The 60,878-nt window shown below is 41.6% G+C and overlaps 1 protein-coding gene across 1 annotated transcript; it reads left to right on the top strand.

Moving 5' to 3' along the window:
• Positions 1 to 5,159: 5,159 nt before the first annotated feature.
• LOC132779198 (uncharacterized) lies at positions 5,160 to 56,878 on the top strand. Its single transcript, XM_067469561.1, is given in 21 exon segments — positions 5,160 to 5,444; positions 7,744 to 8,073; positions 11,370 to 11,681; positions 13,184 to 13,504; positions 18,492 to 18,794; positions 19,517 to 19,843; positions 20,169 to 20,498; positions 20,816 to 21,151; positions 22,006 to 22,314; positions 22,913 to 23,224; positions 24,055 to 24,369; positions 25,411 to 25,580; positions 32,023 to 32,060; positions 36,351 to 36,457; positions 46,020 to 46,322; positions 48,068 to 48,400; positions 49,172 to 49,501; positions 52,364 to 52,755; positions 55,995 to 56,141; positions 56,572 to 56,647; positions 56,784 to 56,878. Coding segments are annotated over 21 exon segments (5,445 nt in total). The 5' UTR covers positions 5,160 to 5,185.
• Positions 56,879 to 60,878: the final 4,000 nt, after the last annotated feature.

The following is a 60,878-nucleotide window of genomic DNA, read 5'->3' as shown; positions in this document are numbered from 1 at the left end:
CAATTAAAACTTGTGCGCCAGTTGTGCCTGTATCTTGAGAAGTCAGATTTGCCACGGTAGTCCATGCCCTGGTTGCATCCCGAACAGACTACTTCAAAGCACTCTACATGAGGTTGCCTTTGAAGACTATTTGAAAGCTTCAAATGGTCCAACGGGTGGCAACCAGATTGCTCACTGGAGCAGGATACAGGGAGTGTACAGCTTCACTGGCTGCTGATCTGCTAATGAGTTCAATTCAAAGTGCTGTCTTTAGACTATAAAGCCCTAATTGGTTCCAGCCCAGCTTACCTGTCCAAACGTATCACCCCCTATGAACCATCTTGGAGCTTAAGATTGTCTGGGGAGGCCCTGCTCTCTTTCGCGCCTTCTTCACAGGCGCAACTGGTGGGGACGAGAGACAGGGCCTTCTCAGTGGTGGCCCCTCAGCTGTGGAACTCCCTCCCTAGGGATATTAGATCAGCCCCTTCCCTTCCAACCTTCCATAAGAAAGTGTGAAAATGTGGCTTTTTGATCAAGCCTTTTGAGATTTTGTGTAAGAGATAAATATGGAATTGTGCAATTGAATATTGAAACAGCTCAGACTATGTCTTTGGATAAGAAGGCTAACAGTTAAGGTATTGTTTTTATGTGTTTTAAATGTCTTAATGTATGGATTTTATAATTCTATTTTAAATGTTTGTTTTAGTTGCATGGAATGGTTGCCTGGCTGTAAAGCCACCTTGAGTCCCCTTCGGGTTGGAGAAAGGCGGGGTAGAAATGTTGTAAATAAAAAAATAAATTATCCCTTAGGGACAGGCAGCATTTTAAAAAGAAGTGACTTAAGTCCATTTAGGGACCTCCCTGATGAACCTGCTTCCCTCAACAGAATCAAAAGGTAATTTTTCCTCCCTGCTATAATTCCCCATATACCCCCAAAAAAGTCTTTCAGAGGTCTATGAACCATCTGGTGTCAGCTCTTAAATGGAACCATGAGCTATAGGTGGAGGAATTGGGAAAGAAAGCTGAAGCGCTAGGATATAATGTCGGGTGGTTTGGGCACCACATTCTTAGGACCTCATCACACAGTAAAATACCTTTGCATACTGGTTCTGTGCTGGTACGGCTGTACCAGGAGCTCCAACTTTATTTGCTTTGTATTAAATGTATGTTTGCAGTCCTAAGTTTCAGGGAATCTGCAGATAGTTGGCTTCCTTTGGTTGCAGTCGTAGGGCAAGTCACCTGTCCACCATCGTTAAGTTTTGGTCCTGCCCCTTGCTCAGGGCAATTAGGAAGGGAAGAGAGCCATTTTTAGCTAGTCTCAACAAGGAAAGCTAATGTATAGGACGTGTGCAAGCTTCCCCTGTACAAAAGCTGTACAAGAGTCTCCAAAGATTTCCAGGGAAACAGCCCTAAAGATCAAAGAACTCCAGCTGGAGAATCTACTAGCCTTACTGGTAGGTTCACTTGGCGTTCGAGGCGCAATTCGACCTGGTAGCGGAACCCACATCAGTAAGAATTAGATTACAGTCAGCCTGGTAAAGTTAAAAAAGGGGATTTTCCTTTAAAGCAAAGAATTAGTTATTGAAGACAATTGCCTGTCCTTCGTGGACAAGATTAGGAAGCCACCAGTTGCATAAAAGCCTGGAATCATTTGTTTAACTTTCTGAAGACAAGAGAAGTTTCTGTTTGATTGTTAATTAATAAAGGACTTTGTTATACTTCACAAGCCATCTAAAGACCATTTGTGGTGGAAAACCTCTGAGAACTTCTCTTCGGGGGGGGCCTGGCTTCTCGCTGGGCTCAAGTCACACGTCCTATTTAAAGACAATTATTTACAGGCCCAGCGCGCAACAGAACAGGTTCCTATATGTTCCATCATACGATGCAAAGTCCATTGCATGAATAACCCATAAGAAGTTCTATGCAAAGGATCTGCAGGCAGTATCTTTCATAAGACAAGATTCCCATCATCTTCACTCATTCTTTTTCTCTCCAGAGACATGATATTTGAAGTGTGATGGTACACCCATCTAGAGAGTTCTTCCTCTCTGAACATGAGGAAGAACTTCCTGACTGTGAGAGCCGTTCAGCAGTGGAACTCTCTGCCCCGGAGTGTGGTGGAGGCTCCTTCTTTGGAAGCTTTAAAGCAGAGGCTGGATGGCCATTTGTCAGGGGTGATTTGAATGCAATATTCCTGCTTCTTGGCAGGGGGTTGGACTGGATGGCCCTTGAGGTCTCTTCCAACTCTTTGATTCTATGATTCTATGATTCTATGGATCATTGGCAATTCATCCTCTGTTAACAGATTGTGGGTTTCCCATTGGGAGAAGTGGATTAGCAGATTGTGAGGTTTCTGTGGCTTGAAGTGATTTAGCAGATTCTGGATTTTCCGCTGAAAGAAGTGGATTAGCAGATCATGAGGTCTGCAAGGCCAAAGGTCATTGAACAGATTGCAGTAAGGGATTCCCATTGAAAAAAGTGGCTTGTCAAATAATGAGGTTTGCATAGCTTGAAGTGGTTTAGCAGTTCTTGTGTTTCCCATTGAAAGATGTGGATTTGCATTTCACCGCTCTGCAGAAACAAAAATGTGTTTTTATGTTGCTCTATTTGCAAGATTTGCCAACAAATATTTTTTGTTAAAGGGATGACATTAACCTGGGGAAATAAATGATGGATTGGGAGGAGTCATCCATCTGCCGTGTGATAAGTCAAAGGTGCATTATTTCAATAGATATGGTAAGGAGATAAATACAAATGTGATGGATCTTTTATGTATCATGTCTCAAAAGCCGTGGGTTGTCTACTAGAAAGGCATATCCCACAATAAGTGTAATAAGGTCCTAAATTAATTCAGAGTAATGGGATGGCTTAATAGACCTGGAGATCAACTTGTATGCATTGGAAACAAAACCTATGGTGTGTCCAGCTCTCCTCGGGAAGACATAAGGATTTGAGAGCCAAAGTGTCCGACTGCCTCACAGGTAAACTTACTGAGAGAAAATATCTGTAGATCTCATAGCATTGATCTCTGTACACAAAGCTAATACAGCATCATCAACAGAGCAGATGAATTGGAGTCTTTAGGGGTATTTTGCCACTTAGGGCACTGCCAAGTGTCACCATACACATCATTTTGGGGCCCTTCAGATCTAAGACAAGTCCAGCGTTGTGCTATAATCCTCCCCAAGCTATCTGATTGTGCTATATTCCTTCCCAAGATATAATCCTTGCCAGCATTCAGCACCAGTACAGAGCAGTACTGCTATATTATTGTTGGGTTGTTGTAGGCTTTTTTGGGCTATATGGCCATGTTCTAGAGGCATTTTCTCCTGATGTTTCGCCTGCATCTATGGCAAGCATCCTCAGAGATAGTGAGGTCTATTGGAACTAGGAAAATGGGTTTATATATCTGTGGAATGAGCAGGGTGGAGCAAAGAACTCTTGTTTGTTGGAGCTAGGTGTGAATGTTTCAACTGACCACCTAGATTAGCATTTGATGGCCTAGCAGTGCCTTGGGCAATCTTTGAAATGCTAATCTTATCTAGGTGGTCAGTTGAAACAGTCAGACCTAGCTCCAACAGACAAGAGTTCTTTGCTCCACCCTGCTCATTCCACAGATATATAAACCCATTTTCCTAGTTCCAATAGACCTCACTACCTCTGAGGATGCTTGCCATAGATGCAGGCGAAACATCAGGAGAAAATGCTTCTAGAACATGGCCATATAGCCCAAAAAAACCTACAACAACCCAGTGATTCCGGCCATGAAAAGCCTTCGACAATTTATTATTATTATTATTATTATTATTATTGTTATTGTTATTGTTGTTAGTTTAAAAGACATTATTGACAAACATGGTATCTCATGGGTAAGAGCATAATTTTCCTTCATAATGTGTCAGGGACTGGTATCATGTTGATGCACATTGTCTGGAACTCTACTTGTTTTCCTATCTTGGAAACTCTTCATTGGCTCACAGACTAGCAAAGATCCTCAGAGCCCTATTTTGAGTTGTGCTGTTAGAGACAAAAGTCAAATAGAATAAAATAAGGATAACATTCAACCACAATGAAATCTATGTAAGTAAAATTGAATGAAATTATTCACAGATTTGATTAATATGTTGTGTCTCTAGATATCTCTAGGTCTTCCCGGTTTAAAAAAAAGTGGGTTTTTTATTCATAATTTTTCTACTTTTGTACAGGTTCCTGCGCCCCAGCGAATGTGGAGGACTAAGTGTATCTACTAGGCATGGACAATCCGTGGTTCTAAATGGTTCTAAAGTACTTACAAAACTAGGGGTTGCTGGTGCTTTGCTTCTAAAGTGTTGCTAAAGTTATGGTGGTGAAAATTTCAGAACTCTAACAAAACTTTCAAAATTTTGTTATAATTGGCAGTTCCTAATTGGTTCTGTCATAAAAATTGCCAATAACGAAATAATTACATTTTGAAAGTTTTGTTAGAGTTCTGAAATTTTCACCACCATAACTTTAGCAACACTTCAAAAGCAATGTACTAACTTTAGAAACACTTTAGAAGCAAAGCAGAGCGTCCTTTACTTTTGTAAGTATTTTAGAACCTTTTTTTGTGTGTGTGTGTGTCGTGTCAGGAGCATCCTGTTGTGAGAGAATTGGCTGTCTTCAAGGACGTTGCCCAGGGGACGCCCAGATGATTTTGATGTTTTTATCATCCTTGTGGGAGGCTTCTCTCATGTCCCCACATGAGGAGCTGGAGCTGATAGAGGGAGCTCACCCGCCTCTCCCCGGATTCGAACCTGCGACCTGTCGGTCTTCAGTCCTGCCTTCACAGGGCTTTAACCCACTGCGCCACCCATTTAGAACCATGGATTGCCCATGCCTAGTATCTACTAGGACGTTATGTAATGTGTATTGAGTGGAGGGGGGCAGAAAATGGAAAATACTTACCAAAGTCTTCTAAGGGTGCATCTACACTGTAGAATTAATGCAACTCCCATGCTTCCCTAGTATTGAGCCACAACAGTTAAAGTGGTGTCAAACTGCATTAATTCCATAGTATAGAGGCCGCTAAGTTGGAATGACTAATTTAGTGTAAATTGCAAACTATTCAGGATTTGTTTCTGTTGTCTTGTGTTTTTGCCATTACCATGCATGTCTTTTGTACTTTCCTACAGAAGACAATGAAGCTCCTGCTCTGTTCCCTCTGCTGTCCTGCTGCAACTCTGAAATGAGGGCATCCCAAGAAAGAGTAATGTTTGGCTGCCTCCTTGCTGGATTTCCTATAGAGGCTTTAGATATCGAATGGGAACCTGATGGTGATGAGAAGACGCATTTCCCACTTGCGATCCAAAATGGAAAGACGTCATACCGTTCCAGCAGGGTGTCTGTTGCTGTCTCTAAGTTTACAACAACACCATATACGTGCAAAGTAAAGCGTTCCACTGGTTCCAAAGAGAACGGGCCTTCAGTAACCATCAATTATAAAGGTAAGGTGATTCCCAGGTGCCCATACAACAAACTGACCACACCAAGTACAAAGAGAAATGTCAAACAGGTCTACTTTACTTAGGCTTGAGCTTGAGGATGATGGTCTTCAGATGTGTTGTCTTGGTGGTGGGTCTGAAGGTGGCTGCAGAGCCCTATTCTTGATCCGCATGTTCTCCTGCAGTGAAGACATCGGTTTCCAGATGGAAGCCGGTCCTGGTCAGGGTTGGCTTGACATGCCTTCCTCTTGGCACATTTCTCTCTTTCACCCTCCATTTGTGCCTCTTTGAATTCTACAGCACTGCTGATCATAGCTGACCTCCAACTAGAGCGGTCAAGGGCCAGGGTTTCCCAGTTCTTGGTGTCTATGCCACTTTTTTTAAGGTTGGCTTTAAGCACATCTTTAAATCTCTTTTTGTGTCCACCAACATTATGTTTCCTGTTCAGAATAGAGTAACTGCTTTGGGAGACAGTGATCAGGTATTCGAGCAGCATGTAAAATCTAAAGCAAAAGAAAAGTGGATTGTGCTCGGTGTTTAAATCTGACACTGCTGGGGGCCAAATTATAGGTATACGTAGTATATGACATATATATAGCACTTTTTTCAACTGTGGATACAAGTGAGGCAAGGAGGGAAACATTTTGCTCCCAAAATACTGTGAGGAGATTTCCAAAACAGCGACAAAGTACTGCTTCAGCACCTGAATGTAACTTCCAGCCACCTAAAATATCTATAGGGGATCAAAGAAACCCTAAATGGTTTCTTTGATCCCCTTGAATTGAAGCTCAGATGTATGGCAACCATATGTAGAATAGCTTCAGACAGACATATTCTTAACATTCTCTCTGCCAGCTTTTAACCAGAACTTGAAAGGCAGTTTGACTTCAGTCAATGATTTTTAGAATATTGGTTTTAATTGGGCATGTTGAAGTGCTTTTAAATGTATTTTATTTGTTAGGTTCTGTCTATATTTTTTAGTGCCTGTTTTATTTCTGTACTAGCTTGGGTACCTGGCGGTGCCCAGGTTATTTAAAAAATTAGGTAATATCATTTACTTAATTCGTAACACTATTTATTAGGGAAAAGACAGTCTTTGATTTCATTTTTATGATGCTCCCATTAGAAAATACATAATCATGTGAGTGAACTATAATTCCCAGAATTGTGGGGCAATCTTCCCCAAACCAGGTCTATATGCACAGTTGACCATGTTGCCAAGTTTGGACCAGATCTGCCATCAGCTGGGTTCAGTGCTGTCTGGATATGAGTGAACTACAATTCCCACATGCCAAGGGTAGTCACCCCCAAATCCTGCCAATATTTACTGTTGGCCATGTTGGGTCTGTGTGACAAGTGTGGTCCAAATCTGTCATCAGCTGGGTTCAATGCTCTCAGGATGCAGGTGAACTACACCTTCCAAAATCAAGGTCATTTTGACCAAATCCCTGCAGTATGTTCAGTTGTGCCAAGTTTGGTCCAGGTCCATTGTCAGACCTCTCCAGTCTGTTCAGTTGCTGATCAATTCCTCTGTGTTTGCTGTGTGTCATAGGAAAGGGTAGGAAAAAGTTAAAAGAGAGGCAGTGGGCGGGGTCATGCAAATTTCACACAAGGAACCCTGGGATGCATGCTTGTGGTGGAGGAAACACATCAAATGTAGGATGAAACTTTCCCCAAATGAAAGCATTCCTTGGGTGGTGGGCAGAGGCGGCCCTGGGTAATTTTCAATGGTAAGCAAACAGTATTTTGGCGCCCCGCCCCCCAACCAATCACTGATATATATTTTCTGTTCGTCGTGGGAGTTCTGTGTGCCATATTTGGTTCAATTCCATCATTGGTGGAGTTCAGAATGCTCTTTGATTGTAGGTGAATTATACATCCCAGTAACTACAACTCGCATATGTCGAGATCTATTTTCCCCCAAGAGTGCCTCCAGAGCGCCCCTGGGCAAAATCAACTATACTGCAAATGCTTACTTTGCGTAATGGGTTGAGCCGCCTCTTGTGGTGGGCCATAGTATTTGGGGAGGACATTGGCAAGGTTTGGGCTACAGGTTCATGGCGCTCGCTATAGCCTGCAATGTCAGTTGAGGGAATGCCTTTGGAGGCTTCTCAGCACTTGGAACTATTGCCTGTTTGTGGAGGCAGAAGGCTGTCTGTGTAAGACAACACCTCCATCACAAACACATTTATTGTGTGTATAGATTGTAGCAATCGAAGTATCTCATATATGTATTTATTAGAAAGTATTCAATGTATTGAAGTTCCTATTGTCAGCTTTTTTTCCTACCCTTTATTCTCAGATTGCATTGGGCAAAGCCCAAAGCCAGTCCAGGTTCAGATCTTAACCCCCAACTGCGGTGAACAGGAGACAGAGGCCAGCCTGGAGCTAGTATGTCTCCTTCGGAGTCTCGGTCCCGGAAAAGCCAGCGTGGAATGGTTGATAAATGGAGAAGTGGAGCCAAAGAAAGTGGAGGCAGAACTGACTGCCGATAAAGACAATGGTTTCTCCAGCTTTGTCCGCCGGAATATCAGCAAAGACAGCTGGGAGAACGGAGACCGATATACCTGTAAAGTGACTCGCCCACCGGGCAGCCAGAATGTGACAATGTACAACACCAGCAAGTGCCAGGGTGAGCATTGGCAGCAATAAGGATAGATGAGGAATGACAGGTGCCTGGGGGGAAAACAAATGAGCAATTGACATGATCAGGGTGGGTTATTCAAAACTATCCAGGTTGTGAACAGCAAAGTTTGGCAGGTTCTAGATCTGAGACCCACACTAGACTACACTTTCAACATCTAGCAGCAGCTGTTCATATATTTGGTTTATACTGGGGAGGAGAAGCAGGGTGAACCCACAGAACCATAGAGTTGGGCCATTCAGTGCAAAATTTTGGAGAAAAACACAATCGAAGCACCCCCGACAGATAGCCATCCAACCTCTGTTCAAAAGTCTCCTAAGAAGAAGCTTCCACCATACTCCCAGGCAGTGAGTTCCACTGTCAAACAGCTCTTACTGACAGGAAGTTCTTTTGAATGTTCAGGTGGCATATCCTTTCCTGTCATTCAAACCCATGGCACCATTGAGTCATAGTCTCCAAAATTCAATGTCAACAAGTCTGGTGCCTCTTCCTCATGACATCCTTTCAAATATTTTATTTATTTATTTATTTGCAGTATTTATACACCGCTTTTCTCACCAATTTAGAGGATTCAAAGCGGTTTAACTATGGTGATCATGTCTTCTCTCAATTATCTGTTCTGCTGGCAAAACCTATCCAACTCTTTAAGTTGCTCATCATAGTGCATGGTTTCCAGGCCTTTGATCATTTCAGTCACCCTCCTCTATACACAGAGTATGATGAGAACCTGAGAATAGAGTACACATGAGCTTTAAGCCTTCCCGCCCTTCCAGTTCTGCTCCCAGCCTGGATACACGTCTTTACAACTACTAATTTTACTGTCAAAAGTGATCCCATTGCCCAGGACACAATTGTGTACATGCAATGCTACATCCATATAGTGATGGATTATATTCTGTTTTGATCAGACTCCACCTGGAATATGGGGTCCAGTTCTAGGCACCACAATTCAAGGACATAGACAAGCTGGAACGTGTCCAGAGGAGGATAACCAAAATGGTCAAAGGTCTGGATACCAAGCCCTTTGAGGAGTAGTTTAAGGAGCTGGGTATATTTAGCCTCCACGAGGTAATGTTAAGTGATGTCATGACAGCCATGTTTAATTATGAAAGTGTGACATCATGAGGAGGGAACCAGCTTGTTTTCTAAGCAATAGATTTATACAATAGAAAAAGAGATTCCACCTAAGAGTTAGGGAAAAACCTCTTGGTAGTAAGAGGTATTCAACAGTGGAATTTACTGCTTTGAAATGTGGTGGACTCCTCCTTCTCTGGCCTTGTTAAACAAAATCTGCCTCATCTGTCGGGAGTGTTTTGATTGTGTCCTCCTGCATGGCAGAATAGGGATGGACTGGACAGAATATTGTAATTCTCTGATAAACATATTGAGGTGGGAGTAATTTCCTTAAGCATCTTATGTAAATGATTAATACCTACTCCAGAAGGCTAAGGAACCCCTCCTGGGGACAGTTTTGGATAGAACATGCATTTAGAACGAAGGAAGAAGAGAAGAGAACATTATGTTCTGGGTGCAGAGAGAGGAGACCCACCTCCTTTATTTATTTATCATATCAGGAGCAAACCAAACAGTTGTATTGTATTTTAAAACAGAAAAACAAAAAAAAGTTTGCAAACTTGGCATTCTATTAAATGTCCTTTGACTAGTAGCTGGACATTTGGAGTGCCTCTGGTGTTGCTTTAAGAAGGTCCTCCATTGTGCATGTGGCAGGGCTCAGCCTGCATTATAATAGGCGGTCTGTGGTTTGCTCTTCTCCACACTCGCATGCCGTGGATTCCATTTTGTAGCCCCATTTCTTAAGGTTAGGTCTGCATCTCGTGGTGCCAGTCTGTTCAGCGCCTTCCAAGTCACCCATTTTTCTGTGTGCCCAGGGGGGGAGTCTTTTATTTGGTATCAGCCATTTATTGAGGTTCTGTGTTTTAGCCTTCCACTTTTGGACTCTTGCTTGCTGAGGTGTTCCAGTGAGTGTCTCTGTAGATCTTAGAAAACTATTTCTTGATTTAAGTCATTGGCGTGCTGACTAATATCCGAACAGGGAATGGGCCAGAGATATCACTGCCTTGTTCCTTTCACTATTGGTTGCTACTTCCCAGCAGATATCAGGTGCTGCAATACCGGCTAAACAGTGTAATTTCTTCAGTGGTGTAGGGCACAGACACCCCATGATAATGTGGCCTGTCTCATTAAGAGCCACATCCACTGTTTCAGCGTGGTGAGATTTGTTCCACACTGGGCATGGATACTCAGCAGCTTGCCCAGTGTGGAACAGATCTCACCCATCTCCTTGACTCACTGATGTTGCTGCTTCTATCAGCAGATGTATATAATTGCATTCTATTGTTTCTAACCCGTCACTTCCTCCAGGGCAAGTTTTTTAAAAAAGGAAATAAATACTTGTGAGCATATTACAAAGGGCAAATATTGCCAAGAACCATAATAAAAATGGAAGTCAGGATTGCAAAAAGCAACACTACTTGGAACCACATTATCTGGAGACATTTCACTGATTCTTAATTCCTTAATACAATCTGAATTAACAGTGGTCCAAAACCCCAATTAGTTCTTGGAGTTACATTACTTATGCATAGAATTTGGGCTAAAGACAATATATTATATACTAGCCGTCCCCTGCCACGCATTGCTGTGGCCCACATGGGGTTCTGTGTGGGAGGTTTGGCCCATTTCTATCATTGGTGGGGTTCAGAATGCTCTGTGATTGTAGGTGAACTATAAATCCCAGCAACTACAAATCCCAAATGTCAAGATTCTATTTTCCCCAAACTCCACCAGTGTTCACATTTGGGCATATTGAGTATTCGTGTAGAGTTTGGTCCCGATCCATTATATTTTGAGTCCACAGTGATCTCTGGATGTAGGTGAACTACAACTCCATAACCAAAGGACACTGCCCACCAAACCCTTCTAGTATTTTCTGTTGGTCATGGGAGAACTGTGTGCCAAGTTTGGTTCAATTCCATCGTTGGTGGGGTTCAGAATGCTCTTTGAATGTAGATGAACTATCAATCCCAGCAAACTACAACTCCCAAATGACAAAATCAATTTTTGAGTGAAGGACATACATTGGGTTGTTAGGTGTCTTGTATCTAAAATTTAGTGTCAATTCGTCCAGTGGTTTTTGTGTTTTGTTAATCCCACAAACGAACATTACATTTTTATTTATATAAATAATAAACTAATCTATTCCCTCCCTCCCTCCCTCTCTCTCTCTCTCTCTCTGTCTCTCTCTCTCTTGGATTGTACCCCAGCTTGCTTAGTGAGACAACCTATTGTCTCCATCACAAAGCCTTCCTATAGAAAGCTGCTTGAAGGGACAGCAAGAGTCATGTGCTCTGTGGTTGGACCCAATCTTGGAAACATCCAAATAAGCTGGCATGTTGATGGCAAACCCAGCCCTCAAGGCCCCTTGGAGAAGACAGAAGCTAATGGAAATCAACATGTGATAAGTACCCACCCGGTATCTATGGAACAATGGAAAAAGGGCACCACCTTCTCTTGTGAAATAGGTGGACATTGCTATGAAAATGACGTCAAAAACTTAACCATCAAAAATGACACACGTGAGTGCGGGTATCTGGACCTAACTGCTGAGCTATAAGGAGGAGGATTTTCAAACAGTATCATTATCTGGAGCAGAAATACTGTCCATACTGTGCATTTTAGTCAGAATTCATCATCATCATATCATCATATTTAATTACTTATTAATCACCCTCCACCCGAGAATGCTCTAGGCAATTTACAGCTAAATTGTAAAAGATAAAATACATACATACAGAAATTAAAAATTAACAGAGATCAAATGCTCTAGTAAAAAGCCAGGTCTTAAGTGCTAGAGTAAAAGGTCCTAAGTCACGCATGGCTCTCATATAGGGTGGCAAGGAATTCCATAAGGCAGGGGCAGAATTGATTCAGACAATCCTGGGTTGACTATGGTGTTTGTTCATTCAGACTGAGGACAACATCATGTGAACTCTTTTTGATATCAATTATATTACTGCCCAGCCAACTCTGAATGGCTACCTGAATATTGAGAATTCATAGATACAAGGCAGCACCCTATTCACTATGCAATTGCTGAAGGATTGGATACTAAAGTTGTGCATTCAAGATAAACCCTGCCCTGTTTTGTGTCCCAGCCCCAATCTGTTTTTTTTTTTTTGAACCCTCCTGAAATTGGGAGGGTAGATATTCGTTTTCAGTTTGGGGTCCCAAAAATCAGACCATTATTTGGGGAGGAGCTTCTCCACCCACTGGCTCCCCTTCCCAATATGCAGGTTTCTATTCTTCTTACCTGGCACCTGCGGTTTCTACTCAAGAGTAAGAGGCACTCAGCTACAGCTGTGCTCCCAGCCTGCCTGCATGCCCCGCCATACATGCACTCTCAGAGGCCCGGAACATGCCTGCACCCAAGCTCTGGGCCTACCTGCACTCCACGCCATACATACTTTTGTGGCGGGGCATGCAGGTAGGCTCAGAGTGTGCCTACAGCCAAGTTCTGGGCCTACCTGCACACACACCCCCCAACACACGCACACTCTCTTTCCAAGGCAATGAAGCAAGTTTGACTGCACATGAAATCAGGCTTTCATGTCACGAAGATTTCCATGCAGGGAGGTGGTTCCCATTCCATGCTCCCAAAGAAATAAATGGAAGACATGAGAAAAAAATGGGTAGGAATTAATTCTGCACACAACTCTACTGGATACATATGAGAAAGGTGAAAGATAGGAGTAGTCAGCATGAAAATTGACAACAGAGAGGATAAACAATGACAGTGATCAGCCATGGAAAAAACAGATTTATGAATATATTCAGGAAACATTAGGGCTCTCAAAAGACAACTTGCACCATTGAAATATTTGACAGACATTTGAAGATTATCTGTTTCTCTGATTTTTAATTATTTAGATTACAAACTGTTAGGAGAGTGATGTGCATGGCAAGGGGTTGGACTGGATGACCCATGAGGTCTCTTCCAACTCTATGATTCTGTGATTCTATGGTTTCATAATTAACAGCTTTGCACCAAAATGTATCTCTCTTTCTTGGTTCCATTTAGATACTACGAAGCCCTCTGTTGCCATTTCTCGAGCTCCCCTTGACATCTCACTCAAGAATGCCGTGGCCTTGATTCTCATCTGTGACGTGAGTGGGTTTTACCCAGAGGAAATTAGTATCTCATGGAAGAAAAATGGCACGTCCTTAAATGAGACCCTGTACAACAATGGGATGACAACAGCGGCTGGGAACGTCTACACCACCTATAGTATTCTGAACATTGGGAGAGATGAACCAGGGGGCAAGGGTGGCCGCTATAGCTGCGTGGTCCACCATTCCTCTTCTGATAAGCCTATCACCGCCAGTGAAAATGTGCCCATGGGTAAGTACAGGATGAAATTTACTATGCATGTGCCAACCAGATTTGCCCACCCACAACTTTTGTTCTGCCTGGAAATAAATGGTAAGTAAGCCTAGAGCATGGTCTCATGAAATCAGTAACGGTATCACTCAGATTGGTTTTTCTTCTAAATTTCAACTTTCAACAGGTTATGACGGGAACTTTTTGAAACAAGTCCAGCAAATAGATAGGACCAAGGGGGCAAACCATGGATCAAATACTTTATATGGCAAACTGCTAGCCATCCCTACCCAGGCAGCGCAATATCTTTCCCACTCGTTGCCTTACCAGCTTCTGAGTTAACGTGACTAGATGTCATTTAATTGGAATCCCACTGCAGAAAGTTGGAGGCAGATTTCATGAAATTCCTAGGAAATACCAGCAATGCCCATTTGGCTGAAGGGTTAAATTGAATTCATTTTTGAGAATGTAAAATGTGCCGATTTAAGGTTTGGAATCACTTTTGAAAAAGAAAAGATTTCAAAGGTTAAACTGGCTAGTGAAACTTCTGGGGTAGTTACTGAGGTTAGAAAGATCAGAAGAGCCCAGTTGAAGTCTATGGGATAAGGCAAAAGGGGCATAGGATTCAGTCATTCTTGCACATGTTCTTTTCTTCTTGTGCTAGTGCAGTCTTTCATAAGGTAATGTCACACTCATAACATAACCACTGATATAGCTGCAGAGAAAAAGCCGCCTGCATCCTGCAAGACTTGGCATGATTCAGATGGGTTTTCTATCTCCTTCCACAATAATAAACCTGTACCATATTCAGATTATTAAGAACACCTACAAATTCTCTTATTCTTGATCTGAAAAACATCACAACTATACTGTGACATTCTACCAAAACAAATATCACTCATCTCTTATATAATTAAAAATTTGAGGGGACAAAATTGTGATTTTTGTTAATAATTCAGAACTTCTGCGTATTTGAACAGCTTATTTATTGGGTTGTTGTAGTTTTTTTCAGGCTATATCGCCATGTTCTAGAGGCATTTTCTCCTGACGTTTCGCCTGCATCTATGGCAAGCATCCTCAGAGGTAGTGAGGTCTGTTGGAACTAGGAAAATGGGTTTATATATCTGTGGAATGACCAGGGTGGGACAAAGGAGTATTGTCTGTTGGAGCTAGCTGACCACCTTGATTAGCATTTGATGGCCTGGCAGTGCCTGGGGCAATCTTTGTTGAGAGGTGATTAGATGTCCCAGATTGTTTCCCTTTTGTTTTTCTGTTGTAATTTTAGAGTTTTTAAATACTGGTAGCCAGATTTTGTTCATTTTCATGGTTCCTTATTTATTATTTATTTATTTCACTTACTTATACCCCGCCCTTCTCACCCCGGGGGGGGGGGGGGGGCTCAGGGCGGCTTTCTGCATGTAGACAATTTCAGCAGCCAGGCCATCAAGTGCTAATCAAGGTGGTCAGTTGAAACATTCACACCTAGCTCTAACAGACAAGAATCCTTTGTCCCACCCTGGTCATTCCACAGATATATAAACCCATTTTCCTAGTTCCAACAGACCTCACTACCTCTGAGGATGCTTGCCATAGATGCAGGCGAAACGTCAGGAGAAAATGCCTCTAGAACATGGCCATATAGCCTGAAAAAAACTACAACAACCCAGTGATTCTGGCCATGAAAGCCTTCGAAAATAGCTTATTTATTGTCTAAAATCCAATTCTGTGCAGAAAACAATGTATTTTGTATAAAATATTCACAAAACAAGTACTGGTGTGCAAAAAATATTGAAAAACTCATAATCTTGCCAGTTGAGGAGAGAACTTCTGGAACAATTCACTCTTCCATGCAAGCATAAAATAAGTTAAGATTTACAATCCTATTTTGCTGTGATGTGATATCATAACAATAAACCCACAAGTCTTAACAGAGAGGTGAAGAAGACTAGCCCCAAGAATGATGGCCTACTTAGATCTGGGCATAGGGTGAGACAACATGTGTTCTGTTTACACTCACATCTGTAGCACAACCATAGCGACATTATAGCATTGCTAGAATTCTATATAACCTGTTACATACGTAACTCTACATATGCATATACTTAGGTATATAACAAGGGTATATAACCTGCTACATACTTAACTCTACATATACTTAGGTATATAACAAGGGCACTAAGAAACCCCTTTACTGAATTACAAAGAAGCATGACGGGGCACTAGCAAAAATGTCTGATGTGCATTGGTTTGCAATGCATGTTGGTGTGCAATGCAAATTGTATGCTGGTATGTACCATGCACTAATATGCATTGCACACCAGTATGCAATTGGGCACTTTGACAGTTCTGCTAGATAGTAATGTAATAGTATCCCTCTACCCCGAATAAAGACATTACACAATGGTGCACTTCGTATTCCCACAGGCACAAGTTCACTTACGAAGGCTAAAGGTTCCAACAGGGTTCTGACCTATATTTGTAGATTCAAAGAAATGTTTGTTGTTTCTGTAGCATCGAACCTTCACCTCTAAAAACAAATACAAATAGAAAATGGCTTCAAAATAGTGTCTGGACCTGACCACAAACAAATACCATTCAAACGTTTCTAGTGAAGAACTGCAATGTGCAAAATAGCCATCAAAATCAAACACAATCGAGAGAGTTTTCATATCACTTTGCCCGATTGTATCCTTTTCAATGGGGAGAGTTCACACATTTGCCTAAAGAGCTTCAGGTAGCAAAACACTGTGTGATGAACACAAACCTGACTCAGACGGCAAAACAACAACAATCTATAATGAATTGTTCACTCTCTTTGGAATGAAGTTTTGTGAGACAGAATGAAGATTTTTATTGCCAATGATCCACAATGTCCGAAAATGATCATTTTTAGGTATTAAACACAGGCCTTCATGGTGCAGCTGGAAAGTGCTGCCATCAACATAAGAAAAATACCTAAGGCCTTCGTTGATTGTGAATTGTTGTGTGCCTTCTCTTTGCAAACATTGACCTTGTGTCAAAATGCATAGGGGTACATCTGCACTGTAAAACGAATGCAGTTTGATACTGCTTTAACTGACATGGCTAAATGCTATGGAATAATGGGATTTGCCATTTTACATCTCTGCCAAAAGCCTTGCTGCCTCTTCCAAACTTCAACTCCAATGATACTATATCATTGATCCATGGCAGTTAAAATCCTCATTAATTCTGTATTAATTCTACAGTATAGATGCACCCTAGAAGAACAAACACAAGTATCCTGTTTCTGCTGTCTCATATTGCTTCCCTATGGCTATTTTCACCTCTTTCCTCAACTGCTACAAAACTCATATTTTTGAATCTGAAATCCTTTGCATGCTACCTCTAAGTAGACTCCATCAGTATACACATCTAAGATTGATCCATACACTGCATGATTATATGGAAATAATCTATCAGACAGATGGCAAGTATTTAACCTCAGCACATTGAAAGCCAAAACTAAGGTCACAACATATTTTACAGAAATCCAACATGCTGATGATAACATAGTTTGTGTGCATTCAGAAGAAGACCTACAAGCCATTCTAAACACTTTTGCAGAAGCGTACAAGAAGCTCGGCCTCTCATTGAACATTGAAAAAAGTGCTCTTCCAGCAAACACCAGCCAATTCCTCTGCAATGTCAGAAATCCAGCTTAATGGTGTAATGTTAGAAAATGTTGGCCATTTCTGCTACCTTGGCAGTCACCTCTCCACAAAAGTCAACATTGACACTGAAATACAACACCGTCTGAGCTCTGCAAGTGCAGCGGTTTTTTTGAATAAAGCAGAAAATGTTTGAGGATTGGGACATCTGTAGGGAGACCAAGGTGCTTGTTTATAAAGCTATTGTCCTCTCAACCCTGCTATATGCCTGCGAAACGTGGACAGTCTACAGATGTCACACTCAACTCCTGGAATGATTCCATCAGCGTTGCCTCTGGAAAATCCCGCAAATCTCTTGGGAAGAGAGGCGGACAAATGTCAACATGTTGGAAGAAGCAAAGACCACTAGCATTGAAGCAATGCTCCTACACCATCAACTCCACTGGACTGGCCATGTTGTCCAAACGCCAAATGAAACAGTCACTATAGTCCCAACTCAATAATGGAAAATGGAACGTTGGTGGACAGGAAAAGAGATTTAAAGATGGGCTTAAAGCTAATCTTAAAACTGTGGCATAGACACCAAGAACTGGAGGCTCTAGCTGGAGGTCAGCTGTGACCAGTAGTGCTATGGAATTTGAAGAGGCACAAATGGAGGGTGAAAGGGAGAAATGTGCCAAGAGGACGAAGGGGGGGTCAAGCCAAGCCTGACCAGAACTGCCTTTCGCCTGGAAACCGATGTCCTCACTGTGGAAGAATATGTGGGTCAAGAATAGGGCTCTACAGTCACCAACGAATCCACTGCCACGACCCTACACTTGGAAGGCTATCATATTTGAGCAGCAAAGGATCACCTAAGTAAATAAGCATTTGCCAAAAAGTACCAATTTATAAGGTGTCAGTTCTTTATTTTATGTTGTTAATGCAGCCAAAAAAGTCAAAGTTTGCTCCAAAAGTAAATATTACATAAAATTTCTATTTTGCCCAAAATTTTTGAAGATCTTTCTCGCCGTGGCTTGAGCAAAATTCTACATGTTGAAGTTCATTCACCACAAGAATTGGTGGATACATCTGTTCAGTTTTATGGCTCCAGCTATAATCTCTGCGCATAGAGAGAATTCTGTTCTCTTTGCTTCTTACGCCTGTCACACAGCAGTGATAACTTCTACTGCCTACTCCAGGAAGATATGCAAGATCCTGGTTTGCTGTTCGCCTTGCTTGACTCATGAAGAATTGCTCCATTTCTTTTGTTTGTCTACCTGAGGAATTCCTTTTGCTTAATCCAGGTAAATTGGCATCTTCTTGGTACAACTTCTAACGATACTCTTTTGTTATGTTTTTTATTATTATGGCTACTGAAATGTTTAATTTCTTTGCAGACTTCTTTGAACCTAAACGTCCTCTTGTGGAACTCCTGCAGTCAATAGACCAAAAGGAGAAAACTGTGATGCTGAAATGCATGGCTTCAAACTACAGACCCTCAAAAGTGAGCATTCGATGGAAAGGTAGCCTACAAAACCGGAGTGAAGCTTCCGCAGAACAAGCCATGGCAGATGGAACATACAGAGCCAGTAGTCATCTTAAAATCCCAATTTCTCAGTGGAAAGCGGTAGAAAGCAACACTTGTGAGGTGGTACATAAAGAAACAAATTCCAATGTCATCAAGAAGGCCACCAGGAAAGGTAACAGCAATACTGTAAACCAATAATCATCAAATTGCCAAAATGTGTAGGGCTGTAGCTCTCTGCTTGTCAAATCACCTTTTATTGAAACCTTAAGCAAACCAGTAAATACAGGACCAGTTGGACATCCAATGTTGGGATTGTCATTGTTGTTGTGTACCTTCAAGTAATTTCTGATGTACTAGACCTCAAAAGCATTTTCTGTAGTTGGGAGTATGTGATTTGCCCAAAGTCAACCATTGGGTTCCTATGGCTGAGGAGCAAATTGAACCTTGAGTTGTAGCCCAATGATCAAACCAATAAATCTTCTAGATTTGAATGATGGCTAAGAGGTAAAGATGTGGGGGTTTAAACAGTTTTATCACAGACAAAAGCAGAAGTGAAAAACTGAGATACAAAGGGGTGAGAAATGGAAGGAGAGAGGGGGAGGCGATATATCTTTGGTATTAATAATATTTTATTTTTTAAAAATTCATGCTGAAACACAGCACAAATGTTTTATAGACAGACATTTTGTGTCACCTCTACTCATGGTGTTACCTGGTGTGGTTTGCACCCCCTTAACACATTCCTTGTACTGCCACTGGGTTTGGGCACTCAAACCACAAGAGCCTACTTAGTTAAATCTATACACTATTCCTAATGCTCTTGCTTTCATCAAACGTTCAAAATAAACTTGTAAATGAGATGCTTTGTTGATCTTTCTGTATTTCTTTGTCTAGACTGGATTCTACCCACAGCCCTCAGCCTGTCCCTCAGCACAACACCCTTCTGCCATAGCATAGGCCTGGGAAACAGGAGTAGTATCACCTTATTCTGTTCCATCCACGGCTACTCACTTGAGAAAATGCAAATCACCTGGGAGGTTGGAGGGAAGGTTCAGCAAGCCCCAAAGCCAGAAGCATATCAACAGAGTGGGAATGACTTCTACACTAGCAGCAACCTGACAGTGCCCCTCAAGGAGTGGAACAAGCTACAAGAGTATACTTGCAAGGTGACCCAACCAGAAGCAAAACACATCCAGACGGCCAATATCAGCAAGTGCACAGGTGATCATCCATTATGGTTACTCTCCCTCTTTCTCCATTTCTCTTCTTGGTTCATTTCTGTCCAGAGCATAAATTCATACTTTTGTTTAGTTATCCCATTCCTACTCTCCTTGGATCCTGTTAGACCTGAAACAGGAAGAAGGCCAAGGAATAAAACTAAATGAAAATGCAATGTAAGTCTGGACTGCATTATCAGGCTGAACATATAGTTTCTGAGAATGTAAATAAGTCAGACCATTGGAAAGTAACATTGTCATATATATATTTCAAAATGCTTCACTGCATTCGTCATAAAGATCACCATTTGGCTTTTGTTCCCCTATAGCATGTAAAGATAGCATTCCACCTCCCAGCCTCTACCTCTTGAAGCCATCTCTCAAGATGTTACTCACTCACAGGAAAGCTCTCCTGACCTGTCTAGCAGTAGGATATGAACTGGACCATGTTATGCTCACCTGGATGGTGAATGATGTCAACCACACCAAGGATGCTAGAACAGAAAACATCAAAAGCTACACAAACTGGACCCAGAGTTTAAAAAGTCATTTGAACATCACCAGTCAAGTCTGGGGTTCTGGAAGCAAAGTCCAGTGCATCATTTCTCATCCCTGTGCACTCTTCCCAGATATCAAACAGAGCATCCAAAAACATGAAGGTGAGAGAAGATTTCAGAAGACAAGGGTGACAATTGAAAAACCAATAGCTATGGGCATAGAATGTGCCTAAAAACTTAGATACTGGATTTTCTCCATACTAACAGAAGAAAATGTATGGAACACTTCAGTCATCAGACATATGTATAAGGAAAATTGGGTTCTTGGTTAGAAATATATGCTTTCAAGCTTTTATCATGAAAATTAAAGACATGTAAACCATACAATTCATTCCTCTACCCAACATCATCACATCTCTTTCAACTTCTCATCAAAAATCATATTTGCCAATATTTCCTTTCTATTCTCCTTCATATAGATTCCAGTCTCATTAAAGAGCCATCCCTCTCCTTGATCACTCCATCAACAACACAACTGATGCAACCTTCTACCCAAGCTGTAGCTTGGCTGGCTTGTGTGATATCTGGGTTTTCCCCAGCTGAAATACTTGTCAGGTGGAAGAAGAACAATAGGGCCATTGATACCTCGCAATATATCACTGGACCTCCAGTAGTGGAACCTGGAAGTCCCACCTTTACCACCCAAAGCATCCTGAAAGTCCCAGCATCTGAATGGGAAAATAGAGCTCTATATACCTGTGTTGTGGGGCATGAGTCCCTAAGTGACCTGAAGAACATCAGTAGAACCTTATATGGTAAGTGTGGGTGCTCCATTTGCTGCCAACAACATAAAGCCTAGGCTTGCATAGTAGACATTATCATTTGGTGCACTAGACCTAAAGTTTGTTTGTTGGACCAAGTCACTTGGCTGAGATTTAAAGTACAATTATAATACATAGACACACATAAACTTAGAAACCACAGTACAACATTCTCAGATGAATATTGAACTTTCTTTCTGGAACATCCCTGCTTCCACGATTACCTACGATGGTGAGAAAACTCTGACTGTGGTGTTTGAGCAAGAATGGCCATTTGCACATTGCGGTTGTTAGGTAGTAAACATGTAGGTACGTGTATTTTCACCACCCAAAAAATTCTCCTCTAAAAGTAATTGTTACTGAAAGTCAGGAGGACCATAGCTGTGATCTTGAAGAAATTGTGACTACTTGACCCGAATTGAGTGCAGCATTGATGTTTTATGGGAGTGTTGTGGCTCACCCCATCTTTGTGGCCAAAACGGCACCACACTCATCAGAAGTTTTGGGACAAGCTTGTGACATTATTATTCCTCTTCACCCCTCCCCTCAAAGATCATTTATATCAAAGAAATTGGCTTTTTTCTGAAATGGAAAGTTGACTTTTGGTTGACTGCAGATCCCAAAAATATGTGAATGGTGGGGATGGGCCTTGAGATTTCAGAAATGGCTTTGGGGACCACATACAACTCATTAATCAGATTCTCCTACCCATCCTTTAGTGTAAGTGTATGTGCTTGAAAGTAGATGAAAATCTGCTTAGTTGCCAGCCCTATTGTTTAGCAACAGTAAACAGAGTCTTCAACCTCAGAAGTTCTGCTTGCAACTCAAGATCAACCATTTCATTTCAGATCTTCTGGAACCAGCTCCCCCACAAGTGGTGGCATTCCACAACTCAGAGGACAGGGGAGGCCAGAAACTTGTCTGTTTTGCTACCAACTTCTATCCCAAAAATATTGACATTCAATGGCACATCAAAGGAAAACTTCTCAACTGTAGTTCAGATTCTTCCACTCTTGTGCCCCTTGCTAATGGGAAATTCCAAAAGAGCTGTGATTTGCTAGTCAGTGGAGAAGAATGGAGCAAGCCAGAGACATATACATGCACAGTAAATCACAGCGCTACCACAACCTTGGTTAAGAAGGACTTGCATTCTTCTGGTAAGTCCTATCATACAGAAAATACCTGCTATAATTAGAGGATATATAAAAATCCCATTTTCTTCAGCACGAATGAAATGGAAATTATCTAGTCATCCTTCCAGGAAGCTAGAAAGTCCAGCTAATAAGCATATTCATAAGCCTTATGAACTAGTCCAAAAAAAGAGTATGTTGGGTTAGAAGCAGAAATTATTGTATGTAGCTATTATCTGGCTGATGTAAGATTTATGACCTTGTCACATGGCAGCCGACGTCACTCCACTTCATTGGGGTAATGGGGAACCCGGCGCTCTATACCCCACATCACCTGGCTCCAGGTGAGGGCAATCATATGGAGGGAAACATGATCACACGACTTCCCCCCATGGATTGCAATGGCAACACAGGAGCTGTCCCATGTTGCCCTGGTGGTGGCATGCACCGGCTCTGCCCTCCTTCATCCACAGAGCCACAGCAGTATTATCTGATGGTTTCCAGCTCGGTTGGTAACCAGAGCTAAATCGGCACATAACACCAAATTTAGCCCTGTGTAAAGAGGTTATTACTGTGGGTACTTCTAAGAACAGTTTGGTAGTCTGACGGTGATTTCTTTTTCAAGGAATGGTCCCAACTCTCAATAATGAGACAGCTATCAAAATGAAACTGCCAAGCTTTGAAGAACTCTTCATAAACAAAAGTGCAGCTGTCACCTGTATGATGCAACTAGTGAATAGAACCACCAATGCAACATTCAGTTGGACAATGGATGGAGAATCTGTCATTGCAAATGACACTGAAGTCTTGGAAGAAACCAACAGCACATCTTGGATCTACAGCAAACTCTGGTTGAATCTGACTGAATGGAACACCACCACAGAGTTCACCTGTAGCATTTCTGATGGGCCAACAGAAACCAAATTCAGATGGAATGGTGAGAACTAATAGAAAAGCTGGGTGAGATGTTGAACAGAGGGAGCACTGTCATTATAGCTGGGTAATTCAGTTAAACAGTAAAGCAAGTATGGAACTCATTAGATGTTCTTTGGGTTTGCTTCCATTCGTTTAGGAAATGGAGCCCATGGGAATCCCATGGAGGCCATCACATGACATGAGGGCACTTCCAGTGGGAATTCATGGAGCTCCATTTCTTAAGCACATTGAAATTGAATCCAAAGCCCTTTTTCAGGAGTTGGGTGCTACAGGTTCCAGGTGGGAGAAAGTAGGGGAAAGATGGGTAAGGATGAATGGGATGAATGGCCATCCCTCAAGAAGGGGAAAGATGAAGAAAGACACTTCCCTCCACTTTCTCCTCGCTCCAACTGATGAAGCCCTAGAAGTTGAAAATGAATTGATGGCCCGTCTTACTCAGAATATACAGACTGCGGCTAATTCTAGATAAAACTAAACAAAATCATGACCCCTATAGAAATGTAAAGCTTTGGGCGCATTGATGGTTCTTAGGTTATATATCTACATCACATTTGTTTTATGCCACTAAATTTCTCATTATTTTGCGAGAACATTGTGGGAATTGCAACTTGGTGGTGGTGAAAGTATACCTATGAAGGAGTTCGATCCATGACTTGGCATATATTGGCATCAACACACACCTATTTTGACCACATAATTTTATCGTTTCTCTAGGAAGAAGCAATGTTTGGTAAAGTTGCATAAAAGTCATGTGTTATTATGTGCCTAAGTTTGGATTCTACCGTATTTCTGTTCTTGTTCATGGTCTTTTTTCTGCCCTTTCTAATATAGGCACTATAAAGCCTCCAAAGGTCTACCTCCATCACGAGCAATCCGGTGAAGACTCAAATGTAACCCTTCTGTGCATGGCCAAAGATTTCTACCCAGGAGAGATCTTTATGGAGTGGAAGGAGGAGAACGAAGGGATGTCACTAAAGGGTTACAACGCCCATGGTTTGAAATGTGATCACAAAAAACAAAAATGCTCACTAATGAACATCCTCGAAGTTCCCACAAGCAAATGGATGACAGGAATCACCTACTCATGCCTGGTAGCCCACATTTCCTCTGAAAACATCACAGCTAGAAGAGCCAGTTCCCTCTCTGGTAAAACACACTTTAATTGCACTGTTTAGACTTACCAGCTGCTAAAGGCACAGCGCTAGAAAAATGATTCCACTTTCTTGACTTCTTGGGTTTGACCAGTCTGCTGTTCTAGCATTTTCATTTGTCTAATGTTCACTTTGTATGTATCTTAAAGTTCTACATTAAATTAATTATCCATGAGATGTTTCTTTCTTTCTTTTCTGGCTGGCCTTTTATGCTTCTGATACAATAAATGGATGGAAATTTTGCACAACCAAAGTCTTCCCTTTACATTTGACGAAGTGCACCAATAATTCTCTAGGACATTATTTTATTATTATTTTATCAATATATAAGACCAAAGGCCTTGATTATTAGACAGGATGAAAACTCCATGAATGGATACATTAAATAAACCTATATTCACCAGGTATTTTAATTTTATTAGTATTTTTGTACTATATGTCTGGGAAATCAAGATGTAAACAGATTAAAAACAATAACATTGAAAATCACATTTGAAAACATTAAACCAGAAATAATGCATCATACAAACATTAATTTGTCGACTCTACTAAAAACAAATTCAAGTGCCAAAAATTATTTTAGAGTGGGGTTCCCAAATCTCAGTGCATGGCCTCTCTTCTCAGGACCTCAAAATGAGGTAGAAGAATCTCAGGGTGAGCGTGTTGCCTTGAAAAGTATGGGGAATGTTTTCCTTATGTGTTAGACTCAATGTTTTTTGGTTTGAATGACCTACTATGTGCAACTGTGGTTGATGCTTAATGTAGCATGCATGGCTCTTCCCTTTGTAACATCATCTTCAGAGAAGAGTATATTCAACATTTTGGATATACATAATAGAAATGTTTGCAGTGCATGCACATCAAGCAAAGATTTGCAAATGTAAATATGCTCTTCTGCCCACTTTAATAAATGGATACTATAATAAGTTTTATAAATGGACCATTTCCTTCAAAAGACCTCTTCAGTTGTTATTTTTTGACAACTTTATTTTTTTTCCATCTCTCCAATAACTTTTCATTTGCTTGCATTCCACAGATACCTGGGATTGTGCCATTATGGGTTCTGCTGTATGTGATGTCCGTAATGAAAACGAAGATGAATACAGTGAACTGGAGGATGCCAATGGTGTCTGGAACAAAGTTTCCACTTTCATGGTTCTGTTTGTCGTTGCACTTTTCTATGGGGGTCTTGTGACTTTCATCAAGGTAACATACAAGTGTTGTTTTTGCTGCTGTTGTTGTGTGACCACCCAGTGGGCTTTCATATCCAAGCAGGGAATTGAACCCTGGTCTTCAGAGTTTATAGTCCAGTGCTCAAGCCATCCATCATGCCATAGTAGAAAATATTGGCCTTCTAAACTTCATCCATCAGTTCCTTTTGCTCATAATCTTTCCCCATCTTGCCCAACTGTTGCATCATAAAATCACAGTAGAATTCAAGAGAAACTTCGAGGCAGAACTTCTGAAGCCCCTTATATACTGCCACATTATCCACATTATCAAAGAGGATAGTCCACATTATCTTCTTTGAACTGGATTATATGAGACTACACTGCCATATAATCCAATTCAAAGCAGGTAATCTAGATTTTATATGGTAGTGTAGAAGGGGCCTGAGTCAGAGTGGGAAGTTTCAGAAGATATCAGACCCCATTTTCACCCAAGAGGGTTGCCTCCAGGGTTAATGTAAAGATAAAATGAAGAAAGTGGACAAAGTATTCAAATTATAGTCCTTGCAAGGATGTTTTCAAACGTAACATAAAGCCAGCATTCATGTCTCTTTCTAGCATGAGAAACAAAGCAATGTATCTTTCACTTCTCTCTATTCTATGTTTTTTAAAAGTTGAGATCAGTTATTGAACACTCATTTTATTAAGGGCACTAGACATGCTTTATAAACACTATGGAAACATGCCCTTTGATTGCACTGATTTGGCAGGAGCAATCCCAATGACTTTTCTATTGTCCCACTTTTTCAGCTACTATTAATATATGCCAGGTTTTTTTCTCTCCACCTTCCACTTCTCCCTCCTTTGTTCACAGCTTACATCAGCTGCTGCAAACTGAATTCAAAGTGAAATGTAGGTGGTTCTCATTTTGAAAGGGTTAACAGAACTTAGAAGTGTTTAAGTGCTGTAATGAAAACCTAAAGAGAGGTTTGTCCCTCTCCTCTGGCCTGCAGAAGACCAAAAGCTAAGAGGAGATAATGTATCTAGAAGACACAAGATGCTCTATTGCCAAGTACGCTCAGGGAATACCCAGGGTGGGTTAACACCCAAAATGCTTATCTGTAACAATAATGAGTGTGTTTACGTAGTTTGTAAAAGGTTAGCAGTTAGAGACATTGAAGTGGCAAAATATGAGAAAAACATGTTTTTGAATGGTTGATCCGATAAGAGGGGTGTGTGCCCATGACACAGTGAAAAGACATGTATATAAGGTGACTGAAAGATCCAAATGGGAGAGACAGTTTTTTTTTTTTTTTTTTTTTTTTGAAGACACTGTCTTGGCTGTTTCTCCCTGTGTGGCCACACTTGAAATAAAGAGATTTTTGCTTCACCTACGGAGACTGCTTGCTTTCTGTCACCAGCCTTGGGGTGCCTAACAAAAGGGGTTCCCTTCAATTTAAGTCATCATCATAGAATGGGGTAGAATTTTGCTCTCCCCAGTAAGCTCAGGCAAAAGAAAATTACTATGGCCTCTCCTAGTTCATGTCATCTTGTCGCTGTAGTTGCATGACTTCACAGCATTTCTGACTTATGGCAACTTCAAGTTGAAGAGGTTTCTTGGTGGAATGTGTTCAGAGAGGAGTTGCTCTTCCCTTTCTTTGAGCCCGAGAAAATGTGACTTCTCACCCAGTAGTTCCCATGGCCAAACAGAGGTCATAATGCAAAGTTCAAACCAAGTAGCAAAGATATAGAGTCTCACTTATCCAATCTTCGCTCATCCAATGTTCTGTATTATCCAATACAGTCTGCCTCCTGCCCGGAATAATGTCCAGGGTGGGAGAAAGAAAGAACCCTTGTCTGTTTTGGTGCTAAATTTGAAAATACAGTAATTACTACATAATGTTACTGTGTATTGAACTGCTTTTTATGTCGATTTGGTGTAAAACATGGTGTTTTGGTGCTTAATCATGATATAATTTGATGTTGAACAGGCTTTCCTTAATCCCGCCTTATTATCCAACATTTTCACTTATCCAACGTTCTGCCAGCCCATTTATGTTGGATAAGTGAGACTCTACTGTACTGAAAATTCCTCTCCTACACAGCCATCAAAGGTACAAGAGCCATCTCCGCTCTCCTCTTTCCTACAGTAGGAAAGGTGATACCCTTAAATAAGTTTTGAATCTCACTCAGTTCATTCAAACAAATATAATGTGTTGTCGAATGCTTTCATGGCCGGAATCACTGCCTCTGAGTATGCGTGCCATAGATGCAGGCAAAACATCAGGAGAGAATGCCTCTAGAACATGGCCATATAGCCCGAAAAAAACTACAACCCAAATATAATGTGGTTCTCTCGTTTTCCCCCCACCAATTCTGTTTCCACAGGTGAAATAATGATCATTTATTCCTCACCATGAAGACTTGATGGAATTTGATCTCTATTTGACATTTCCTCAGAGCTCTTCCATTATCTCTGCTCAATGTTTCACAATTCTGAAAGAAAGACAAAGCATTAGTGACAACAAGCATTAATGTCAGTGAGACTTGCTTTGCTTTGGCAGCTTGGACGACTGACACTGGCAAACTGGCTTCAATGTGCAAAGAATGCAAAGCAACCCCTGGGAAAAGTGGCTTCAAGCTATACTAACATTATCCCCAATATCAGGTATACGAAATAGTTTGTTGCAGACTCATATCTGCCAGACCACAAATCCACAGAAACTGTGCAACACAGAATAAGGTTGTCGTTGCTCAAAAACAAAACAGAGCACAAGGATGAAAAGTGCACCAACTATCCATGAAAAGCAAAGTGTGCTCAGCTTTACAATTCTTAAGAAAGGGGTTGAGAGAATACTCTGGATTTAAGTGTCTACATCAAAACTACAAATCTAGAGGTCCAAACCATCCTATTTTCAAAAGCAAAACTAGATTTGGCCTTCCATCTTTGTGGGTTTGATTTTTGCAGATTTGATTACTTGTGTATTTGATTTATGTGTTCTTCCTTAGGGATTCCTAGGTCCATTCATGTTCATGTGTTACACGGAATCACTGTTTAAGATTGCCTGACTTTCATTTTCAAGATGAGCATTAAACTTTACATCACCACTTTATCATTAGCACTTGTTTTATCATACCACTGTCTTCTATTGCTGCTTTTAGTCCAGGATAAAGGGGAAAATGAGTCTTCCAATGCTTTACAGAACAAAAAAAGACTAGAGAAATTGTCTATTGGTAATAATCAAGTGGTTGGCTTTGGCATAATTTACTTCGAGTGTCTAACTTGGTACCTGGTGGGTAATAGAGCAGAAAAATAAATTAAATAAAGGTTTTCCTAAAGTTCTCAAGGCTAGTCAATTGTCAGACTCACAGCATTAAACAGTTTACTTGAAACTATAGTATGTTCTGATTAATATTTTACCATACTTTAGCACCTATCAGCATTAAGACATGTTGCATTTGATTGCATTATACTAAATTGAATAGCACTAGCTAGATATTAATTACTATCAAGTCTCAATTTCTTGAACTGAGACCAGATTCTTGCTTTCTCTTAACATTAGTGGGTATATGAACCATACAACAAAGGTGGTTTTTATTGCATTACAATGCACTAGACCAGTGTTTCTCAACCATCCTAATGCTGCGACCCCTTAATACAGTTCTCATAATACAGTTGTGGTGACCTCCAACCATAACATTATTTTCGTTGCAACTTCATATCTGTAATATTGCTACTGTTGTGAATCATCATGTAAATATCTGATATGCTGGATGTCTTTTCATTCGCTGGACCTAATTTGGCACAAATACCCAATACACCCAAGTTTGAATACTGGTGGAGTTAGAGGGAATGGATGTTGTCATTTGGGAGTTATAGTTGCTGGGATTTATAGTTCACCTACAATCAATGAGCATTCGGAACGCAACTAATGATGGAAACGGAATCAACCTTGGCATACAAACTCCTATGACCAAGTAGAAAATATTGGAAGGGTTTGGTGGGCATTGACCTTGAGTTCGGCAGTTGTAGTTCACCTACATCCAGAGAGCACTGTGGACTCAAACAATAATAGATCTGGACCAAACTTGGCACAAATACTCAATATACCCAAATGTGAACACTAGTGGAGTTTGGGGAAATTGTATTTGGGAGTTGTAGTTGCTGGGATTTATAGTTCACCTACAATCAAAGTCCCTTGAACCCCATCAACGATAGAATTGGGCCAAACTTCCAATATAGAACCTCCGTGACCAACAGAACGTACTGGAAGGATTTGGGATGAATTTACAGTGATTTAGGGGAGATGTAGTTCACCTTCCACCTTTCTGATGGGTCTTTGGCGACCCCTCTGACACCCCCTTGCGACACCCCCAGGGGTCCCGACCTCCAGGTTGAGAAACGCTGCACTAGACAAAGTTGCATGAGTTTATGTAAGCACATCCTTAGATTCATTGTTCATTTTGTGTGTTATTTTCTTTTGTACTCAAATTCATGATAACTGTAATGCTTTTTCTTTGCATCCCAGTATATAATTGTTTACCCTAACTAAAGCACTGTATCCCTGGCTACTATATTAAAATATATTCCTAGATATATTGTTGCTGGTTTCATTTTTCCACTGAGTACTGCTGGGCTGTGATGGAATACTTATCTGCATCCATATGGGATTAAAGATTTTTAAGAGTCAGGAGTATTACAAGTAAACATTGTAAAAATGGAGTCCCATCAGTGTAAATGGCACTTTGCAAAGATTCATAAACCAAAAGCATAATTTACAGTCTTAATGCTGTCAGCGGAAAATGCAAAAAAAAAAAAGGTGTGAGAAAAGAAGCCAAGTTTTTAAAAAGCAGAAGTGAGAAAGGAGCAAGCAGTTGTTGACTGAGAACAGTTTTTGAGTGCCTTCAAACCATTTCCAAATTGTGGGAATTCTAGAGCCAAGTCATCATGTGTTTTCTTGGCAAACTATTTCCTTTGCATTCTTCAGAGGCCCCTTCTACACTGCCATATAATCTAGATCAGTGATTCCCAAACTTTTTTTTAACCAAGGACCGCTTTGACCAGGGACCACTCTCCAACATTAGTGCAAAAAGGGTTACAAATCAGTTTTTTGTCAACTCTAGATTCAGTTTGGTAATTTGGGGTGCTGATTCAGAAAATTGCATTGGATAGATCACATCAGCTCTCGTTTCTGATACAGAACATATGTTATCCAGTAGTGGCCATCTGCTCACCCACAAAAAACCATATTTAATAGGCCTCGGCACTATAAGAGGCCTAATAATCACTCTTGTTGCAACTGTGTAGCAACGGTGAGGCCGCGGACCATATTTTAGTTCTCCACAAACCACAGGTTGGGAACCACTGATCCATTTTTTCAGATAACGCACATTATCTGCTTTGAATTGGATTACATGAGTCTATACTGTCATATAATCCAGTTCAAACCAGATAATCTGGATTTTATATGACAGTAGAAGGGGCCTATGGCTAGAGCTACACTACCCTATAGCCAAGGATCTGGTCCCAGATTATCTGTTTATCCCATATTATCTGGTAGTGGAAACTCATATAGGACTTCTTCACATACATGGCAGCAGCAACAGAAAGTAGGCTGGCCCTCCTCACCTTGCACTGCCATCACATGGAAGGAAGCAAGGCACACACATAGCGCATGTAGCTTCCCTCCATGGATCTGGCAACATGGAAGGCTTCCCGTCTTGCCAGATCAAGGCTGCCTCCAGGGGGGGAAAGCCATGTGGGGTGATGAGAGAGGAAGGCCAGAGTGTACACCAGCGGCTTCCGTCGCTGCCACTGTGAGTGTGACAAGGTCCTAAACCCAGTTCGATGCAGATAATCTGGGATCAGATCCTAGGATATAGGGTAATGTAGTTCCAGCCTCAGTCTCAGGCCGCTTTTTGCACTGCCATGTAACATCCAGGTTATCTGCTTTGAATTGGATTACATGGCAGTGTAGACTCATATACATAAGCCAGTTCAAAGCAGATAATGTGGATTATCTGCTTTCATAATCTGGATTATATAGCAATGTAGAAGGGGTGTCAGAGAATGCAACCTGTGGTCAAACAGATTTGAACCCTTGTCTCCAGAGCCTTAGGATTCATGTACACTGTAGAATTAATGCAGTTTAGAACCTATGGAATCACAGGAGTTGTAGTTTGGTGGACTCCAATCCACCACCACAGCAGGTTTGGTAAGGTGCATGTGGCCAGTTCCTGCTGCCATGTAAAGCATTTCTGCTCCAGACTAATCCTGGATTCACCACTCAGTGTATATACAGTCTTGGACTTTTATTATTATATCAGAGGGTGGAAAAAACAATTATTTCAGATCACAAATCCACGTTTTATAAGGCACACAAGTACCCAATCTGATCTGTACTTTAGCTCTCATTATTCTGGATAAATGAGTTATGTGTTGACTGTTTCATTCATATTGACCTCAATTCATCTGGTAGTCTCAAATAGAGGAGACCATTGAATCTATGAAAATCATGTAAGTAGCAATATGCCAAATTCCTTTTGATTCAATGGTTTACTCTACTTAGTATTAAAATTGTATTTAGGCCATTTTGTGGCATCTCTATAAACATTAACAAGGCATTGCTTCCCCATTGATGCTGAGAAATGTTTACATGAAAAGGTAGCAAAATGTTATTAAAAGTGTGTTTTAGTTTAGTCCAAAAAACACCACTATTTGTTATATTAAGCTGAGTCATACCCAGAACTCAGTACGGAAATGAGTTTCTATTCCAAGAACTACACATCACAAGTGGCCCCTCTCCTTCTGTTTATCCACACTTGCTTTTGGCCCAAAGTACAAACACCTGACCACAATCCTTGCAGTAAACAGGGTACATCTGTTCACAGAATGACTTACCAAACTGTTCATGGAGATCTTCAGTTCTCAGCTCTGTTACCATCAGATTAAATGAGTGCCAAGGTTTTCAACCATGTTACAATTCAATGAGTCCTCTCCTAAAAAATACTATGGAGTTAGATAAAGGATGCAGAGACCCATAAAGTGTGTGAAGTATTATTTAGTACTGGCTCTCAAAAATCAGAATTACAGCAGCAAAAAGTCCACACTATCCAAAACTCATCTCCAGGTCCAAAAATTGTACATCTGCCCACTCTGTTTCTATAATTTTAATGGGTGTTTGATTCCAGAATGTTTGCTGAGTTTTATTTCCAAGGATGAGTTTATACTAGTTGGTAAATCCACAGCCAGCCTAGAGCCTTGATGACCTAATGCAGTGCTGTGTTAGTGTCAAGACAGCATTGGCCTTACTGGAACATTACCTCATCTTTCATGTAGTCATCGCCACTTCCAGCCAACTTCAGAGATCCATGGCAAGCCCCTACCATGGCCACTGATTTCTGTCCAATATGGCCACCATTGGCACCTCATTCGGACATCAGTAGAGACACCTATGCATCTGCAGGAAGATGATAGTGGGATCTTAACTATACAGTTTGAAGGTATTCCTGGTCTTGTGCTTGGCATCTCAAGGTAAAGAATAGAATTGGAGTTATTATTATTAATTGTCAGTATTGGCTCCAAGCTATGGTGACCTATGAATGACCGAGGTCCAAGACACCCTGTTATTAAAAATAATAATAATAATAATTGTGCTGTCACGTGCTGGGCCTATAGCATTTGGCTTTTGAACAGGATGTGCTCTTTGTGCCCAGTGGGAAACCGGGGTGCCTCGAGTGAGAGGCCCTAAGGATTTTCCTATACAGAGTCTTTAGAAGCTCGAAAGGCTTAACAAAGTCCTTTATTATTGCTTAAGTCTTCAACAAACAATCAAATACTTCTTAGATCTGCAACAAATTAAACAAATGCTTCAAGGCTTTGAATCAACTGGTGGCTTTCTTAATCTTGTCCACAAGGGACAGGCAACTGGCTTCGTGAACTGTTTCGTTTCTTTAAGAGGAAAACCCTTTTTAACCCCTCCTTGGGCAATCTACTTTCTAAACTTTGCTGGTGTGGGCTCTACTCCCGGCTCCAAACTGCTTCTTGGGTCCCTAGTAGACCTACCAGTCAAAGCTTTGTAGATTCTCCAGCTGGAGTCCTTTGGAACTGTTTTCCCCCGGAATTTCCCCCGGATGCTGTTTCCCCCAGATGCTGTGAGAAATGTAGCTTATCTACAGGCGGAGCTAATCCACGTCCTGTAGCTAAGCTTTCCAATGCAAGACTGACCTAAAATGGCTCCCTCTCCTCCCAGAGCCCTGGGGAAAGGGGCAGAACCAAAACTTAACAATGATTGATAGGTCATTGGCCCTATAATTGCAAACCAAGGGAAGCCACCTTATTGCAAAATGCATGGAACTTTGGAATACATGCAAACACTCAAAGAAAGGAAAGGAAGTTGGAGTTTTTTGGTACATCCATACCAGAATAATAATAATAATAATAATAATAATAATAATAATAATAATACCACCATTTGAATATTCATCACACAGTCCTAGACACTTGGGAAGTGTTTGACTTGAGATTTTGTGATATGAAATGCAGCATATAGATCGTCTTTGCTGTGACATACTGTGTTTTTGTGTCAGTAAAATAAATAAATAAATAAATAAATAAATAAATAAACATTATACCCCGCCACCATCTCCCCAAGAACTCGGGACGGCTAACATGAGGCCAAGCCCAAAAATTACAATGAAGCCAAACAAAATACAAACAAATAATAGCATCAAAGTAACATGCATACAATAGCGAAATGTACAATAAAACAAACGCAAAATAAAATGGTAGAGGAATTAAACATCTCTGCCATGATCCTGTACATCAGAGATTTGCCTTCCTTGATGCTACTTTCCACCTGTAGCATGACTTTCCTTTTATTCTACTGCTGCCAAGCTGCATTAGAAGATTTTCATGTTGGATTACAGCTCTGGAGTCCAGGATTCAATTCTCTGCTCAGTCATAAGAACCCACTGAATGACCTTCGGCAACTCACACATTCAATGGCCCCAAAAAACCCTGTGATGGGGAATGACACTGGATTCTTGATAGCCCACAAGTACCTTGTACAATAAACAGGTCCTGAACCGGTGCTTGGCCGCTGTAACGGTCTGGATGAGGGCGAACAAATAGAAATTGAATCCAGACAAGACAGAGGTACTCCTGGTCAGTCGCAAGGCCGAACAGGGCATAGGGTTACAGCCTGTGTTGGATGGGGCCGCACTCCCCCTGAAGACGCAGGTTCGCAGCTTGGGTGTGATCTTGGACTCACTGAGCCTGGAACCTCAGGTTTCAGCGTGTGACCAGGGGAGCATTCGCACAGTTAAAACTTGTGTGCCAGCTGCACCCGTACCTTGGGAAGTCTGACTTGGCCACGGTAGTCCACACTCTGGTTACATCCCATATAGACTACTGCAACGCTCTCTACGTGGGGTTGCCTTTGAAGACTGCTCGGAAGCTTCAAATGGTCCAAAGTTCGGCAGCCAGGATACTAACAGGAGTGGCACTCAGGGAGCATACAACTCCTCTGTTGCGACAGCTCCACTAGCTACCAGTCTGCTACCGGGCACAATTCAAAGTGCTGGCATTGGCCTATAAAGCCCTAAACGGTTCTGGCCCAACATACCTGTCCGAATGCTGCTCCTCCTATGAACCAGCTAGGACATTAAGACCATCTGGGGAGGCCCTTCTCTCAGTCCCGCCTGCAACACAAGCACGTCTGGCGAGGACAAGAGACAGGGCCTTCTCAGTGGTGGCCCCTCGGCTATGGAACGCCCTTCCTACAGATATTAGATCGGCCCCCTCCCTACTGGCCGTTCGGAGGAAAGTGAAGACCTGGTTGTTCGAGCAGGCTTTTGAATAGGCAGTGTAATAAATATAGGAATACGGAATAACGGATGGTGAGATTGGATCTTGATTCTACTGATGAGACGCTAATGAGATGTTATATTGATGTTTAATTGTTTATTATGTTATTGTTTTAACTGTCCCATAACTGTTTTTATGATGTTTAGCATTGAATTTTTGCTGTTGTTAACCGCATTGAGTCGCCTAAGGGCTGAGAAAAGCAGTATACAAATGAAGTAAATAAATAATAAATAAATATGCCAACCCCCATGAAAACAGTACATCAGGTATACTGTTAATTGAGGGGCCATGTATATACACAGGTATGGTCCTACATGGTTTCTGATATAATATCTTAACTTTTAATATATCAGGAACTTATTGATGGTGGCAGCTCAGTTATGAAAATCCCATCCATTTTCCATTTCACTGAAACCAACTTTGATGTTTTTCCTGTAAATCATATGGAATTTTATACAGCACATGTATCTATAAAAAGAGCAAAAATGCAAACTTGAAGTGGCCAGTTCTTTATTAAGAAGGTCGGCAACTTTTTAAAAGGTGAATTACCACCCCTGAAGCCTTCCATAAGAGACAATTCCCTAGGATTTCCAGGGGGAAACGTGAAAAGAACTCGTGTGCCTTTAATGGTTGTGTAAAAGATGAGATTTCAGTAGATGTTGTTTGTTACCTGGTATTTAGTAGCCTTGTTATTTATTATTTAGTAGCCTTGTTTTTCTCTGCCACATATTTAGGGTTTTGAAGAGAAGCAAACAAAGTGAGGAAAAAGGGGAAGTTTGCTGGTGTTGAAAGTGTTTTCATGTGGCATCCCTTGGACCCCAAATATACCTCCATGGTGGCTGTTTTTTCACACCTTCTTTCACACTTTCACGCCAGCTCTAAGTGCGTCACTAATTGCAAATGTTCTTTTTTGAGGCCGTTTTTAAGGCCAAAGTGAAGTAAAAACACAGAAGAGGCCCTCATTGCTGTAGAATCGATTGCCAATGAGGTGCAGACGGTTGGCAACCAACGTTTTGTCGCTTCACTCAACTTGGCCTTTGGTTTTGGTGAGTACAAAAGATGCTGTTATTTAATGCCTGAACTTTAGGAAAATTGAAAAAAACAGACATACTGGAAGAAAGGACACTTTGGGGAAACTACCCTCACATGGGAGAAGATGGAGGTATGAGAATTTCTATTTCTATTGAGATATGTTAATATTATTTAGCCTGAGATGATGGTTACCTTCAACGCTGGCTTTTCACATACATCTTAGCTAAACATCTTTCCATGAGGTGGGAATCAGTAATCTCCCAAATGGCATGGTTTGCTGAATGTTAAGCTTGAATTAGGCCATGTTGGGGGGGGGGGGTTTGGGGGGGATTGTTTGTTTCTTTGTTTTTGTCGTGTCAGAAGCGACTTGAGAACCTGCAAGTCACTTCTGGTGTGAGAGAATTGGCCGTCTGCAAGGACGTTGCCCGGGGGACGCCCGGATGTTTTGATGTTTTTACCATCCTTGTGGGAGGCTTCTCTCATGTCCCCGCATGAGGAGCTGGAGCTGATAGAAAGAGCTCATCCATGCTCTCCCCGGATTCGAACCTGCGACCTGTCGGTCTTCAGTCCTGCCGGCACAAGGGTTTAACCCGCTGCGCCACCGGGAGCTCCTAGGCCATGTGGTAGTATAGTTAGAGACCACCAATTCCCTGAAGAACAGCATGCAGCCAAGTCGTCTTGCTGAAAGCTTCCAGAAGAGAAGCAAGAAGTGGACAGGCAACCAGCCAGCTTGCCAGTAGCTCTGCTTAGGTTACTCCAGGCTCAGCCTGGAGACAGGCAACCAGCCAGCTTGCCAGTAGCTCTGCTTAGGTTACTCCAGGCTCAGACTGGAGACAGGCAACCAGCCAGCTTGCCAGTAGCTCTGCTTAGGTTACTCCGGGCTCAGCTATATTTCAGCTTAAACTTGAAGCTAGCAGGAATCAGTTAAGGTACAGGCATACAATCTAGGGCTATGTATAATTGAGAAACTCCTTGCTACTTTGTTGAGAAGAAAGCATGAAGAAAGCTAGTGAAAAGAGCGTAGGGCTCCCTGTCATATTTTCCAAGCTCTACAGTCACCTGTGATATTATTGTTTCTTCTTCCAGCTGTGCTACCAGCCAGCTCCTTGCTTCTTTCCTGCTTCGGTTTTATGCTATGCATTTAACTGAAGGTAGCTAAAGGAGAGGAGAACGTTTTGTCTTTCTTCTCGAAGCTGATGCTAGCTGAGCAGCCTCCTACTTTCTCAGGAGAGTTCAGGGAAGCCAGAGGAGAGTATCTCAGCTAACCGATAGCCTTCCCCAAGGCTCATTTGGGAGGCTGTTGGGAGGAGTATTTGGATTCAAGGAAACTGGTGAGGAAAAAGGAATCCAATCTAAAATCCTTCCCCAAACCTCAGGCTCCACTGGGAGATTCCTGATCATCCAGCTAACTCAGTGGTTCTCAATCTGTGGGTCCCCGGATGTTTTGGCCTTCAACTCCCAGAAATCCTAACAACTGGTAAACTGGCTGGGGTTTCTGGGAGTTGTAGGCTAAAACCCCACAGGTTGAGAACCACTGAGCTAACTGGTAACATTCAGAAAGACAGCAAGGGGGTCAGGGAACACCTGAAAGCTTGCCCTATGGCTGATCCATCACTGGGACACTCTTGATCTCCCAGATCAGCTGCAGGCTACCAAGAACCCAGCAAGCATACGGGGGGGGGGGTGCAAAATCACCCTTTTCTCAGCTGGCAGATCCTTATCCTGCTTGCTAGTCTGCAAAGAAGCTGGCAAGGACAAAAGGGGTGGCTGGGACTCAAGGAAGCTGGCAGGGTATACTATAAGGGAACCTGCCTGTGTTCTAGCAAATATGACAGACAGATCTAGGCCTTTCAGTCAGCAGGAGACAGGTTGACAAGACAGCAGTGTAGCTACCTGCCCAAAACTGGAGTTGACTGGGATATTGCTGGCCTCTGAGCTCTGCTCCAGCTTTCAAGGGATCTAGGCAAGGAAACTTGTCCCTATCCCAGTGCTCTGTGACAATACAGCTATGGATTAGATATAATGTAGTGGGGAGCAAGAGATCTGTGTTGAAGGTTGACAAGACAGCTGTGTAGCTACCTGCCCATGCCTGGACATTACTGGGATAATGCTGGCCTCCGAGCTCAGCTCCAGCTTTCAAGGGATCTAGGCAAGGAAGCTTGCCCCTATCCCAGTGCTCTGTAACAATACAGCTAGGGGTTAGGGATCTGTGTTGATGCCTGCTCCAAATCTAGTGTTCGGGCCAAGTGAGGAAAAGGTTTCAAGTGAGCTAGCAAGTCACAAGAGAGTTATCTGAAAGTTTTCACCAAGCTCTAAGGAAATTTCTAACTCTCCCAGGTGAATGTTAAGCCTGTGACTATCATTTTAGGCTTAACATCCAGCTGAGAGATGAATCTTTGAGGAGCAAAATGGTCCATTCATAACCTTGCTATCTGAGGGAGAGATTCCTTATTTACCAACTGGGATCCTGTGCCAGCTTGCTCTTTTCCTCCTAAGCACTATATAAAAGGGAAGGTGCAGGGAGGCTAGCTGGAAACCTTCTTTAAGCAGAAGCTCAGTGTGAGATTCATGAATGCCCAGGTGAATGTTAGGAGTGAAGGAGAAGCAGAAGAAAGAGCTAATATTCCACCCCAGATCAGAGCTTAGCAGGGAGATTTCCAAAATCTCATCTGAGTAGCAGCAACTTTTAAGGTAGCTGTTGGGTAAAGAAGCACTTCCTGAAAGCTTGTACCAAGCTTGCTACTCAGTGAATTTTTTGCTAAATCTGCTAGCTTGCCTAAAGTTTTGAAAACAAGCTAATAAAAAGTTCCTGGAAACATGCATCAAGAATGTTATTCTGCTAGAAGATTCCAAAAAGATCAGTAGGCCTTCGGAAGATGGCAGGTAGCTAGGAGCATATCTGAAAGCATCGCCCTCATCTGATGCTTGACTATGAGACTGAACATCAGCTGCAAGTATCAGAAATGCTGGCTGATATCCAGAGGAATACCTTTTATCATTGAGCTTAACCATATAAAAAAGCAAGAAAGCTCCTAACCTTCCAGAGTGGAGTAGAGCAGTGGTTCTCAACCTGTGGGTCCCCAGGTGTTTTGGCCTACAACTCCCAGAAATCCCAGCCAGTTTACCAGCTGTTAAGATTTCTGGGAGTTGAAGGCCAAAACATCTGGGGACCCACAGGTTGAGAACCACTGAATTAGAAGGAGCTAGAAGAAAACTAGGGGCTGCCCAGAACAACAGCAAGCTTGAACAAAGCTGGCAGGAGAAAGGGCAGCTCTTTGAAAGACTTCCCATAGCCCAGCGATTCCCAGTCTTTCAGCTCCCAGAATCTCTGACCACTGGCCACAGTGGCTGAAACTGCTGTCCAAACTTCTGGATGATCAGAATTTGGAAATCACTGTTTCAGCCTAATCTTTGCTGAGAAATTCCTGATCTGTGAGTTGAGCAACTAGCTCCACAAAATGTAAAGCAGTGGTTCTCAACCTGGGGTCCCCAGATGTTTTTGGCCTACAACTCCCAGAAACCCCAGCCAGTTTACCAGGTGTTAGGATTTCTGGGAGTTGAAGGCCAAAACATCTGGGGACCCACAGGTTGAGAACCACTGATGTAAAGCTATGTGTGGGAAATCACACCCCTCCAGCTGTGTTGAACTACAATGCTTATCATCCCCATAGCCATGCTGTTTGGAGTAGTTCAGCACAACTAGGTGGATGCTAAGTTGAGACTGTGCTATAGGAATGTCTGATGCTTCTCTAAGAGATACCTCCCCATCTAGTCAAGAACCAGGCTTCAAGGCAGACAGGAAGCAAGAGGTTTCTCAGAGGGTCTCCCTGTTTGAGCCTAGATGCAAGCATCAGTAGCAAGAGGGCTAGTATGTTGGGCTTCAAGATCTACCCTATTCTCTTAAAGTATGTGTATGTATATACATATAATGTAGAGCAACAGACCAATAGTTCTTTCATGTTGAACTGGAGCTTCCATGAAGCCCTGGTGTGTGTGCCAATAGAAGTTGCAGCACAACAGCATCTTGTATGCTGCAGCTGCCCATTACTCTTCAAGTACTGTCTTTTAGCAATAGCTTCTTAGAAGACAATCTGTGGTGGTAGAAAGGATCCCAAGCTACTTTCTAAAGCAGCATTTCTCAAACTGTGCTCCTCCAGATGTTTTGGGCATCAGCTCCTACAATTCCTAACAGCTGGTAAGATAACTGGGATTTCTGGGAACTGAAGTCCAAAACACCTGGAGGAGCACAGCTTGAGAAACACTATTCTAGAGCCTGGACATGCTAGTCAGTTTTGATGGGAGTAGCTTAAAACCTACCAGAGGGGGAGAATTAAGCTATTCCCAGAAAACTTGTCAAGAGATAGAATGGAACACAACTTCCCAGAAGAAACTTAGGGCAGAATCTTGTGGATTCCTACACTGCCAGCATAGGCAGTGGATGCAGGAAGAAAAAGGCACATCAACTGTGAAGTAGTGGAGAAACAGGCTGCTTGGAGCCAGCAGGTTTTGGCACAGAAAGCTTATTATTATTATTATTATTATTATTATTATTGTTATTATTATTATTATTATTATTATTATTATTATCACAACAAGATGAGTCCACAGCAGACAATCTGCTGGCTGTTGTATTGGATCACACATCAGACACTTCCCAAGTGTCTAGGACTGTGTGATGTATCGGTGAATAATTTGTGCAAATCCCAGTAAGGTGGCCTTTTGCAGCTGGCAGATGGTAATTTTGTCAGTGCCGATTGTGTTTAAGTGCAGGTCAAGGTATTGAGGCACTGCACCCAATGTACCCATCACCACTGGGACCTCCTTGACTGGCTTGTGCCAGAGTCTTTGCAATTCGATACTTAAATCCTCATATCGTGTCAGCTTTTCCAGTTGTTTCTCTTCAATCCAGTTGTTGCCTGGCATTGCAACATCAATGATCCATACTTTGATTTTTAACACGATCCTGAGGTCAGGAATATTGTACTCCAGAACTCTATCAGTCTGAATTCGGAAGTATTGTTGTTGTTGTTGTTGTTGTTATTTATTTACTTTATTTATACCCCACATTTCACCCCGAGGGGACTTTATGCATTTTGGTCTGTCAGGAAGAAAAAAGCATGGGATACATGAGCTATGTCAGACTACAGTTCTCATTTCTAGAGAAATGGCGTGGGAAAATTAGAATGTCATAGTTTCTTTTTTAAGGAAGCCAGTATGGTGTAATGATGATTTGAACACTAGACTAGGATGCTAGAGATCAGGGTTTGAACCCCTGCTCAAGCATGAAAGCTATTAGGTGATTTTGAACAAGTTTTTCTCAACCTCAGAGGAAGGCTATGGCAAAGTACTTCTGAACAAATCTTGGCAAGAAAACGCCATGCTAAATGTATTGTCGAAGGCTTTCATGGCCGGAATCACTGGGTTGTTGTAGGTTTTTTCGGGCTATATGGCCATGGTCTAGAGGCATTCTCTCCTGATGTTTCGCCTGCATCTATGGCAAGCATCCTCAGAGGTAGTGAGGTCCATGCTAATCTGGTCTTAGGTTTACCTTAGCTCAGAACAGACTTGAAGATGTACAAAACCCACAATAAATTGCCTCCCAACCACTCACAGTTTTCCCACATTCCCTCTCCTTTCTCACAGGCAGCTACTTCTGGTTGTTATACCCAATTCCTGGGTAAATATTTTGTTAATCAGGGTAGAATATGAAATTAAATAGCTCCCATACAGCTCCACATCTTATTTTTATTGCTGCTGCTGTTATTGCTACTGTGGCCATTGCTATTCTGCTGTTCTTTTTTGATCAAGACCAAAAGCATCGACTTCCTCTGAAGACAGAAAATTGGAGTAGGGTAATATGGTGCATTTGAGGATGGTGTTGGAAATGTAAGGGTAGAAGTAAAGAGTTTGACAAATTGCAAAAACAAAAACAAAAAAGCTTGGCATTTAGCATCCTAAGAATACCAAATTTTCTTAGTTGTTTTTGAGCAGGTTTCTAGCCCTTGTAGTGCTGACAGTGCACCTTCCTGTCATTTCTGACTTGTGACGATGCTGAGACAAACCTGTTGTGAGGTTTCCTTGGTAGCATTTCTTCAGAGGGTATTTGCCATTCATTGCCTTCCTCTGAGACTGAGAGTATATGGCTTTCAGAGGTTTGCCCACTGCGTTTCTATTTGGGGGGTTTGGATCCTGGTCTCCAGAGACCTGTTGCAGCATTCAAACCACGGCATCATGTTGGATCTCTTCTAATCTTAATAATTGTGAAAAGAAGGCAGAGGTGTGAGAAGAATCTCCTCTACTGAAAATCAATTGTTTCATACTCAATTTGTTTCTACCAGTGAAAAGCTCTGCACAGTTCTTCTGTCTTTTCACCCTTGACTGTTATTTATTTGTTTGTTTGTTTGTTTGTTTCGTGGAAAGAAAAACAGATTGAGGCATTGTGCCGTCGTGCCTAGGGGCTATAACTCTTAGTGAAAGAGGCATGGACATGACATCTTTCCCCAGGGGATTGCTTCTTGCCCTCCTTTAGGAAAACTGGAACTCCCAAAGACCAAAACACTGTAGATAACTCAAATAGGTTTTATTGTTCACAAAGAGTTATCCCTTTAAGGCAATAAGCTGGAAGTTTCAAAAGGGTAAAGGAAAATATACATTACAGTCTCTGGTTGTCTTGGGTCCAAGGAGTTTGCAACTGAGAAGCTTTTCCAGGTCCCTCTTTCTCAATGGCTGTGAATATCGGAATAATCACAACCCCAATTCCACTGGCCTATATTTAAAGGGACAAAGCCTTCCTCTGGTGCCAAAGGAACTGGTTTGAAGGTGCTTGAGACTTCTCATCATCGTCCAGGGTGATCTGAACATGAAGCATAAGTCTCAAGGGTAAGAACCTCAGAATTGGTGCTCAGACGTAACTTAATCAAGGGCTTCAGAGCCAAGTCTCTCTCTCACGTCCATCTGATAGAAAGTTTGATGGTGGAATGGAAGAGGAAACACTGTCCTACTCTCTAGGAAAGGTGGGCTCAAACAATTGAGCAGGAGGAGCAATTTAACTGGTGCAAACAGCTATAAAGAACCAATCAATCCAACTATACATTTACAGGGTAAAAATGCAAAATCAGACATGGTACAACAGTTCAAATCCTGCAACTTACAGTTCTACCCTGTAAATATAGGTGGTGCCACTTGCGCTGTCACAGGCATCCTTGTGAAATCAGTAGGAGAGGATGCAGTTATATATAGGAGTTTTTGGGAATCTGTGAGTACATCGACATCTCTGTGGTAGAGAAAGCTAAAGACCTTGTAAAACTACAAACCCCAGGATTCTAGTCATGACACCTAAAGTGATGTCAAACTGCATTGATTCTACAGTATAGATGCACCCAAAGGCTCTTATAAACATATGTAAACATGGCTGGGCACTTGCACTATAAATGTGTTCTCTGGAAACCCCTTTATTTCAGGGGAGTATGACCATTTACATCCAGTTCAGAACAGTGGATGACTTTGGACATGAGATTGTCCTTATCTGTAGCTGGCTGAGAGGTTGGTGGTGAGATTAACTATGGCTGAAAAGAATGGGATGTGACATCTCATAACACAGAGATCATTATGGTAAAATAGACACAGATACAGAATTTATTATTATTATTCATTATTTACAGTATTTGTATACTGCTTTTCTCACCCCGAGGGGGACTCAAAGCAGTTTACACATAAGTAATGGCAAAAATTCAATGCCAGTACAATTACAATTATACACTACAATTAGACATAAATTAAATTAAAAAATACATCAGTGAGCAATAAAACAATCATGGGTGACACCTGTCTCGACAACAGTGCTTTTCAAAGAAATCTTAGAGTCTTAGTAGACCACAAGTTGAGCCTGAGCAAACAATGTGATGCAGCAGCTAACAAACCTACTAGAGGGGAGAGGGGGGTACAAAGAGGTAAAAACGATAGATGCAAGTGGGAGATAAAGGTGGAATAGGTAAGGATAAGAACACTAAGAAAATAATATTTGATATGTATTCTCAAATGGTGATGGATTGTGATATTATTCTACCTGTGTCAGCAATTTTATTTATCGTGTCAGGAGCAAACCAAACAGTTGTATTGCATTTTTTAACAAACAAACAAACAAAACACAAAGTTTGCAAGCTTGGAAGTTGATTAAATGTCCTTTGACCAGTACTTGGCCACTTGGAGTGCCTCTGGTGTTACTATAAGAAGGTCCTCCATTGTGCATGTGGCAGGACTCAGGTAGCATTACAGGAGGTGGTCAGTGGTTTGCTCTTCTCCACACTCGCATGTTGTGGATTCCACTTTGTAGCCCCATTTCTTAAGGTTGGCTCTGCATCTCGTAGTGCCAGAGCGCAATCTGTTCAGTGCCTTGCAAGTCGCCTAGTTTTCTGTGTGCCCAGGGGGGAGTCTCTCATTTGGTATCAGCCATTGATTGAGGCTCTGGGTTTGAGCCTGCCACTTTTGGACTCTCGCTTGCTGAGGTCTTCCAGCAATAAAAACATATATTAAAAAATTAAAAAAACAAACCTAATGGGATTTTGGGCTGCATTAAAAGGAGTAGGGCAGGCCTGCACAACCTGTGGCCCACTAGATGTTTGGGCCTCCAACTCTGAGACGCCCTTGCCAGCTTATCAAATGGCCAGGGATTCTGGGACTTGAAGTCTAAAACACTTGGAAGGTCATAGTTTGCATAGACCTCGAGCAGGGAGTCCAGATCAAGGGAAGTCATGGTCAGACCTCACTCGGAACACAGTGTCCAATTCTGGGCACCACAATTCAAGAGGGATATTGACAAGATGGAACATGTATAGAGAAGGTGACTAAAATTATCAAAAATCTGGAAACAATGCCTAATGATGTGTAGCTAAAAGAGCTGTGTATGTTTAGCCTGCAGAAGAGAAGACTGAGAGAGACATGAGGACTAAATATTTTAAAGGATATCATATGGAAGAGGGAGCAGGTTTGTTTTCTGCTGCACTGGAGACTTGGGACCTTATCAGACCCAGTCTTCTCTGCATCTTCTCTCCATTTTCGGTTGCTGGCAAAATGGCATCACACTTCCAGTGTTGGGAATTCATGTTGCCAATATCTCAAAATGGAGAGGAGACTAATTGCAGAAAATGGGGAGGAAGTGGGGAAAGCACGGGAATTGACAGAAAATGAGGCCATCCCAGAAGACAAGAAAAGATGATAGGAAACGAAGAAGAATAGTTCCCTCTGCTTTCCCCCTGCCCATCTGATGAGGTCTTAGGAATCAGAGCAATGGGTTGAAATGACAGGAAAGGAGATTCCACTGGAAGATTAGGAAGATCTTCCTGACTGTAAGAGCTGTTGAACAGTGGAACTCTCTGCCTCAGAATGTGGTGGAGGATCATTCCTTGAAGCCTTTTAAACAGAGGCTGGATGGTCATCTGTCAGGGGTGCTTTGGTTGTGCTTTTCCTTCATCGCAGGGGGTTGGACTGGATGCCCCATGTGGTCTCTTCTAACTCTATGATTCTATGTGTGTTTGGTAAGGGGAGCTGCCATCATCCTGTCTACCTCTTTTTTCACAGCCACCCCCACAGCTCCAGTTGTATTTCCACTGTCCCCCTGTTGCCAAGATCTCTCAACTGCCTCTGAAGTGAGCCTTGGATGTTTGGTCACTGGCTACTATCCTGAGCCGGTCACAGTGCAGTGGAATTCAGGAGCTATCTCCACTGGCATCCGGACCTTCCCAGCAGTACTGCATTCCTCCAGCGGCCATTACACTCTCAGCAGCCAGCTCACCGTCCCAGTCTCCAGCTGGAATACCGAGACTTTCCAATGCAAGGTCGTACATGCACCAACCAGCTCCTCAGTTGACCAAACGATTGAACGTGAGTCATGCTGGGCCATTGCTGCTCATTTTCTATCCCAACAAACTGGCAATTGACCTGGAAAGGAAAGAACCAAAATATCAGATCTTTGGGTGTGGAAATGGAGAACAGTAACGGTACATTGGGTAGTATTATTGAATGATTGCTTATGGTCAACACCATATAAAATATGGCAGACAATACAAAATCATTGTCCTTGTCTCCATAAAAGCAGAACCCATATCTATGTTTTCACTAACCTGCACTGTGGGGAGAATGATATTTTTTGGCATTTGCTAGGTCCTCCAAGCAGTTCTATGGTATACTTATTCCAGAGGTTGCCACAGAGTTGCATTGGAGTGTCTAGGACCGTGATGATGAACCTATGACACGCGTGTCAGTACTGACACGCACGGCTATTTTTGATGACACGCGGCCACATGCGGCTGCATACAGAGAAGTACACCTTATAAGAGCCAATCTAATTCCATCCTTAAATTTGTAAAAGACTCTACAAATTTAACATCTGCATGTTTGACCATTGTTCACTCCATAACTCAGCATGGAATATACATTTTTCTTATTTAAACTAAAAAATATTGCAAAATTCTTTGGGGGGTTTTCTCGAAGTTGACACCACACCCAAGTTATGCTCAGGTTTTTGGAAAAAATTTGGCACATCAAGCTCAAAAGGTTGCCCATCACTGATCTAGGAAGTCCTAGCAAGGTTGCCTTTCTAGAAATGTCTAGGTCCTTCCATACAACTCTAGGACTGGAAGTAAGGAAATTAGATGTTGTTCAGACATATTCATAGTTTCAAGTAATCACACTCCAGCTGGGAACATATTCCCAGCATACCCGAGGGTCATGCTGTATGTTCAATGCATCATTTGTGTGTGTGTGTGTGTGTGTGTGTGTGTGGATGGATTTCTTGTGATATATTTTAAATTGCTATTGATTGCTTCATTACTCTTATAACAGTATTACCAGCCTGAGTCCTTTTGAATGGTTTGTATGATTTGTCCATGTGTGAACCAGTCATGGCTTCAGCCCCCCCCCCCCCCCCCGAAATTCTCGTGGTGGTTCGCAAGAAGGCCTTACTGGTACATTATTTCAACTGTTATGTTTATTCATATCATGATCTGATCACCATGCTCAATATATCCCATATGCATGGGGGTATTGGGATAATGATATAAAAGGTTTGCTAGGGTAGACCCTCTTTCACTCAGACTCAGCCTCCCCCCCCCCCCCCCGAATCAAACTCAGCTCCCCCCGAATCAAAATCCTGGCTACGGGCCCGGTGTGAACCAAGTTCTCCTGTGTACACCAATATGAACAAAGATTGAGGAATGGAAGAGGTCCAGGTGCTGAATCTTATGTGATGATGAAAGGAGGAAGGTCAGCCTCCCTGTTTTTTGTGCAAGAAGAGGCAAAGTGAAGAGTTGTAAGAGAAAATCAAGTTTACATGGAGAATTTGGATAGAAAAGAATAGTGTGGCCTTATTGAGATGGTGAGACTGTGCTTCAGCATGGGAAAAGGCAAGGAAAACAGTTATAGAAGATACTTTTAGTGGGCAATGACAGCCAATTGCCTTCAAAGCTACTGACTTCACCCTCATGCTGCCACATTTCTTGCCACCTTCACTACCTAGATATAACTGTGGAGTTGAGTAGAAGTGGGGCTCACTGGAGCACAGGAGATATGGTGCACCGAATGTGGTGTTCATATTCCTTCCTCCACCATTCAATTCCTCTCCCCTCCAGGCTGTGTGACACATAGTCCAGTTCCCCCAGATGTCCGCATACTTCATTCCTCCTGCGGCCCCAGCTCCTCTGATGCCACCATTGAATTGGCTTGCATTGTATCAAGTTTCTACCCAAAAGAAGTGACCGTGGAATGGCTGATAGGTGGAAAGTCTGGGTTGCTCCCCTCATACACTGAGCCTCCCAGGCAAGATGCAGTTGGGTACACCTTCAGTACCACCAGCAGTGCCAATATTAGCCAAGCAGACTGGCTGGAAGGAACCATCTATGCCTGCAAGGTGACACATCCCGGAAGCCAAACCATCACGAGAAGCCGAGCCAAAAAATGTGAAGGTAAGACCTCTTGTGAATTCCATTGACTATGTGTAAAATGGATATTAGTTGAAAAGGAGGGGGAAAGGAAAACAAATACTTTCAGGTTGCTTGAAGGCATTGTGTTTTCTTCTTGGGATTTGTAGTTTAGTGAGACACCAACACTCTTTGGCAGAGATGTTTTCAAAGTCACATGCCCTAAGCCTGTCCCTTTTAACTGAACACCAATAGCGTGTTCCTTACAGTTTAAGGAAATCCAAAGGTCTTATTTACAATGGGGTGCCTATTTGTACTCAGTACTTCCTTAAAACAGTACAATCCCCATATCCATGGATTTGATATCCATGGTTTCATTTATTAATACTCAAAAATATTTCCTCCCAGAAGTGTTTGTGGGCCTCTTTCCAGATCCTCCAACAGAATTCTAAAGTATGCTTCCAACCCATATATATATATATATATATATATATATATATATCTCAAAATACACGGTTCACTATTATCTGCCTTTTCAGGTATCCAAGGAGAGATCTTGGAATGTACTTCTGGGAACACAGGAGTCTTACATATTCTTTCAGTATTATACAGTTCAAAGGAGTACATGTAATCTCCAAAAATGACAATATAGTCTACCAATTTTGTTACTGAATTGGGCTGAGAAAGAAGGAAGACTAGTGATTTTTTTCAGTTGGTTATGCCATAAGACTCATCTGAAAAGCAGGTAGAGTAACTAGAGCAAGTGATAGATGCAACGGGGTGCTGAGGTGCTTGACATGATTTTTGTGTCCCCAGATGACAGTACCGGTCAATGTGATGGCATTTATGTTTACCTCAAATCCCCGACACCAAATGACCTATACCTAAACAGAGATCCCAAGGTTTCCTGCGTGGTAGGTAATCTGGAAAGTGAAGAAGGGCTGAAGGTGACTTGGTCACGAGAAAAGCAGGTATCCCTGGACCCTGAACCTATGTCTGCATCAGAAGAACTTAATGGCACCTACACTGTTGTCAGTACTGTGCCCATCCTTACCAGAGACTGGGATTCAGAAGAGACATTCACCTGCACCGTGGAATATCCAGGCGTGCCCACTCCCATTGTTAAGAAAATTTTCAAGCGTAAAGGTAAGAGAGAAACATTGTTGACCTCTCATCTACAACTCATTTTAGCAGCCTCCTGGCATAGAGGAGAAAACACAAAAAACAACTGCAACACACTATTGGCACCAAGAGCTAGCAACACAATAGTCATCCTGTCCCATCTCCCTCCCCAGTCACACACACACATATACAAATTGCAATAAACAATCAGTCTGAAGGAGGCCCTGGGATTGGCACACCTATTTCAGATTTTTATGAGACGGAAACAATAGAGTCAAAGAAAGGAATGTGTACATCTCAGGAGACAATACCTATATCACACCATCTTTTAGTGTATGGAAACCAATGTCCTAACTTATTGTCGAAGGCTTTCATGGCTGGAATCACTAGGTTCTTGTGGGTTTTTTTCGGGATATATGGCCATGTTCTAGAGGCATTTCTCCTGAGGTTTCGCCTGCATCTATGGCAAGTATCCTCAGAGGTAGTGCAGAGGTAGATGCAGGCGAAACGTCAGGAGAAATGCCTCTAAAACATGGCCCTATAGCCCGAAAAAAAACCACAAGAACCTAATGTCCTAACTCTCTCTGTTTTCAATACACTTCATTTTGAACAGGCCTAGATGCTTGGCCCAAGTTTGCTCCAGAGCTAAACTGAGATTCAGCATATACTAGGGAATTTTCCTATGCAGTTTGTGGATCTAGACTTTAATCTCTGTTATCCCAGCATCTTGCCCATTCATTCAAAAAAGCCCAATGCGTTATCGATCATCCAGTCCTTGTAAGACACAAAGCCACTTACTGATGATGATGATGATGATGATGATGATGATGATGATGATGATGTTATTTTTATACCCCGCCACCATCTCCCCAAAAGGGACTCAGGGCAGCTTACATGTGGGACCAAGCCCAGAGCAAACAACAGAGCTTACCAACTTATTTATCGTGTCACGCAACCGAACAGTTGTATTACATTTTGGACAGAACAAACAAACAAACATACATACAAAAGACACAGAGTTTGCAAGCTTGGTAGTTGATTAAATGTCCTTTGACCAGTATCTGGCCACTTGGAGTGCTTCTGGTGTTGCTGCAAGAAGGTCCTCCATTGAGCATGTGGCAGGGCTCAGGTTGCATTGCAGCAGGTGGTCAGTGGTTTGCTCTTCTCCACACTCGCATGTCGTGGATTCCACTTTGTGGCCCCATTTCTTAAGGTTGGCTCTGCATCTCGTGGTGCCAGAGCGCAGTCTGTTCAGCACTTTCTGTGTGCCCAAGGGGGAGTCTCTCATTGGGTATCAGCCATTGATTGAGGCTCTGGGTTTGAACCTGCCACTTTTGGACTCTCGCTTGCTGAGGTGTTCCAGCGAATGTCTCTGTAGATCTTAGAAAACTATTTCTTGATTTAAGTCTTTGATGTGCTGGCTGATGCCCAAACAAGGGATGAGCTGGAGATGTCTCTGCCTTGGTCCTTTCACTATTGGCTGCTACATCCCAGCGGATGACAGGTGGTGCAATACCGGCTAAGCAGTGTACTTTCTCCAGTGGTGTAGGGCGCAGACACCCCGTGATAATGCAGCGTGTCTCATTAAGAGCCACATCCACTGTTTTAGTGTGGTGAGATGTGTTCCACACTGGGCATGCATACTCAGCAGCAGAGTAGCACTGCACAAGGGCAGATGTGTTCACTGTGTCTGGTTGTGATCCCCAGTTGTGCCAGTAAGCTTTGGTATGATATTGTTTCTAGCACCCACTTTTTGCTTGATATTCAGGCAGTGCTTCTTGTAGGTCAGGGCAGTTTACCAACTAAAGCACAGTTAAAAACATAATAGTATATCACAATCTAATTAAATAATTAAAAACAACAGGGTATAAATATATCATTAAAATATATAAAAAACAAACCTCAGGAATCAATAACCAAGAATATAATGGACATGATCATAATTAGGGAGGCTGGACATGGACTTGTGCAAAAGCAGACTATAGACTATAATCTATTGATCATTTAGGGTTGGGTGTCCATGAACAGGGGTCTAACTATCATCAAATGCACACTGGAACATCTAGGTTTTCAGGTCCATGCAGAAGGTGGACAGAGTAGGGGTTAGCCTAATCTCCCTGGGGAGGGAGTTCCAAAGCCGAGGGGCCACCACTGAGAAGGCCCTCTCCCTCGACCCCACCAACCATGCTTATGACAGTGGTGGAAGCGAGAGCAAGGCCTCCCCAGCAGATCTTAAATCCCACACCAGTTCATAGGGGAAAATGGGGTTGCAAAGATAGCAATGCAAGTAACACGTGCAACACTTGCATCTAACAATGCAAGTAACACATATTTCCTTTCTCTTCACAAGCATACATTTTGTCAGTAGGATTTATTAAGTATAACAATTTATTACAACTATCACAATTTAAAATTATGATATCATATCCACCTAAACAATGGCTTCAGCACAACAAACTTGAACTCTTGCAGTGTTGTTACTGAAGATAACATAAACACCCTCCTTTGGATAGTCAGCCCGCTTTACGTCACCCCCTATCATCATAAAGCTTCAAAAAATATTAACTATGACCCCAAGAGCTGTAAAACAAAGAAAATATGACCTAGAATGTGGAGAATTGATCGAGAATTATGAAACATCTGTGGACATTACAGAAGTGGGGGACATTCTCTTGAATGACCTTGTGATAAAGTACCTATGGCAGTTGCACATTGTTCATGAGAACATGTCAAAGTCCTTCACAGATAAGACTTCATCTCCTCTCTTTAAAGACCCACCTTTCTCATACGTCTGCTAATTTGATCTAAACTGAACAATCATAGCCTACAATGAATAACCATTGTTTCTTCCTTTCTCTCATTTTTTTCCTTTTGACATTTAAAAAGGCAAGGTCACAACACCCAGTGTGTTCCTCTTCCGCCCTCACCGTGAAGAGGTAAACTTTCAGCAACATTCACAGCTGACCCTCACTTGCCTGATCAAAAATTTGAACCCGAAGGATGTTTCTGTCATGTGGTTGAAGGATAACAACGCTCTGACTGAAGACAACCACACCACAACCCCAGTCTTGAAGGACAGCATTGAGGATAGCTATTTTGCCTACAGCAAACTGTCGATCTCCAGAGCTGATTGGGACCGAGGCAGTTCCTTCACCTGCATGGTTATCCATGAAGGCCTTGCCATGAAGTTCACCCAGAGGACCGTTGAGAAATCCCAGGGTAAAAAGTGAAGACCATCTCTATCCTGTATCACAGCCCTTTTTGCCCTATCCCAGATTGTATCCAAACATTTGTAAAAATTCCCATGCATGCATGTTTGGCCCAAAGCTGAATAAAAGAGATCCAACTCTCAGACCTCCCTTCTTGTGGTTCCTGACAAAAGAATTGGTGTCTTCAGTGGGGTCTTAGGTGGACGCCAAAAATGAAGGAGAAAAATTATTTCTAGGGTTCAGGGAAGGGGGGGTCACAGTTAATAGCGGAAGCAAGATGTATTTAGTGCGATGAAATCTGTATGTTTTTGTTGGGCCGAAACCTAGAGGTGGAAATGGCTACTCGGTCCATTTAATCCTCACTGGGCCCTTTAAGTGAGTCAGGAGTGAAGGGAATTTGCTCAGAGCTACCCAATCAGCTTCACATTAAGAAGTGATTTGATCCCATGTCGGCTTCTACCATCTGAGTCCAAACGCCGGCTCTACATTGTTTTCTTACTCATTCTACATCCCTTTGGAACAAAGAATCTGTTGCACCATTGATAAAAAAAAAGAATATTAAATTGCAGTCATTTGCAAACATTCCCACAACGGCTTGATTCCACCTGCCTTTCATCCTCAACTCACTCTCTTGTGCCTCAAACTCAAGTTTACAATTGATGGCCTTCAAAACATTTCCTACTTATAGTGATCCCAAAGTGAACCTATCACAGGGTTTTCTTGGTGTGATCTGTACGGATGAGATTTGCCTTTGCCTGTTGTTGAGAATCATTGAGTTGCCAATGCATTTCCACAACCAAGCAGGAATTTGAATCCTGATGTCCAGAGGCATCGCTCCACATTCAAACCACTACACCATGCTGGTTCTCGCGCAATTGAATTATGACACCAGATTTTCATATCAGATCTAGATATACCATATAAAATAGAACTACAGGGATGATCCCAGTGAGGCTCGAATCCAAAAAAGGACAAAATGGGATGGAAAGGTTACTAAAATATCTCCGTTCAATCCAGCATATTTGGATACATATAAAGGAATGCACAGGAACACAGACACTTGAACAAAATACTCTCACCTATTAAAATAACATGAGCAAAGGACACATTAACAAAAATCAAAATCTAGTTTGTTTCTTGGCATCACTGTATTCTTGGGATAGAAAGAATCGTCGACAATTTCCAGAGCCCCTTAGCTCCAACTGGCTATATATGATTTCCTCATAGAAGACACGCCTATCTGCAGATATTGACTATGAAAACTTTTTCAACTATTCATATTCAAAAACACTGATCACACAATGTAAGGTCAGAGAATAAAGACACTATATTATGGAAATATCGACCCTATCAAATATCAACACTAACAGAAAGAATTGTTCACTACAGACCTGTTCAAGGATCTACTCACAACTACAAAATAAAGACACACATTTGTTGAACATCACTGATAACATAATGTGCCAGTTCTGGAATTTGGGACAATTATTTCAAAGTCAGAGAAAATTAGATTTCCAGGTTCCCTTAAACATAAGTGTCTCTCATTTTGGAAATTATGCTCAACATCTATTGGCCTTCACTAAAACCTACACAAAAATCCCCATTAGAATTCATAACACTGAAAGATCTTTGTGCTAGGATAAATGTTCAGTAGAACAGAAGACAATTACATACAACGTCATCTACAACGCTCATTATACTCACTTTGTCCTGAAAGCGTATTTAGGAACCCTAAAAAAAAAATCCATAGTTGTGATTCTCTAGGAAATTCACATGACATATCAACTCCTCACCAACGCTTACTCCATAATGTGCCATAATTGTACTTAATGTCCCATTTGGTGGTTGGACACATGGGATCAAATTACTGAGATATGAAGCTGAATGGATAACCTTTCTATGAGTCCATATATAATCATCCTTCCCAAGTATCACAACATTTCTGCAAGAGTATTCTGTCTGGGGCAGAGACGATCATCCTTGTTGGGCTCAAACATCAATTTTTCATTCCCAGGATCAAGATTGGATATAGCTAAAAATTAAAGCTAAAATTAAACAACATGCATGACTAGATACTCATGTGTGACTTTGACCTACAGAGAAGGTTGAACTTCCAGGAGTTGCAACCTCCTACATATCAAAAATGACCACATCTCGAAGACAACTGAGTTGTCTAATTGTAGTTCAGATGGAATACTCATGAAGAAATATTGTGATCTTTGAGGACCACGAATGGTGCACCTCTAGAAGAAAGCCCTCAGTGGAAAGGGAATCAATTAGGAACCAAAATTGCCAAGGAGAGAATGGAAAGAAAATGCTGAGGAGCCACATCCCATTCTTTGTTTCCCTAGGCGCTCCACATTTTTTCAGTGTCTTATTGACACTAAGATGAAACTTTCTATGTTACTTGAGATTGACTTTTCAGTATTTGAAACTTGTTGAGCAACTGCTTCCAGCACTCTTGTAGTTCGCTGTTCATCAGATATTCAGCAAGGATTAGGCCAAGAGATGATCTAGAGATGAACGAATGAATATCAACTGCACTGCATTTTTGTCCCCTTGGAAACCAACCAAGGATGGATGAACAAGTATTTAGGAGAGTGACAGTTGAAACAATTTTCTCAATATTATGAAGTTCCTCTATGGAACTTGCCATAATGGCCATATGGAGAGGACAGATCTTCTGGAAGATCACCCCCTAAACAAATTACCAAAGGAAGATGATAATATTTGTAGGATTAAATTGATCCAGACCCATACTTTAAACTCATTGAAATCTTCAGAATTTAAGTTAAGTATTTAAACAAATTTACAAAGTAAGGTGACAAATTTTGTTGGGTTTGATTGATTTGGAGCCATACTTACTCAGTGAAATCTTTGGAATATAAGTCAGTGTGAAAAAGTTTGAATCCAGTCCATTCCTATTCAAGCCTTAGACAACACTGACTTCATTCATAATTCTCTATGTTATGGGTTTCTGGTCTACATTACAGTGAAAAAATAATAATACAATAATACAATGCCCATAACAACTTAACTGTAAATGAAGAAGCATGCATGCTAATATCTGGTGCTTATATGAACCCTAAAGATATATGTTGATGGAAGCAGGTTTTGTGATGGGATTCCATTACAGAATAATTCCTCTAATGTGACTTTATGCCACTCTAGACAGATATAGATTGCAAACATGTGTAGACTGGATAAGAGAGGAAATGTACAGATGCATCATTGGGTGGATAGGTGAATGTTGGGATATTTTATGTCAATGAACAATGGGAATGAGACGTGTTTTTCTCCTTTCAGAGATGAAACAGATTATAACCGTTTTGACAGAGAATGGTTACAGTGATGAGAACGAGGAAGAGCTGAAGCATTTGTGGATGACCATCTTCATTTTCTTCATTCTCTTCCTTCTCAGCGTGTGCTATAGTGCAACCGTGACCCTATTCAAAGTAAGGAGAAGGGAAGGGTTACCATAGCCAACAAGATCCTGATTTAACAGGAATGTACTGATAAATATTCTGTTCTCCCATATTTTCAGACACTTTTAAATTGTCCCATTTTCTTTTTCTAACTCCCATTTCCTCTTCAATTTGATGATAAATTTATTATGGTCCAGAAACCCTTATTACACTGTAGCTTACAAGTTTTACAGGTAATGAGATCAAGAACATCCAGTTGATTGAACACACAAATGGATAAAATGTGCAAACACTAAAAGCTGCTTAACTTGATGCCACTGATGCAAACTGTGCAAAAGTAGTATGGAACCAATGGAGGGATGAGACAGGACATGACAACATCTTGACCATCCCAATAGGGACAAGCAAGTCTCTTTTTAAAAACATCTCCTATTATCCTCACCTTCTCTCTTGCCCACAGGTGAAATGGCTTTTCTCCAGCATGGTGAACATGAAGAGGCAACCAACCGGCCCCGATTATAAGAATGTACTCCAGCGTATGATATGAAACCATCTTCTGGGAACCAAGCTTGCTTTCTTCTTCAGAGATGCAAAGCTGAAGACCCTGGCCAGGGATGGCATTTCTTCTCCAGTATGACTCCCTCTCCATCAATCTCTTCTCATCCTTGACAGGTAGAGATGAAGCCTGTCAACTCAAGATCTTCTATGAGGAAGGCAATGCGGCTAGAATCTGGAACAGGATTTCTGATCTTACGTCCTTAATTTGATGACTTGGGTTGGGCCAGAGCTCTGAAGAGGAAAAACTCTCTGACCATCAATTCTAGAGTTTTCTTAAAAGCACCTAGTTCTGCCACCCAATTTGAGTTCTATATGGTGTTTACATTATGTTCTCTTCAGCACTCAGTTAAGCCATTTTCGGTCTTTGCACTGTTTTATATCCATTGCTGCTTTTATAACTGATTTTACTATTTGCCCCTGATGGTTTATATTTGTGTTTCTGACTGGCATTAATGCTGCTTTGTATTTTTTTGTATTTTTATGTGTTTTCTGTTATGTGCACTGTGCAGAACTCATAGATTATGGGATAGTTTTGTAATATAGAAAATTAAAGAAATAAGGAATTAGAGGGGGGACATTTCCACACATCCCTAGGGAAAGAAACTTAGTGTTTTATAAGCTATGTTACTTCCAGCCTCACTTCCCATCTTACCTTCTGCATGTAAGAGCCCCCCATTCTCTCTATATCCTTTGTACAATATGGCTTCCACTAAGAAGACTTCCAGCCCTACCCAACAATGGGTGACTCTTAACCATTCTGTTTGGGTATATCCTTTAAACATAACAAAGAAATGGCCCATATCAGTATCCAAACCTCAATATCAAAATATCCTGAAGGAACCGTATCTTATCTGATCTTGGAAACCAAAGGGGCTCAGCCCTGGTTAATACTTGGATGGGAGACCACCAAGAAATACCAAGCGCTGTAGGCTATATTTCAGAGGAAGGCAATAGAAAATCACCTCTGTTTACTCCTGGTCTAAGAAAATTCTGAAATTGATGGGGTGACCAGAAGTTGATAGATGAGTTGAACCAGAAGTTGATAGGTGAGTTGAACACACATACACACACACACACATACACACACACACACATGTCAACAGCATTCAGATACTGGATTGTTGTAGGTTTTGCGGGCTGTATGGCCATGTTCTAGCATTCAAATAATTGGTTTTGAAAGCCCTTTACATCTCCCCCCCCCCCCCCCACACACACACACATGTATTCCATGTTTTTCAAACTCAGTGCTGGTGCTGAGAAGATATTTAATAGTTTCATAAACTGTTTGTTTGTGATGTATTCTAAAAAAAAACAAATAAATACAAAAATAAAAGAAAGTCTCCCTATTGTGTGGTTTTTTGGTTTTGTTTTATTTTTATTTTATTTTTTTGTTTGGCACTGATAAATATTATTGGCTACTATTTCAGATTTGCAGAAAGTCTTTTAACTCTTCCAGTTGACAGTAGATCAGGTGTTTGGAAGGTGTAATGGGGTTGTTTATTACAATGTGGTCCCTTGCAAATATTATATCCACTTTATATTCCAACTACCACTGTTGTGGCCTCGGAGGGAAGGAAGAGCAGCCAGGTATATCTCCTTCATGGTGTGGTTTCTTTCAACAACTGGTGAGAGACCCTCTCTCCACTCCAAATCCCATTGCTATAGCCTCTGAGGGAGAGAAGAGCAGCCAGGAACAGCTCCATCATTCTGTTGTTTCAAAACTGGTGAGATCCCCTCTCTCCATTCCAAATACAACTGGTTTGCCTTCTGAGGCTGAATCTACACCGCCATATAATCTAGATTATCTTCTTTGAAATGGATTATATAAGTCTATATTGCCATATAATCCAGTTCAAAGCAGATATGGATTTTATATGGCAGTGTAGATGGGGCCTGAGGGGGTGAAGAGCAGCCATGCAGAGCTCCATCATGACTTAGTCCCAGCAATTGATGAGAGGAGCTCCTTCAATTCCAAATCCCATGTCCTTGGAAACTATGTCCTTGGAAACTGAGAAGAACAGCCAGCATCTGCTGGACATCATCTCCTCCCTCACTGTCATTCTATTTTCTTTGTGTGTCACATATTTACTTTGGAAGTTTTGAGTAAGTACACAAGTTGTCCATTTCAGGAAAAAAAATACCCAAAATGTTTGTATTTAACTTCTCTACAGCTATCTGATATTATATTATCTTAGCGTTGTTTGTTTTCCATCTCCCTTGGTAGAGAGAAGGAGTGGAAAATTATTATTACCATCATCATCATCATTATTATTATTTTACTATTTTTGCTTTGTTGCAATCCAGCAATATCTAGAGAGCCACATCTGCCCACTTTGTGCTAAAAGGCAAATGTCATGCCAAAAAAAGACTATAATGCAGAGTTAGATTGGGTCTGCGACTTGCAGCGGATTGTTTGAATTTGGAGTACAAAATGGAATAAATTTTATTTTATTTTATAGTGTTGTGTCTTTGAAGTTTTTTTTTCCCCTTCTGGCCTTTTTTCTTTTCTTCTATTTTTTAAACACTGTCACTTCCTTGGCCCTTTTCTAGCTGCCTTTCAAATGTACCATAGTAATAAACAGGATGCAGGCTGCCTACAGGTACAGATGCCGCTGAAATAAGAGGAACTGAAAACTATGAGAGCTTTACAGAGAAATGTACTTTTTTAAGGCGTGATCACTGCCAGTTTAAGAAAAATGTCTGAATTAAAACAGAGCTTGATCTTGACTTAGTTATCACCAGTATTAAAGGTAGGAATCATGAGGCCTTCCCAGTGTTGCAGGACAACAAATCCTATCACCGTTTGCCACCATAGCCATTAGTAAGAAATACTGGAAGATACAGTACACTGTTCCCTCACTTATTGCAACAGTTAAGTTCCAGGACCACCCACGATAAGTGAAAATCCGTGAAGTAGGGATGCTTACAGTATATCTTCAGTATACATACGTATACATATGTCCCCCATCTGCCCTCCCTATAGAACAGTGTTTCTCAACCTGGGGGTTGAGAACCCTGTGGGGGTCGCAAGGGGGTGTCAGAGGGGTCACCAAGTACCATCAGAAAACATAGTATTTTGTGTTGGTCGTGGGTTCTGTGTGGGAAGTTTGGTCCAATTCTATCATTTGTAGGGTTCAGAATGTTATTTCATTGTAGGTGAACTATAAATCCCAGCAACTACAACTCCCAAATGTTAAGGTCTATTTTTCTCAAACTCCTCCAGTGTTCATATTTCAGCATATTGAGCATTCGTGCCAAGTTTGGTCCAGATCCATCATTATTTGAGTCCACAGTGCTCTCTGGATGTAGGTGAACTACAACTCCAAAAATTCAAGGTCAATGTCCACCAGATCCTCCCAGTATTTTCTCTTGATCAAGGGAGTTCTGTGTGCCAAGTTTGGTTCTATTTCATCACTGGTGATGTTCAGAATGCTCTTTGATTGTAGGTGAACTATAAATCCCAGCCACTACAACTCCCAAATGACAAAATCAATCCCCCAACCCCACCAATATTCAAATTTGGGCATATTGGGTATTTGGGATTTGAAAATACATCCTGCATATCAGATATTTACATTACAATTCATAACAGTAGCAAAATTACAGTTACGAAGTAGCAATGAAAATGTTATGGTTGGGGGTCACCACAACGTGAGGAACTAAGGGGTCGTGGCATTAGAAAGGTTGAGAACCACTGCTATAGAAGATGGTCCCTCTCTCTCTCTCAATCAATCAATCAAAGGACGAGGACGAGGAGGAAAGTAAAGAGGGTGAGGAGGGTGAGCCTATGCAGAGATCCATCCATCCATCCCTCCTTCCTCCTCCAGTGTTCCCTAGCTACTTGTATACCGTACAGTATTTTGAATTCTTTTTTTTTAACCGCAAAACAGCGAATCCGCAAAAAGTGAACCACAAAGTACAGTGTAGAGACTGAGTATCCCTTATCTGAAATATCTGAGATCAGAAGAATTTTGGGGTATTTTTTTTTTTAGATTTTAGAATACATATACATCCACTATGATATATTTTGAATATGGGATTCAATTCTAAACATAAAATTTATTTATATTTCATATATACCTTATAGGAGCTGTGATGGTGCAGTGGGTTAAACCCTTAGGCCAGCTGAATTGCTGACCTGTGTGAGCTCCCCTCTGTCAGCTCCTGCTTCCCATGTAGGGATAGGAGAGAAGCCCTCCACAAGGTGGT

The sequence above is a fragment of the Anolis sagrei genome, chromosome 6 (genome assembly GCF_037176765.1).
Source record: "Anolis sagrei isolate rAnoSag1 chromosome 6, rAnoSag1.mat, whole genome shotgun sequence".
NCBI classification, from domain to species: Eukaryota; Metazoa; Chordata; class Lepidosauria; order Squamata; family Dactyloidae; genus Anolis; species Anolis sagrei.
This window is presented reverse-complemented; position numbering and strand designations above follow the sequence as displayed.